The sequence below is a fragment of the Megascapheus bottae genome, chromosome 36 (genome assembly GCF_031878675.1).
Source record: "Megascapheus bottae isolate mThoBot1 chromosome 36, mThoBot2.hap1, whole genome shotgun sequence".
Lineage (NCBI taxonomy): Eukaryota > Metazoa > Chordata > Mammalia > Rodentia > Geomyidae > Megascapheus > Megascapheus bottae.
In genome coordinates, this window is record NC_143544.1 from 2934099 (window position 1) to 3003061 (window position 68963).

The 68963-nt window shown below is 50.9% G+C and overlaps 2 protein-coding genes across 6 annotated transcripts; both read left to right on the top strand.

Moving 5' to 3' along the window:
• Positions 1–8975: 8975 nt before the first annotated feature.
• On the top strand, positions 8976–51216 carry Usp7 (ubiquitin specific peptidase 7). 4 transcript variants are annotated; one of them, XM_090324801.1, is made up of 31 exons: positions 8976–9063; positions 25742–25846; positions 31602–31800; positions 33942–34080; positions 34929–35017; positions 35960–36068; positions 36691–36821; positions 37164–37218; positions 38078–38158; positions 38245–38335; positions 39356–39438; positions 41107–41216; positions 42585–42741; positions 43197–43341; positions 43651–43781; positions 44395–44529; positions 44759–44860; positions 45052–45157; positions 45597–45689; positions 45779–45846; positions 46074–46174; positions 46652–46805; positions 47444–47511; positions 47794–47902; positions 47997–48074; positions 48757–48857; positions 49413–49512; positions 50051–50170; positions 50291–50362; positions 50445–50535; positions 50665–51216. In XM_090324801.1, the coding sequence occupies exons 1-31, from the start codon at positions 8985–8987 to the stop codon at positions 50769–50771; spliced, it is 3309 nt and encodes a 1102-aa protein (XP_090180927.1). In that variant the 5' UTR covers positions 8976–8984; the 3' UTR covers positions 50772–51216. The 4 variants fall into 4 exon arrangements, with proteins under 4 accessions (XP_090180927.1, XP_090180929.1, XP_090180928.1 ...); XM_090324803.1 differs by lacking the exon at positions 8976–9063 and adding an exon at positions 11114–11340; XM_090324802.1 differs by lacking the exon at positions 8976–9063 and adding an exon at positions 22532–22736.
• Positions 51217–55096: 3880 nt separating this feature from the next.
• On the top strand, positions 55097–58695 carry LOC150042204 (cell death-inducing p53-target protein 1-like). 2 transcript variants are annotated; one of them, XM_090324704.1, is made up of 5 exons: positions 55097–55339; positions 55536–55564; positions 56284–56346; positions 58016–58160; positions 58564–58695. In XM_090324704.1, the coding sequence occupies exons 1-5, from the start codon at positions 55230–55232 to the stop codon at positions 58664–58666; spliced, it is 450 nt and encodes a 149-aa protein (XP_090180830.1). In that variant the 5' UTR covers positions 55097–55229; the 3' UTR covers positions 58667–58695. The 2 variants fall into 2 exon arrangements, with proteins under 2 accessions (XP_090180830.1, XP_090180831.1); XM_090324705.1 differs by having other exon boundaries at positions 58016–58098; positions 58564–58650.
• The last annotated feature ends 10268 nt before the right edge of the window (positions 58696–68963 follow it).

Here is a 68963-nt window from a genome sequence, read left to right on the forward strand (position 1 = left end):
GTTTAAGCCACCACAGAAAATAAATTCCAGGCCATACTGGAAGATTATCAAAAGCCTAAAGGGCTAATGACATAACTCAAGTAGTAGAGTGCCTGCTTGGCAAGCACAAGAATCACGGGACCCTGAGTTCAATTCTTGATACCACCAAAAAAAAAAAATCTAAAAATGTTATGATACTATGTGCCAGGTGCCAGTGGCTAGAGGCTGAGAGCCAGCAGGTTTTCAGTTAGAAGCTGGTCCAGCCAGGCACAAAAGGACCTGGGACTCTTATCTCCTCTAGAAAACAGGGAAGTGGGGCTTGGCTCAACGGGTAGGGCGGTAGCCTTGAGCTAAAGAGCTCAGGGACAGCGCCCAGGCCCAGAGTTATTCAAGCCCCAGGACCAACCCCCCCCCCAAAAAAAGTCTCAGGGACTTTCCTATACAGGCTGGCTTTAAACCAGGATCCTCAGATCTCAGCTTCCTGAGTAGGTAGGATTATAGGCGTGAGCTTGGATGAGTTCTCTAAGCATCCTGGAGAGCTAGCTGGAAGGAGGCAGCAAGACCCATCCCCAGGGAGCCAGGATTCAAGTCCAGTGTTAGAGTGAGACCAAATTCTCCACATTTTTCTTAAGAAAAGATGGAAAAGGATTGTCATTTTCAGTGCAAATCTGAATGGAGCCAACACAAATATGGGTCAAGTCTCCTGTATCAGCCTGCCATCCCCACACAACTGACTAAAAGGGTTCTGTGTCCCCAAAGGGGGGCAGGGGCCAGGTGGCCTTCCATACTCTATCGTTATCACCTGGGCCATGCCACCTGCCATGGCAAACACCCAAACACCTGCTCTTCTTGGTTATAAGGAGGCTTTGCTGATGAGCAGTGAACACGGCCAAGCCTTGGGGAACACAACTGGTGTGAAAAGTGGGGTCAGTGGAAAGAAATAATGGGGATAGCAGTCCGGGGCTGCAGTGTTTCGCGATGGGCAATAATGGGATGTGAGTTCTGAAATTCCTGCTAGCTGAAAGCAGCACCATAGGACTCACTAAGAGGGATGGGATTGTGTGGGGGTCGGGGCTGAAACTTGGTTTTTGTGGTACTAGGGTTTCAAGTTAGGACTTCGTACTTTCTAGACAGGTGCTCTGCCTTCCTCAGCTGTCTTTTCCCTTTTAAAAGTTTTATTACTTGTGTGTGTGTGTGTGGTATTAGAGATTGAACTCAGGGCTTTGAACTTGGCAGGGAAACACTGTGCCTTTCTGGCCTATGTCCTACCTTACCTATTTATGGACCTACCTAGCTACCTATCATCTTTCTACTTATCAATCAAACTATGTACCTTCCTACCTACCTGTCATCTACCTACTATCTATCATTTCTGCTATCCATCTATCTGCCTACCTACTTATCTACTATCTGGCTATCATCTATCATGTCTATGTATCTACCTATTTAACAATCATCTATCTATGGTGCTGGTAAGGCTTAAACTCCAAACCTCCCATGTTCAAGTGCTCTACCACTTAAGCCACACTTTCTGTTGTGCTTGGTCTTGAATTTTCCCTTGGACTGGCCTTCCAGAGTAGCTGAGCTGGCAGGCCCAGGCCAGCTTCTCCCTGCTCTCCCAGTACTGAGAATTAAACTCAAGGTCTCATACTTGCTAGATAAGGCCTCTACGACCCAAGTTTGTGCCCAGTTTTTATTGCTTAAGCTAGTCTAGACCCTAAACCTCAGTTCTCTTGATCTGTCTTCCCTGTAACTCCCTGTAGCATCTTTCCGAGCTGTTTCTGATGTACAAGATAAGCATGGCAAGACTCCATGGCAGAGCCCTTGCCTAATGTAAGCCAGGACCTCAGCTTTTTTTTTTTTTTTTTTTCCTTTTGTGGGTCATGAGGTTTGAACTCATCCTAAGTGCTGTCCCTGAGCTCTTCAGCTCAAAGCTACCACCCTACCCCTGGGCTTGGGAGTTTTCCCTGAGCTCTTCAGCTCAAATCTACCACCCTACCCTTGAGCCAAGCCCCACTTCCTACTTCCCATTTTCTGGATGTTGATTGGAGATAAGAGTCTCAGGTCCTTTTGGGCCAGGGCTGACTTTGAACCTTGATCCTCAGATCTCAGCCTGAGTAGCTTGGATTACAGCTGTGAGTCACTGTGCCTGGCCACCTCAGCTTTTACACACATAACTGACTCGCCATTTAGCCAACTCCTTCTTCAAAACATAGCTGGCAAGAAAACTGGTCATGTGACGTCAATTGAATTCATCCCTACCTGGCTTGCTCATTCTTTTTTTTTTAATTGGAGGTAAGGGTTTCCAAGACTTTCCTGCCTCGGCTGGCTTCAAAGTGAAATCCTCACATCTCATCCTCCTAAGTAGCTAGGATTACAGGTGTGAGCTCCTGCTGCTTGGCAATGTTATTAATCTTTCCTTCTTTCTTTCGCCAGTCCTGGGCTTGAGCTCAGGGCCTGAGCACTGTCCTTGGACTTTCTCAAGGCTAGAGCTCTACCACTTGAGCCTCAGCACCACTTGCAGCTTTTTTTCTATGTATGTGGTACCGAGGAATCGAACCTGGGACTTCGTGCCTGCTAGGCAAGCACTCTACCACTAGGCCAAACTCCTTTTGAGACAGGGTCTACTATGTAGCGCAGACTGGCCTCCAGTGCTAGGCCTTTAGGCAGAGACCACTGCGTGGCTATTTTTAGCAGATATTCAGCTCATAATCAATTTTGACCTGAAGGATTGTGGTTTTGGGAGTTAAGAACTGGTGTCTGGGACTTCATCTCTCATTGTCCTTGGTTTGTTTGTTTGACAATCCTGGGGCTTGAACTCAGGGCCTGGGCACTGTCCTTGAGCTTTCTCAAGGCTAGCACTCTAACACTTGAGTCACAGCACCACTTTTAGTTTGTTCTGTTATGTGGTATCAAGGAAATGAACTCAGAACTTTGTTCATGCTAGGCAAGTACTCTTCCACTAGGCCATGTTCTCCGTCTGTCATTTATTTTTTTTTATAATGACCATCATACAAGGTCTGCATGGAAATATTTCATTTTTATTATTTCAGCCCCCTCAGATTTTCTTAGTGAAAACTCAGGTCCAGCTGAGTATGTAGCTCACACCTGTAATCTCAGCATTCAAGAGGCTGAGGCAGGAGAGAAATGGAAAATGGAGAACAGCCTGAGCTACATAGGGAGATCTGACCTCTGTACCTCATGTTGAGTTCTATCAAGTTACTTGTACTTCCCAAGTTCAAGTTCACAGAAGCCTCTGGAATACAGATGCAGCTTGACTTTGGTTGCATGACCTTGGCCAAATCACCTGCTCCCTCTGAACCCAAGTCCTCTTCCCGTACCTTGTAATGTGGGATTACTTTGTTTTTCAGATATGGATTATTCAAAAATTTAGTTATTTTAGGGTTGGGGGGGAACTAAAAGCATGTTAAAAATCTAACTTCTTTTCTGAGACTTCTATTGTTTTAGATCCTGATCAATCTAGTTTATGGGTAGGGTAAATAATTTGATTTTAAGATTAAAAAAAAAACCACCACCCAACCTGTTTTATGCCAAGTCATGGCACAGGCCCCAGGAGCAGCAAAATAACGTTTTACTCAGGCTGCAGGGATAGCCAGGCCCTTGCCCACACTGCCCAGGCTGCACCTAACAAGGCAGCTTCTTGCCTGCCCCGTTTCCTCTTCTTCTTTGGCTCCCTGAACCAGGGTAAAAGGTTAGGAATTGTTCCTGTGATCAGGAATAGTGTACTTGTCCCCTCGTTTAGAGTTCTACCATCCCTCTGTCCACACCTGGACCGGAAAGCTGGGAGGAAGCTGGCGTTACTCGGCGGGTTCTCTGGAGCAGAATTCTTAACACACCCTCCCCTTTGGGCACAAATGGATTCTATGTCTAATGCAGCATGGGAGAAAGAGAAATGGGCTAGGAACACCCCCGGTAATGGAGCCTAGGCCTTTGCAGGAGCCTCCAGAGGGCACCAGTATTGCTCTTCTAGAAGCTGTGCTGGTACAGAAATGAGCAGTATTTACCAATCTACCACGTGAAGGCTATGAAAGTCTGGGCAGGAAGGAACAGAACAGTTGTACGTCCCAGGCCAGCAGGCCACCTGCGTTCTCTCCATTGTGTCCCAGGCGCCCTCCCCACCCCCAAGCACTGAGCACGCATGACTAAAGGACATCGTTCTACAGGTCCTCACTGAGCACCTATTATGTGCCAGGGCTAAGGATGCAGCTGTGGCTCAGTGTCTCCCTGCAAGGTATCCAAGGTGTTTGTGGGGGGAGGGAGTATAAAACATGTTACTTATGCATGCTTCTATCCTACTGTTGTATAATGAATAACTACAAATTTATTAGCCTAGAACAAACCTCCTAGAGGATCTTTTAAATCTATAGCTGGGTGCGGTGGCTCACGCTTGTAATCCTAGCTACTCAGGAGGCTGAGATCTGAGGATCATGGTTCAAAGCCAGCCTGGGCACTAAAGAACGTGAGACTCTCATCTCCAATTAAGCACTAGAAAACGGAAGTGGGGCTTGGCTCAAGGGTAGGGCGGTAGCTTTGCTGAAAAGCTCAGGGACAGTGCCCAGGCCCAGGGGTAGGGCAGGGACATGGACAGTGCCCAGGCCCAGAGGTTCAAGCCTGTTTTCGGCTTTTTCTTTTTTTGGCCTGTCCTGGGCTTGAGCGCAGGGCCTGAGCACTGTCCTTGGACTTTCTCAAGGCTAGAGCTCTACCACTTGAGCTTCAGCACCACTCCCGGCTTTTTTCTGTGTATGTGGTACTGAGGAATTGAACCCAGGTCTTCATGCATGCTAGGCAAGCACTCTACCACTAGGCCAAACTCCCGGCCCTGGGCTTTTTCTGTTTTATGTGGAACTAAGGGATCGAACCCAGGCCCATTTTCTAGAGGTTAATTGCAGATAATTGCAAGTTTTTTTGTGTCTGTGCTGGTTTTGAACCTTGATCCTCAGATCTCAGCCTCCTGAGTGGGGTGAGCCATTGGGTCCGGCTCAATTGTTCGGTTTTTATTTTTACTTTTTAAACTATTTGTTTTAAAAGGGCAATGTGATTATCCTAGATCCAACCACAAAGCTTATCTTAAAGGGAACTGATTAAGAACCTTAACCACTTTGTCATGTAATTAATCTCAGGAGTAATGCCAGGGTTGAAGTTCACAGGGAAGGCTTGAAGTTGAGTAGACTGCACTATGTAAACAAACAATGAAAAGCACGGCAAATGGTGGAATGCCAGTGCAAAGGCAAAGCAGGTATGAGGGAGTCAACAGGTGCATGGACCTGGAGCATGCAGGATCTAGCTTCTTAGCTACTGCTTTGTCTATCCTGTCTCTACACCTGGCCCATATCTGTTCAATACCACCTCCGGAGGTGACCGCCAGACCCTAGGTTTTCATATTGTCCATACGCATCTCTGCAGCAGCATCAACTGAAATTCCTGGTGCATATACTCCTTGCCATGTCCACATCTGATGCCGACTGGGGACTGCAATCGTTTTTATGAAGATATAACTAGAGTACCATACAATTTCCCCAGTTTTCCCACTCAAGGCAATTGTGTTGTTTTTTAGTCTATTTGTTCACCGTTGTGCATCCATCACTAGGATCTGATTTTAGAATACTTTCCTTACCCCCAAAGAAACCCTTTATGCTTAGTAAAGAGAGCCAGCAATCCAACCCGCAAGACATTGTTTCTGTGATTTACTCTGGACATTTTATGGGATTGGAATAGTATGTGGCCTTTGGTCTATCATCTCTGAGCATGGTTCCAAAGTTCTATCCATATTTCATGTAGCCTGCCTCTCTCTCTCTCTCTCTCTCTCTCTCTCTCCCCCCTCCCCCCCCGCCTCTCTCATTGCCAAGTATTACTTCAATGTAGGAGTATACAGGTTTTAAGTATCTCATCTAAAAACACCAAATGCCCCAAAGTCTAGAACTTTTTTTTAAATGCCTGCCAACTTGATGCTACTAAAAGAAATTTACACACTGGATCTCAAGTGACAGATTATATAATACATAGAGTCAAGACACAGGTGTACTAGTTCAGATGCTGGTAGCTCACACTTGGAATTTTGGGTCTCAGGAGGATGAGATCTGAGGAGCACATTTCAAAGTCAGCCTGGCAGACACATCTAAGGGACTGTCTCCAAGTAATCATCAAAAAGCCATAAGTAGCCAGGTGTTCACGGAATCATCAAAAAGCCTAAGTAGCCAGGTGGTTACAGCTCACACCTGTAATCCTAGCAACTCAGGAGGCTGAGCTCAGAGGATCACTATTCAAAGCCAGCTGGGACAGGAAAATCTGAGCCTCTTATCTCCAATTAACCACCAGAAAAATGGGAAGTGGAGCTGGGCTCAAGTGGAAGAGTGCTATCCTTGAGCAAGAAGACTAAAGGAGAGCCTGAGACTCTGAGTTTTAGCTCTCCTACAGACACATCAACACAGGCATGCTAAAGTAGAGCATCAAATTACCTTCAACTTATGTGCATACGGTGAACAGGAACTATGAAGCACACATTTTGTGTTTACACTTGGGTCTAAAATTATCTCACTGTGGGCCAAATATGCCACCATCTGTAATGGGAAGCTACTCCAGTGCCAAGCATTTCCAATACACGATATCAGACTCCCATCTCCATCACGAGGCGTTCCATCCGCACAGCTCTCCTTGTGGGTGCTAAGCTTAGTATTGAACTTGTTCAAGTAAAGCAACTTTTTCCACTTTCTCCTCTCCTAGAGCCATCACTTCACCCTCCTTGCTGGAGGAACTGTGCTGAACTCAAAGAGTTCAGGAAAGAGTCCTTTTGCGTGTGTGAACTGCTCCACTAGCATCTGTAAAGAATCTGTGTACAGGACATATCACCTTGGTGGACTTGGGTGACCCAGAGGCTGGGTCTTATTCTTGGCTAGGTAGATCCTGAACTTTTCAGGCAAGAAGTTCACTCGCGGGAACATTTCAAGTGTATGAACTACTTGGGAGTGGAGGAAACCCACTGATACCTGAACCGTGTTTGTTGAGCACTTGACACCCCAGGCATTGAAGACAGAATGGGTCATAAAGACATCAGTACCTGATGGGCAGTACCCCCTTCTCCCTGGGAAGTCTTGTTAATTTTGATTTGTGTGGTGTGGGTGTGGGGGGGGGGGGCTTGAACTGTGGCCCTGAGCTTTTCTGTCTAAAGATCAGTGCTGTCTAGCACCCAGTGGGTCACCCAGCTCCACCTCCAGCCACACCGCTGTGGCTCCCACCGGAGTGTCCAGCGTCGATGGATGCTCTCTGTCTGAGGAAGGGAGACGCTGGGTTCGAACTGGAGGCCTCACGCTTGGTTGTTGGGGCGCTGACCCAGGCCTCCAGCTGTGTTCTACCTGGGTGTGTGTGTGGGGGGGGGGGGTAAACGTCGAGGCCTTACTCACCGGGGTCTGTGAGAGGGTGATCGGGACAGAGCAGGAGACCTCCTTCCCCGGGGGGAGTCGAGGGTCCAGGAGGAAACCACCGGAGCCAAGTGGGGGAGACTCCTGGGGAAGGAAAGAAACGAATGTAAAAAAACCACACTGACATGGGATCTGAAGAACTAGACTTGACCAGATTGGGCTTTGAGATTAAAATAATAATAACAACAACAATAATAACAATAATAACAACAACAACAATAATAACAATAACAATAATAACAATAACAACAACAATAATAATAACAACAATAATAACAACAATAACAATAACGATAATAATAACAGTAACAATAATAATAATAATAATAATAATAATAATAATCGGTTTCCCCGTGGTCCCCATGGCATGGAAAAAAAAAAAAAAGAAATCGGGTTAAGAAAGTTGGGGAGAAGCCAGGGCAGCACGCAGGGCCGCGAACTCGAGGCCAGCCTGGGCCCCCTGGCGAGAAAAACCAGGGAAAAATCGGGAATAATAAACCCGGGTGGTGGCGGGGAGCCAGGCGCGCCGCGGCCTTCGGGGGCCGCCCAGGCCCCGGGGTCGCCGTAGGCTCGGGGCCGCCCCCTGCCGGGCCCCGAGCGGCCTGCGGCTCACGCGAGGCCCGGCCGCGCCGGGGCCGGTGTGGGCCGCGGCGGGAGCGCGGACGGCGGCCTCGCAGGCGGCCGGGGCCGCGGGCGGCGGCGGCGGCGGCGGGCGGCGGGCGGCGGGCGGCGGGCGGGCCGCTGTCGTCCCCCCCCACCCCACCCCCCTCCCGCCCCGCCTCCCGCTCCGCCTCCCGCTCCGCCTCCCGCGCCGCCCCGCAGCCCGCCCTCGTCCCGCTCGCCGCTCTCGCCCCCCATGCGGATGTGACATTTCACGCCGCCGCCATTTTGAGAGCGAGCCGAGCCGAGCCGCCGGGCGCCGCGTCCGCTGCCGGAGCCCCGACGCCGCCGCCGCCGCCGTCGCCGCCGAGGCCGCCGCGTCCCGAGCGCAGCCGACTCCTCGCCCGCCCGCGCCGCTCCCGCCGCCGCCGCCGCCGCTCCCCTCGGCCCCCGGCCCCGCAGGCCCCGCCGCGGCCGGCCAGGCCTCCCGCCCGCCGCGCCCGGCCCGAGGCGGGGCTGACTCCGCGGCCCCCGCCCGGCCGCCCTCCGCCCCCGGCCGGCCCGCGGCCCCGCAGCCCCGGCCCCGGCGGCGGGAGGCGGGCCCCGCGGCGGCGGGAGCGGCGGCGGCGGCGGGAGCGGCGGCGGGAGCGGCGGCGGGAGCGGGAGCAGCAGCAGCAGCAGCGAGCGACGAGGCCGCCCGGCCCGGCCCGCCGGCCGCCCGCCCGCCTCGGCGCCGAGATTGGGCGAATCGCGAGCAAGTACGTGCGCGTCTCCCTGCCGCCGCCGCCGCTCCCGCCGCCGCCGCCGCCGCCACCGCCGCCGCCGCCCGCCGCGGGCCGCCCCGGGGCCGCCGCCGCCACCGCCGACGACGCGCGGGAGGAGGACGAGGAGGCCGCCCCGCCGCCCCCGCCGCCGCCGCCGCCGCCCCGGCTCGCCGGCCAGGCCCAGGCCCAGGCCGCCGCCGCCGCCATGAACCACCAGCAGCCGCAGCAGCCGCCCAAGGCGGGCGAGCAGCAGCTGAGCGAGCCGGAGGACATGGAGATGGAAGGTGAGGGCCGCGCCGCCGCCGCCGCCGCGCCGCCTTTCATTGTGGGCCGGAGGGGGAGGGGGGCTCGCCATCTTTAACCAGGCCCCGGGGTCCCCGCCTCGGCCGGGGGGGGAGGGGGGGCCGTGCACAAAGCGCGGCGGCCGCCCGGGATCCGGGGCCGGGGGGGTGGGGGGGGACCGGGACGGGGACGGGGTGGGGGGGCGCCTCCCGCCCCGCCGCCGCTCCGCGCTGCGCCCCCGCGGCCGTGGGTGGCACCTGCCGGGCGCGCGGGCCCGGCCCGGGGTCCCCCCTCCGCCCCTCCGCCTCCCGCCCCGGGGTCCTCGCGGGGGATTCGTTGTGACCTGGACTCCGGCTGGCTCCGGAGTCGGGGGACCCCGGCGGGATGGAGGTGGTGGCCCAGCTCGTATCCGGCCAGGTGTGTGCGGGCTGAAACCCGACGGGAAGGGGCCCCCGGGGGCGGCGCATGGCTGCCCGGACGCGTTGGCACAAAGTTTACCCGGGGCGGGCGGCCCCCCCACCCCCCGCCCTCCCCGGAGGGTGACTTCAGGGCCGATCGGTGGGCGTTTGCCCCGTGGCACAGCCGCCCACCGGAGCGGGGCGTGGGGGGGGAGGGCGGAGGAGCCAGGCCCGCGCCACACGCCGGCCTATCTCGTGCCTTCCCCGGGGTCCCCCAGCCAAGCGGCAACTTGGAAATATCTGGCCCGGGCGATTGAACCAAGGAAGGCCTAGCTGGCCCAGAGACCTGGGTGGATTCCGCTCCCCCCTAACCATGACCAGAGGGGATCGAGTCTGGTGGCCCCCGTCTGGCTGATGGAGACCGACAGAAATCCGGTCCCTCAAGCACCGTCCATCCCCCTGTACGCTGGCTTTCCTGCTGCTGCAGTGTTTTGGACAATGAAGAAAGCAAGGGCAACCCCGAAGTGGCCCCCCGTCTCCGGCGTCTCAAAGTCCGCTGTGGTCCTTGTCGGCAGGTTTCAGGGTTTGGCCGGAAGACCGTGTTGGAGAGAGGTGCAGCAACTTTTTTTTCAGAGTTTTCGGTCTCCACAATTGACACTGGCTCCGTCAAGTTCTGTTCTCATGTGAGAAGTTTGCAAGTTCTTGTATCCGCCTGGTTAGAACCACAGCAGGGCAGATAGGCCAAGGATCGCTTTGGTTACTAAGGAATGTAGATTGCTGGTTTCTGAGTGTTAAGGTTTCAATGTCCAGAAGGTCCTGGTCACTTAGGAACGTGGTGGCTTGACAGGGAAGCAATCTCTCAGGTATGTGGTGAAAAAGCTACTTACACTCCAGGCAGCTGCTTCCAGCCTCCATTCCCCAGGTGTACTGCACTTCTCACGAAACCAGAGAGAGCGTCATCACTCAGGACTGTAGTACTATAAGGAGGCTGAGTCAAGAGGGTCACGACGTCAGCCTGGGCTCAGAAGGGAGACCACGGTTTCCCAAGCAGAAGGAAGGGCCTGGCTAGATCTGTGGTGCTCCATAGGCTGGGCAAGAGACCAGGTGAGAGCAGGGCTTCCGAGATTCTATTGAATGTGGAGCATCCTGCTCGCTCCACCGTGGACTGGGCACCCATGATGGGAGGCTGGGTGACAGGTTGGGGTGGTTGTTTCTCCCTATGCTAGGTCAGGGTTAGTTTGCTCTCCTGCCTACCTGCCTCACTCGGGGGTTGCATTTGTTTGTGACTGACCTCTGCCCAGTCCACTGGAGAATAAAACGCTCTGAATTAGTTATTTTTAAAATGTCCTATTATATGAGGGTGAATATGGTGAAATGGTTTGCGTGTATGAAAGTAGAACAGTGAAACCTGTTGAAATTGTTTTAAGAAAGGGGGAATCAGCAGGTAGAGTGTGTGTGTGTGGGGGGGGGGTGAGCTTGATTGGGATACATTGTATACCTGGGTGGAAATGTCACAATGAAACCCTCATTGTACAGCTAATGTATGCTAATAAAAATGTCCTATTATGAGCTGTTAGGTAGAAGTGTAGGGAGGAAAAAGATGAGGGGCAGTGGGTTGGGGGTGGGTGTGAGTACATCTGTTGGAGGGTGAGTAGAGCTGTAGAGGCGGCCCCGGTGGTGGTAATAGATCTAGCCCGGAATGTAAGTGTTTGGCAGTTTATTTATTGTCTGATGTGGATGGTCACGAAGCCTCAGGCTGAAGGAGAGACTTGGACAGGACTGGAGAAGAGAGAATCTGGTCTGGGTGTGTCCTGTTGAAACCAAGGCACAGGTTCCTCCTGTGTGGATATAAGAACTGTTCCGTGATGCAGTTCTTTCCAGGTGAGCACCTGTCAGTCGTCTCCCAGGCAGGGTAGTTGCTGTACTGTCGGTGTGTCAGCCTGCTTTCTGCAGCCCCCATGACAGCAGTGGGCTTAGTGGTGGGTTTCGTTCCTGTGGGGTCTTTCTACCAAGGTGTGTGTCGGTATAATGCGGGTTCTTGCACTTCCCTCACAGATAAACTAAAACATGACTCCTTCCTTCCTGTGTGAAGGAGATAGATAGGTCAGGTGATGGGAGAGGTTAATAACCTTCCCTGCGTTGGCTTTTGTTGGTGTTAGAATTCTCAGTGCAGTTCCAAAGTTAGCGGTAGCTCAGGACCTGGTGGAAGAGAAATGAGGGCAGCTTGGAGCCCTCTCACTCTGATGTGAGTCAGGTTTTGGTGCTTTGGGAGTTAACTCCCTGCAGGCACACCTTCTCCATTTGCTTTAGAGTCAAGGAACCCCTACCACCACAGATGGGGAGAAAGGTGTATCCTATATTTCATCTCATTTTTGTTTTCATCAGTCTTGGAATGGGAGAAAGGTCATTAAGTTAGTTCACAGAAGGGCAAAGAGTTGACATTTAGAGCCCGCCTGGGCCTCATTGTAGATTTGCTCCTGATCTCACGTGTGCTGCTTTGAGGGCTTGGTGCCTCTTGTGTCTACATTTCCCACAAAGATGGTCCAGACCTGCCAGGTCCCCAGGGTCCCGGTGAGGTGGCAGTCACCAAGCACCGAACTCCAGTGAAGGGGCCTGGTGATGGTTAAACCTCCCAGAGAGCCAGGCGTGGTGGTGCCTAACTAACTGCAATGCCAGACTTGCAGAAGGCATGGGCCTTCAGAGATACCGCCTGGGAGGAGAGGATATGCGGGCCTGGATTACATCTAGCGTGGGGAAGGCCAGCATAGCTGAGCCAGGGCAGTTCTTACCGGTGTGCAAAAATGTCCTCCTATAGCCGGGAAGAAAAGAGTGCAGTCCTGAGAATGACGGTCCTGGTAAAGGCTTAAAGATAGAATATTTTGAGAAGCATTGGATTGGTGGCAGGAGCAATATGGCTGTGGTATGTGGGGAGACTGGTACCGAAAACGACCGATGGCCTCATCGGATGTATTGCTCCACCGATGAGGTGGAGAATCCAGTTGTGTCAGGGCAGCCGGGTCAACTGGCCTCCAACCCTCAGAGTCTTCCTTAAATTCTTCTCTAGGCCCCCACATCCTGTTACCAAGCCCTGTTGTTTTCCAGCCACCACAACCACAGTAAAGGAGGCCCTTGTTGGGACCTTTGCACGAGCCCTCTTACTGAGCTCTGCCCCTACAGAAGTCCTGGCTGTACAGGACTGCTGCACACTGTCCCTGCCCTGCTGAAAGGCATCCACTGCGTCCTGCCTTCCCTCAGGAAGCTGCACAGCCAGCTGGGTGACAACAGCCTCTGTTTCTGAATGTGAACAAGACGGTAACGTAGGAAAGCAGCTCTGAACTCCATTCAGAGCCAGGCAGAGCAGTGTGCATCTGTAATCTCAGTGTTAGAGAGGGTCTGCAGCAGATGGATGGTCAGAAGTTCAAGACCTGCTTGGGCTGTACCTTGAGAGACAGAGACTAGCTCAACAACAAAAACCATTTGGATACCATTGTTTCCCCCTCCACCACATGCCTTCAAAACAAAACTGGCAACCTTCTGTCCCCCTGGCTACACATGGGGTTACCATTTATACTGGAATTGTTGGCTTGGAAGGTGACCAGTCGTGTTGCTCTCAACATTTGTCTGTGGGAGATCTGCATACAGGAAACAAGCAGGTTCCAAGGATGGATACCCGCCAGGTGGCCTTGTGAAAGGTCCTCAGGCCATAAACGAATACCTTTGATAGCTGTGAATTCTATTTTATTGCTCTTAACCTTGGTTTCTTTAAGTAACAGAAGGTTTTTTGTCGTCCCCCCCTTCCCGAAAGACTTTGATAGATCTTTATAAATGATACTGATGGCTTCTTTTGAGTATTTCTAAATTTGCTTTTGTTAATGTTTCTAGTTTTTGGAGTGAGTAATAGGTAGCTTGGAGATTTCTGCTTTATTTCCAAGGCAAAGGATTCTTACTCTGGAATTTGAAGTTACAGCAGGATATTTTTTTTAATTTTCTCTGTCTTTTTTGCTAGTTGTGGGACTTGAACTCGGGGCTTAAATGCTGTTCCTGAACTACTTTGTGCTTGTGCTCACTAGCTACAGTGCCACTTTCAGTTTTTGAGTGATTAGTTTCTGAGATAAGAGGCTCATGGACTTTCCTGCCTGGACTGGCTTTTTTTTTTTTTTTTTTTTTTTTTTTTGCCAGTTCTGGGGCTTTAAGGGCCTTCCTTAGACTTTCTCAAGGCTAGCACTCTACCACTTAAGTCACTGCACCATTTCCGGCTTTTTCTATGTATGTGGTTCTGCGTGCATGCTAGGCAAGCACTCTACCACTAAGCCAAACTCCTGCTCCTGAAACATATTTTTTTTGGTTGGTCACAGGGCTTGAACTCTGGGGTCTTGGCATTGTCCCTGAGCTCTTCAGCTCAAGGCTACCTCCCTACACCTGGAGCCACAGCCCCACTTCCCATTTTCTAATGATTATTGGAGATAAGAATATCACATGTCCTTTCATTAGGGGGGATCTCAGCCTCCTAAGTAGTGAGCCACAGTACCCAGCTTGAAACATACTTCTAGTGTAACAGTCAAGTCTTAAATATCATCTGTTCACATAGTTCCAGACTAATTTGAACTTGAAAAACTTGGAAGCAGCAGGGCTTTAAGTGTCAGTCGTAGGCTAATAAGTTGGTACTGCCATTTTTTTCTAGTCAGTTAACACAGGCCTTGGCAGATAGGGAGTCAGACATTTCTGAGTGCTAAACCTTTTACTTGGAAACTGGAATAGTATTTGAAAGTTCTCATTCCTGTAGGGAAATACATGGGCAAGCAGGGGTGGGAGACACCCTACCAGTTAGACCAGCAGGACCCAAGGGAAAGGAAAGAGGGGTTTGGGGGGGGGGTCCCCATCCTGAGAAGCAGAGGAGAGCTGCTGGAGCTCTCACTGCCCTGCATGTTCCTGGGTTACCTGATGCAGTCCGTGGGTCCTCCCTTGGTGGGTGGAGATCACAGCTGAGTCACAGCTGTTGACAGTCCTGTGCTCCCACTTATCTGATTGCTGGGAGCTTTCATTCCAGCAGCCTCCAACCCCTGGGAATCGGTGAGCATGCCACTCTAGTGTGTGATGCCTCTTTAGTCTTTCAGGGCAGGTATCAACCCCCAGAATATTCTCCCAGGAAAGTCCAGCTCTTCCAACAGGTTGTTAAACTGCCATCTGGTTTGGAGCCTGTTGTGTGAGTTTGGTTGTGTCAGTGGTCACACCCAGGGTGTAACCGTAGGCGCCCGAGGGTTAGTCTTTACTTTTTTAGCCCTTGTTGCCTATCGGTGTCCCTGTCCTCCATCCCTGTCCTCCTGTGTGTAGGCTCACCAGCCCTGTCTCCATCAGTCCCCTGTAAACAGGCTGTGGGCCATTGGCCTAGAGTTGGGAGGACGTTTCATCAGTGTTGCTTTGGGGAATAAATTATATTTCAGGAATCTTAATTGACCTTGTGCAATTGCTGTTTTAAATCAAGCTAGTGTAGTATTCCTTAGCATATCTGCATCGCATCGCTTGATTTCTTTTTTTTTTTTTTTTTTTTTTTTTGAGGCTATAGGTCTTTGGGTTGAACTCCGTGAGTAGGCAGACACTCTGCTAATTGAGCCACTCAGCTCTTTTTTTGGGGGGTGGGGGGAGGGTGCAGGATAGAAGTCATCTTCCCTATTTTTTTTTTCTGTTAGCTGTAGAAGTTGCTCCTCAAACTATCTCAATTCTTTTTGCTGTTTTACAAGTGTCCTAGACAAAATCTGAGCCCTCTTCTTGTGTCTGGAGATTGAAAGGATTAAGTAGGGAAGGGGCCAAGAATCATGGACTTGCCTGGTCTCAGAGGCCAGCAGGTGGGCCAGGGCTCCATGCTTCTCTGAAGCCCTCCAGGCCTGGTGCTGTGTCCCCTCTAGAGGTACATTTCTCCACAGCTCCACAGGCACGACTTAAGAGGTAAAGAAGTCTTGCACCCTGTACCATGAAGTTATTACACTCCCAGTCACATGGAGATTGAAGCACAAGTATAAAAAAAAAATCATCTGGCTGTGGGTGTTCTATCCAAGTGTGCTCAGTAGCTAACTTGACCACCACAGTAGTCACTGTGGGTGCGCTGTGGTGCTGAGGCATCTGTGGGGATGCTAGTGAGACTCAATAAATGAGGCTCCCCGGTGGGTGGAAAGGTGCGGTTCATCCTGGAACAGCAAAGTACAGGCAGTCGTGCTTTAACCCTATGGCACTGGACTCCTCAAGTTGCTTGAGGGCCTAGCTTAGCTTTTTCTTGTCTCCAGTCATGGATAATCATGACTCCCAAAATGGACACGCAAGAAAGGCACATCCCAACTGTTGTACGCTTAGAGTGAGCATACAGGGGTAAAAAGAATGGCAGAAACATGCTGCTCTTAGGAAGCCTGTGGAGTGATTAACGGTCTAGAGCTCTTTGCCTAGCATGCACAAGGCCCTGGGTTCCATCCCCATCACAGAACAACGGAGAATTCCACAGTGCTTTTGCCGTCACTCCCGCAGGAACTGAAATAGTCTTGTGCCTTATTCCTGACTGGGTGCAGTGTATACACATAGTACTTAGGTCGTTTTGCATTGTTTCCTCTGTGTAGACAGCTTAAACAACTTATCCTGTAGTAAAAGTCTGCAGCTGTGTTCTCTTCTCAAGAAATGGAGTCTGGCTGTGTTGTGTCTTCTTGGGTTGTAGTTAAAATCATCCCAGAATTTTAACTGTAACCTCATCCTACCACATATGACCTTTGCTCTGACTGGCCATGCCAGTTTTACTACACAGGATGGCCTACCTGAGATTGGGATGTGTGTGGGGCCAGGTGGAGCCCACTAGACACATGCTTGGGTGTGGCAACAGAATCCCATTGCTGGTGCTGCCTGCCTCTTACTGATCATTTCCACGGGCCACACCCACTGCCTGCAGGCGGGGTGCCGGCTCATCTGTGCGGGAGGACTCCAGAATGGCAGGCCTAGCAGCTTGAGGTGGTCAGAGATGCTTCATGCTGGAGTGATGCAGTGGAGCTGGAAGAAAGGATTTCCATTCTCTGGAGCAGGAGGTTAGGGGTCTGTGTCCCTCCATGATGTCTGGGTGGTAATCCCTGGGACCTGGAATGTGTTCACTTGTGTAGTATGGCCCCTTATACAAATCCAGTCAGGTACAGGATCGCTAGAGAGTCCCCATGTGGTCACAGGGTTCCTGGCACCATAGCGGAGAGGGGAAGACTCATGCTACCTGATGGGAGAATGAATGGCTTGTCCAGACCTGATCTGAAGACCATGTGTGCGGGGAAATGAGGGGGCAGGGGGCAGGTATGTCCACACCCATTTTCTCCTGGACTGCTGACCTCCAGAGCTACAAAGCAAAGAGACCTATCAGGGTACCAAGTCTGGTAGTTTGCACCAGCTGACAGAGGGAATTGGCAGGACCCGAGAAGGTGGTACCTGTAGTTGTACAGGAAAGGAGCACCGCAGCTGCCTGCTGCCAGGCTTGGGAACCCTTGTGTTCACATCACAGCTGGGGCGCTCCCACAGGCAAAGCTGAACAGGGTGAAGAACCTGCTCAGCTCAGCCATCCAGGTCACAGCTGAGACTCTTGAGTGGTCAGTATCAGTGAGGGCTGCTCCCCACTCCCAGATTCACCTCCCCACCCCTAGGAGGCAGGCTGCAGTTGGGCCTCCTTGGCTGCATGTTTCTGTGTGGTTAACCACATGCTTTGAATAGTGAAAGTGGCTCACTTCCAAGGGAGGTTGGGCTCTATGCATGGTACAGGTGGAATTTGGAGATACAGGAACCATGACACACTTTGGTAGCCCTTCCCTCGCCAGCCAGATGTTCATGTAGATTGAAGACATGCTCTTGCTTGGCCTGTTCACTCACTGCTGGCACTTTTCCTCTTGAGCCATGCTCTAGTCTAGCTTAAGAAGATGCAAGATCCCCCAAACAAACTCTCCTGGGGTCCGAAGCTTGAGTATGTGGAGAAGTATAAATTGGTAAAGGTCTTGGTGTCAGCATTTTGGAGCCCCCCAGTCTCTTATATGTCGGACAGTTGGGCGGTGAAGTATTTACGACAGGAACAGGGTTACTCTCTGGTCCCCACAGCACTCTGCACTTTGTCCTAGGAGCCCATGTTGGTGGAGACAGTTCAGACAGAGCATCTGAGCCTGGGGGGCTCAAGCCCAGGGCCTTGAGCCTACTCTCTGCCTGTTTGTTGCTCATTGCCCACTGTGAACAGCTGGGTTGGCCTCCTGCCTTTGCAAGGTGGAGGCAGAGATCCTGGGAACCTCTGGATCCTGGAGTTGGGCAGAAGGAAGAAGAGATGAGGTCACTTCACAGACTAGTTAACTTAGGTAGCTGTGTGGCTTGTTTTTGTTGTTGCTGGGGCTTGAACTCGGGGCCTGGGCACTGTCCTCATCTTTTCTTTGCTCAAGGCTAGCATTCTACCACTTGAGCTACACAGTGCCACTTCCGGCTTTTTCTATTTTATGTTGTACTGAAGAATTGACGCAGGGCTTTGTGCATGCTGTGCAAAAACTCCTCTACTAAGCCACATTCCCAGCCTCTGGTGTTTATTTTTGTTTTGTGTTTTGAGTATTTTTCTGTCTGGTGCCTGTCTTTGACATTGAATTTAAAAAATACAATTGGTGGTGCATGCAGAATACTTAGCATTCAAACCATAGCAAGATTGCAGCTTCAGTACAGATAGCCGCCTTCCCCCCCCCCGCCCCGCCCCTCCTGTTCTTTTGCCTGGGCCTCTGCATTTGAGAGATAAGCCCTCTGACCACCAAGCCACATTTCCCACCTCAGAAGTCCCTGATTCTAGAAAGCTTCAGTGCGGGTGTAGTTCTTCAGGTCGAAGCACATTCAGAAAACAAAACAGTGCATAGAAGCTTTGGTTCTGTTCTGGCCACTACATTGCATGGATTGTTTGTTGTAGGCCACTTGTGTTTGGAAAACGAGCCACCCATGTTCCGGTTGGATGGTTGGTTTCTGGAGAACCAACAGGCAGTCATGTACGCACCCTACCGCCATTGCAAATCACTGCCTGGCCTTGGTGTCCTAGTCTGGAGAAAAGCAGGTGGCCCTGAGGGGTTACTGGTTGGACTTCAGGATGTAGAGCTGGCAGTTCGAGCCACTGCTGTGTTGGTGCTTTTGTAATTCAGGTCTCTTGTCCTCTTCTGCATCCTCAGCATCCTGGAAAGTGTGGACCCTGTCTGTCAAGGTCCAGATTATTCTAAGCTTGGCGGCAGGAGTTACCTTGAAGAGAAACAAGAATTGTTCTTTGTACATCATCAGTACTTACCATGGTAATTAAAGCTGTTGCTTCTGATTTTATTTTGATGAAAGGTCTATTTTCTTTTTTTATTGTAATATATAAAGGGATCACAGTTATCTTCACCAGACAGAGGGTATATCACTTCTCAGACATTGACACCACCTCTCATGTTTTGGTCTCCATTTCTCTTCCCCAGAAAGGTCTACTTTAAAAAAAAAAATTTGCCAGTCCTGGGCTTGAGCTTTGGGCATGAGCACTGTCCTTGGGCTTTCATCAAGACTAGCGCTCTACCACTTGAGCCACAGCACCACTTCCTTTTTTTTTTCTATGTATGTGGTACCGAGGAATAGAATCCCAGTCTTCATGCATGCTAAGCAAGCACTCTACCTCTAGGCCAAACTCCTCACCTGAAAGGTCTGCTTTTTTTTTTTTAATTCTTTCCATTTTATTTCTTATCCAAAAATTCATAAAAATGAGTATAGATGTACATAGGCATATATACATATGCAAATATATTCAATTAGGAAATTCCATAGGGTGGGGGAGGTTTAGCCAATTAAACAGTCCAACTTACTTTAGCAAAATCTTACAAGGCTTGCCTCCTGGCTTTTGAAAACTTTTTATTTTTTAAATAGATTTTTATTGCAATTAATAGGGTTACATTATATTTGCAGGATAGAAGGTGTATTGCTTCACAAACATTGCTACCCCCTCTCATGGTTTTGTCCCCACCCCCCCAGGTCTAGGTCTACTTTTTAAGATGGCATTGCTTTTATTCTGAGTGCTGGTATCTTGGCCCTTGGCTTCAGATGTAGACGCTCAGGCTCCAAGGGACAGAGGTTTTCTGGTCCACCACTGTGGACCAGCAGGATGCAGGACCAGAGGCTCTCAGGGAGTGGCCATGGGTGGCAGGAAGACCCTGAGGAGTAGTGACTACAGGGGCTGGCTTTGAACTTAGTTTCCTGCCTTACCTCTCAGTTGCTGATAAGTGCAGTCACATCTGTCCTTTGAAATTGTAATTAGCACATCTTATCTAAGGATCTGACCTCACCCTTAGTCCCAGAGGGGCTTGTGTTTTTGTGAAAGTTTGAAGGGTGCCAGGCATGAAAGAGAGGAGGAAGCCATTGCTCCAGTAGAAACAAACCCTGCCTTTAGTGCCACTGATTTCTTTCCTCAGGAATCTAGCTCCTGTCCCCTTCTTTCTTCCCCTTCCCACAGCTTCCAAGAACTGCCAAGATGGGCCTTGTCTTCGCCAATATTTTGGCTGTACTTTTGGCACTGGTTGCAATGTGTATTTGTTCCTATTTTTGCTCTTTTAAGAGCGATACATGCTCACTGAGAGTGTCTGACATGAGGGAAGCACAAAGATGAGGCGTGCCATTCCGTGTAGGCCTTAGGGAGGTGACTGTCCCAGATCTGCACAAGCAGTCACATCTATGGCTATTTCATGTTGGTGTACTGTGCTGTGCACTACCCCCTCCTCACCTCCATAGCATGTTGCAGAAGCAGTCATGTGTATTCTGCATAGCACACCTGTCCTAGTCCCTTCCCAGTCTCCCCTCCCCACCCACCCACCAGTCTTTGAACTCAGGGCCTTGGGCCATGCCTCAGTCCCTATCCAGGAGATAATCCATGCACAGCCTCCCGGAGGCCATCTTTGGTGTGCATCCCGGGTTTTTCCTTATAGGCCCACTCTAGCCCCACAGTTTAGCAGACCATATTGTTACTCTTGTGGAAGAGAGAGCCTTGCATATGCCCCTGCAAGCTGGTTAGTTGTGCAGGATTTGCAACCCTCAGAGTGCCTGCTGCAGGGTTAAAGCTGCTGTGTTGGACAAGGGCAAAAGTTAGGGTGATCTATAGGGAAGAGATTTTTAAAATGTTTTTTTTTGCCAATCCTAGGGTTTGAACTCAGGGCCTGTGAACTGTTCCTGAGCTTATTTTGCTCAGGGCTGGCACTCTACCACTTCAGCTACAGTGCCACTTCCAGCTTTCTCTGTTCATGTGGTGTACTGAGTAATCGAACCAAGGGCTTCAAACGTGCTAGGCCAGCACTCTACTATTAAGCCACATTCCCCACTTCTAAGAACAGATTTTTACATAAACTTAAGAAGCACAGATTCTAGATGGTCATCTTTGGGTCTCCAAAGCTAATAGGGTTCAGTAGAATGAGTCTACCTCCAGCCTCCCATGAGAGTCTCAAAGTTCCTCATCTGGGCTGCTGGAGTTCCTTTGTCACTGTACCTGTTTCTGACCATACCACCTCTGTGGACTCCTTTGCAAGTAGCCCTGGCTGGGCTTCTCCCTGTGAGAAAACAGTGTTGATGGCTGTGCTGGGCTGGCAGGTGTTGGCCGAGTTTTGCTCCTGTGAGCATAGAGCTAGGTTTCAGCACCTGAAGGCCATGTTGTGGATTGGAACATGTGGGTGGTGGTGCAGGTACAGTGGGAACGGCTTTCTGGAAGGGCTAGCAAGCCTGGTACCGGAAGCCACTCCAGGTCAGCATGTAGAGCTTGGGTGGTAACAGGATCGCTGATATTCGCCATGGTTTCAAAAAAGCCTGGCTGACTCTTTGGGGGTGGAATGCAACTAAGTACTAAGTACTAGGTCACTCCTGAGGGCATTTGACAAGTTGGAATAGTCACCATCCCATCATGTAAGTTACATCCTTAGCTATATTTGTGCATGTGTATGTGTATCCTAGCATCCACTTTCTGTAATCCTTGCACTGTCGCCTCCCTTAGTAGAACAGTGCATGTACACTGCACGGGCATGTGTGAACAGAGAAAGGTTGGAACTGGCAGGGAGGCCGTGGACTTCCTTCTTCCGTTACCTGGCATCATTTGCCTTGTTAACCCACATGCTTGCTTGAACATTTCATTCGAGTCCAGAGGTGCAAACATGGATGCAACCAGGACACATAGGGAAATTTATATAGCAGCTTTACTTGTAATACCCTGCCTCACAGTCAGTCCTGTCCAGCAGTAAAAAGGAGCACTTGGATATGCACCACGGGAGCATTTGTGAGATGACAAGAGGGAGCGATGGAGAGGTTTGCCAGGAATGCCGGGGATGAGGTGGGGTGCTTATGAAAGGCCTGGCGGTGGAGCGCCCCTTGTGTGGGAGTCCTGTGCTGTCCTGACTGGTAACAGACACAAAGCTGCACATGCAAGGCAGCTGCTCAGAGAGAAACCACAGCCGAGCCTGTGTGGAGACATGCAGTGTTCTGACCAGGGTGACCAGAGTGATGACCGCGTGCTAGAGTTCTCACAAGGTGGCCCTGTGGGAGAAAGTAGGAAAAGGCTCATGGCTTTCTCTCTGTATTGTCGTAGATTTGCCTGTGAACCCACAACTGACTTCAATACAACTTGAACAGAAATTGTACAGGAGCACAAGTTGTGTTGGGAATATACCTTTTTATTTGTGCTGCTTCTGGGGCTTGACCTCGCTGTGTTTCCCTCTCGCTCAGTCCTGCACTATGGCTAGTGCCCTACCATTGAAGCCATGTCATGTGGCTTGGAACCTCCATTTCAGCCTGGAGGAGTTGCCAGGACTGTAGGTCTGATCCCGGATCCAGCCTGGCTGAGTAGCAATCATGAAACAGACATTCCTAGAGTTTCAGCCTTCTTGTTGTGTGGATGTTTGCATCACTAGAGGTCTGTTGTCACAATGAAGGCATCAGCCCTGGGACATGCCACTTGTCCTGGTCTGGGTTCAGTAGTGACCCAGTGTTGGAAAGGAGTGAAACAAGGCTTCTTTTGGGATTTCACTGGTCTTCTATTAACATCCTTATTCTGATTCTTGGCCATTTCACATTATCTGTCTGAATCTATGAATTAGTCTGGACTTAAAGAAATTCGTAGGATGCTTTAAAAAAAAAAAAGAAAAAAGAATGCTGAGGTATAGGCCCCTGGAGGTTCTATGCAGTCACTCTGTGGGGAACCCCACCCCCAGTCTTGGCTGCAGAGCCATGAGACATGGCTGGGAACTACAGGCTTGGGCCAGAAGGTGATTCAGGACTTTATTTCATAGTTATTCTTTAGGTTTATTTGGGATTATCAGTCACATACTGTCAGTCTAGAGTGTTAAGTGATAAGCTTTTACTTGGTTTGACAAGTGGCATGTTAAATAATACTAAGAGTTCCATGGAGGAGATAAGGAGGGGTCAGGCAGAAAACAAGGGGTGTGTGGGCGGGGTGTGGGTTTGAGTTGGAATTGGAGGTGAGGGGATGTATAGGTTAGGTGGGGAGGTGTGCTAAGGGGGCATTGGACCAGCCCTGGGACTTTAAGTTCTGCTGTCGTCACAACAGTAAACGATCACTGCTGGGGAGAATCAAAGGGAAGATGCTTATGGATAGGAGGCAGACTTCATCTTTGCAGCCAAAGCACCACCTGGTGGTGGCACAATGGCTCTTGGTTAGAAGGCCACATGAAGTTTACTGGAGATGTTTGTTTTGTCTTTACCCTTACCCTGACCTTTTTGGGGAAGAGAGTGATACGTCTTTGGAAGATGACAGGAAAAACCACAGGCAAGCCAGCCCAGCACTGAGGCAGGGGCAGCATCACGAGGACCTTGAGGCTAGCTGTGCTAGGAAGTGTTTCCTCTGCCCAGGGCTCCACACACCCACTCATTTCCATAGTAATCGGCAAGTGTTCCTTGGTGAGGTCGTAGTTGTGTTATGACATCACAAATGGAAGTCAGGAGGAAAAGGCTGAACGCAAGCACAGGCTTCTCAGTCAAGAAGAAACATAGTCTTTACGTTTCTGAGAAATGGGTATTTTGTGCCTTTTAATGAACATACGGAATTATGCTCTGTGCTGTAGGAGTAATGAAAACTGTTGTAATTGTATTTCTGAGTGTGATGCTTTTGAGGGGTACTTTCCTTCTCATAGACAATGTAGCATGTCAAGGACTTCTGTGGTGGTGGAAATGGAACCCAGTGCCTCGTGCACTCAGGCAAGCGCTCCACTACTTGGTTTTACCCCTAGTTCTGGGACCACAACAATACCAGGTCTGGCAAAAGCGTGGAACCCTATCTGAAGAACAGAGCAAAATGGCTGGGGATGGGACTCAAATGGTAGAGCACTTGAAGAGTAGTTCAAACCCCAGATCCAGCAAAAAGGAGAATACAGTTCAATTGTAGAACTCTGCTAGTTGCTTTGGCTTTTAGATGTTGTAAAATAGTACATTGCAGTCCTATGCTGGGAACTTGAGCGGGCTTTACCCATCCCCCCACCCCACCCCCACACACCATAATGTAAGGCATGAGTGGGAATCCGTTGTTTTTTGTTTTTAATTTTAATACCATTTTTGAAGAGAGGAGCTGTAGGGGTTTGATCTCTGGACCTAAGCAGGCATTTGTTACCAGGGTACCACGCATTCAACCTCTTGTTTTGTTTTTTAGTGGCTGCCATAAATTTTATTTTGTGTGGGTGGGGTATGTGTTTGTTTTTTTGTTTTTTTTTTTTGCTCAAGGCTAGAGTTCTGCCACTTTGAGCCAGAGTTCCATTTCCAGTTTCCTGGTGGTTTCTTGGAAATGAGGCTAATAGACTTTGTTTGCTGCCAACCTGGCTTCAAATCTCAATCCTCAGATCTCAGCCTCCTGAGTAACCAGGATTGCAGATGTAAGCCGCTGGCACTGAACTTTGTTTATTTCAAGAGTTTCTGAGATGTGCAAGAAGGGGGTGTGGTTTTATGTAGAACTTCTGGAGAGTTCTTTGTTCTGTAACTGCGGGTTTGGGTTTTAGGGAGCCGGGTATGCCACTGTCCGTGGTGCTGAACCCAAATAGCTTATTGATCTTGGTGGCAAAAATGCTGTGAAGCTGGGGAGGCCAGAAACACAGCTACCTAGCTGTTTAGAGTAACATGCCTTCTGTTTGCATCAACTATTGCAGTGGGTAGGGTGCCTAGAAAATCCCAGAGCAACAATCAACATCACTGGTTGTATCACATCATTCTGACTGGTGGATTCAAATGGGAATGTGATGCTATTTAAACTCTGTAAAGTTTGGGCATTGTGGTACATGCATATTGTTCCAGCATATTGGGAGATTAAGAAAGATCTTGGGTTTGAGGCCAGCCTGAGCTACATAGCAAGACCCTCACAAAAGTACACATACACAGTGCCAAAACTTGCCCCCGCTTATTCTATTTTGTTTTTGGTTGGTTGTGGGGATTGAACTCAGGAACTGGGTGAGCTCTTTTGGTCAGAGTTAGTGTCCTATCACTTTGAGCCACAGCTCTGCTTCTGGTTTTCTCTGGTGGTTCACTGGAGATATGTCTAATGAACTTTCCTTCCCGAGGCTGGCTGGGAACTGTGATCCTCAGATCTCAGCGTTCTGGGACACCTGCCAGGGCTTGCTTTATTCTTAAAAGTTGCAAGCGTGTGTCAATGTAAAAGAATTACGTTTCTGAGTCAGTGGATGTAAGTAGTGCTTAAAATTACTAGAGTTGGGACTTGATATCCCCTGTGAATCATTAGTTTTTCAGTCCATGCTTCCTCACCATAGTTTTAGATTTCTAAATACTACTTTAATATACCTTATTTGCATAATTTTTGTTTTCAAACCAAGAACCCTTGTGCATGTTAGGCAAGAGCTCCACCACTCAGCTATATCTCCAGCTCTCCAGAATCAAGTGTTAATTAGGAAGTCTGTCGCAAAATTAACTTTGCACAGCAGTTACGTAGTTTCTGAAATCTTAAGCCAATTAGCCATTGTAACACTAAATAATCCATTGAAAACACTTTCACATACCACAATCATTATATAAGTGTAATTTCTTACAGAGGAGATCATGCAGTATCGTCAGTTGCACGTAGCATCAGAAAGCAAAAAAAAAAATCCTAGTTGGATTTATTAAATAAATGCCTTGGAGATTGGAATTAATTTTTTTTAAATCATGGCTCAAGTAGAATTTCTCACTAAAAATTGTCAAAAACTATATATATATATTACCATTTAATCCAAGCTGAGAATGTAAAACCTATTGGATGTTTTTGTTTTTGTTAAAGCTGGAGATACAGATGACCCGCCAAGAATTACTCAGAATCCTGTCATCAACGGGAATGTGGCCCTGAGTGACGGGCACAGCAATGCAGAAGAGGACATGGAGGATGGTAAGTGCAGCAGGCTGCCTCACAACAGCAGAGTGCAGCCATAAACACAGGCTCCATCCCTGAGCACTCGTGAGCCTCTTCAGAGTAGCTAGTTCTCAGTATGGTAGGAGGGAAGTGTAAGCTGCTGCTTTGTTTTGAGTTTCATGACCACCTGTGAAATTTCAAGGTAAGTTGTTTCTCCCCAGCGTAAGCATAAAGGCTCAACTCCAGGCTTGTAGTAAGTGGGCATCCGCCTGCACCTGACATTCTCCAGCCATGGTAGCACTCAGGCGGTGAGCAGACCTTCTCCTTCTTCCCTTTTGTTTGCAGCAAGCTACTTCCAGACATTGGGATTTGGCTTTCCATGGCATTCTCTCCGCATGTAGCGTCTAGCAGTCACTTGTAGCTAAGGACCCCACCCCTGGTAGAAGTGCAGTCAAGAGTCGAGCTTTGGGCTTCTCGCTCCCCACTGACTTTCCTCTGTAGCTTTTCGGTGTAAAGGCATATGTACATGCATGGACATTTTGTGTCTAGGACATCACTTTTTTTCTATGGAGACTATTTCTTCTTATAATGTGTCCGATTATGTGACCCAGACATTTGCAAGGCCGAAAATCCCCAGAAGGGAGCTTTATGCAGCCCCTGGAATCTTGCAGTGTAATATGAAACCATGTTCTGTACAAGCATGTCCATCAATCCTCATGAGGGTTGTGTCCTTCCCAGGGGAGTAACGGGGCAGTTGAAAGAAACCATCAGGCACGGGCTGCACCACCAGAAGGACTGCTGTCAGACCTCCTGCCAAAAGTTCAGCCTCCATGCGAAACTGCAGCCGCAGTTGAGAGTTCTCTCACAGTGCGGTTTTCCCCTGGCAGCTGGCTGAGGCAATATCTGAGGAAGGTAAAGAGGCGTGGGCTGCACCCGCTGCTTTGTTCCCCGTGGAGTGCGCTTTCCACTGTAGAGGAAGGGCAAGGGCGATGGTGTGGGTGTGGTCTCATTGGCTGTTGGGCTTTCTGAGATGGCGAGAGTGGTTCAGAGAGTACCTTTGGGAAGGTGCCAGGCGTGCGATTGGGGACAACTTGGGTCACGTGTGGCGCAGTAACTGGCCCCACCCTGCCAGCTCTCCCAGCGCAGGGCGATGATGAAGCGTCCCCTCTCCCCCTTTAGGGAAAGGTTTGGGGGCCGTGTGGTTAGATGTGGAATGCGGCACTGTCCTGTGCATTACAGAATGCCAGTAGCCCCAACTCCACCCCCACGCCCTACCCACTTACACATGTCAGCCAGAGTTGTGTCTCCTGGGGGCTCAGGCCACCTCAGTTGAGCATTATTGTATAAGGGCAGGGGCAGGATCCCCTTGCTTTTGAGATTTTACAGATTTGCTGACTATAATCCAGAATCACTGGGCCAGAGTTAGAAATGCCCCTGTTGTGGCTTTCAGTGGGGAGGTAGAAAAGTCTCCATGTGTGCAGTCCAGTGTGTAGAGTTGGAGTTGCCTTCTCAAAGGCCCAAGGTCTGTAGTTCTGGCCTGTGGAATGACAGAAGCTCAGGAGGGAGAGGGCAGGACAGGCAGTCTGTTCCTAGCCACAAACCCGCACTGTGAGCTGTTCCTGTGATGGGCAGGTGGAGGAGCTCCGGGCCGGGCACAGCTCGGCTGTCCAGGCTTCAGCACACAACTCTGTAAAAGTGTTAGTGATCGCTGAACTCTGGGCTAACCCTTGCCTTTGGGTTTCCCAAAAACATGTCAAACCAGGACACACAACCTGGGAAGCTGCTGCTGTGTTTTCTGAGACAGGATTCTTCCCCGTGTAGCCTAGACTGGCCTTTTTAAACGTGAGATTCTCCTTCAGTTTTACAAGCATGTACCACTATGCCTGGCCACATAGGGTCTGTGTGGACTTGTTAGAACAGTGCAGTCCTGGATAGGAGAATGTAAATGAGGAAGAGAATGTTTAAAATCTTGTTAGAATAATGGGAAGATACCAGATTTTTTTTTTCCCTAGTAGTATCTACTTTGCATCTTAAATTTTATCATGTACTGGTTTTCCATGGATGGATGGATGGATGGATGGATGGATGGATGGAGACAGATCAGATGGGCAAAGGGGCATTCTAGAGCAGGCCCAGCCTATTTCTAGATGAGGTTATGGGTACCCTTCTTGATGCAGGTTTTGAGGGCTGGGGCTTGCAAACATTTGTAATAGTATTAAGATGAATAATAGGCATAAGGAGATTACTGTTAGCAGGTCATGAGGGAGAAACCACTTCCGTTTTAAATCTTGAGGCATTAGATACTGAGATTGGGAGCTTTGGGGACCAGCCACGCGTTGGTTGTGGAGGCGTTTGTGGAGGCGTTCTGTGGATGTGATGTGCTGGAACCGTGTTGGACTGATGTTGGGGTGATGATCAGGCAGGCTGTGGGGATTGTGTGTTTTTGTTTGCCAGTCCTGGTGCTTGAACTCAAGACCTAGGCACTGACCCTCAACTTTTACTCGATGTTAGCACTCTACCATTTGAGCCACAGAGCTACTTCCAGCACCCCCCTTTTTTTGGGGGGGGACCAGTCGTGGGGCTTGGGCTTTCTCAAGGCCATAGCTATACCACTTGGGCCACAGCACAACTTCCAGCTTTAATGTGGTACCAAGAAATCAAACCCGGGTCTTCGTGCATGCTAGGCAAACATTCTACCATAGGCTAGAACTCCCGGCCTTAGCCTTTTCTGTTTGTGTGGTACTGAGTAATGGAACCCAGGGCACATGCTATGCAAGCACTTTACCACCACTAAGCCACATTCCTAGCCCTTACTTTTCATTATTTTTTAATTTATTTTTTGTCGGTCATGGGACTTGAACTCAGGGCCTGGGTGCTGTCCCTGAACTTTGTAACTCTCCACTTGAGCCACAGCACCACTTCTGGTTTTCTGGTGGTTAATTGGAGATGAATCTCGGGTACTTTCATGCCCGGGCTGGCTTTGAACCGGGATCCTCAGATATTAGCCCAGCCTCTTGAGTCGCTAGGATTACTGGCGTGAGCCACTGGTGCCCAACTTTACTTTTAATTTTTAAAATGTGAAAGAATCCTAAGTTCATAAAAGTTGCAAAAATGTTTATAGGTTATTTAATTCCTCGTAGGAGAGTGACCCATTGGTCCTGTCCATGCAGATGGTTTTCAAGTCTGTGTCTTTTTTTTGTGGCCTTCGGTTTAATATTTGAATTCTCCATTGTTTTGGTAGTTAGCATGAGGCTCTTAGAGCCACTGACCCGAGTTTTCCCTGGTGCTGGGGTTGACTTTAGGGCCTCACACATGCTAAGCATCACTCTAGCACTGAGCTGCATCTTGTGTCGTAGAGTTTTACTCCTGTGAAGTTGTATGTGGGACTTGGTTAAATGAGCCTGTTGCTGAATGTGCTCTACGCGCAAGGACAGGACGTGACACCGAACGAAGCACGGAGCACCTAGAACCGCACCGTGATGCGGTGTGGCGCCACACTGTGTCTCGACTCTCCTTCCCTGGTTTTGTTGCGGCAGGGGGCGTGAGTGTTGGTATCGAGGCTTGAACTGGGACCTCAGTCTTGCTTGGGCCTCATGGCTGGCGCTCCGCTACTTTGAGCCATGCCTCCAGTAGCTAACTGTGAACCACAGTCAGGTGTTGCAGCCTTCAGTAGCTAGGACTGCAGGAGTAAGGGGACCCTTCAAGGCACCTCTGTTTCTTTATTAGATCTTAGAGAAGGAGGGGGTGGGCAGACTGAATGAGAAGCACTTGGAATATGTATTGGTTTTATTTAGGTTTTTTTGTGTCAATACTAGGTTTTGAATTTTGGGACTGGGTACTGTGCCTTACTTAGCATTTGATTCAAGCCTGGGTTCGTTCTCCCACTCCTTCACTTCTGGCCTTTCACTGCCTTTTGTTTTTGACATAAGAGTCTCATGGGCTCAGGCTGGCTTTGAATTGCAATCCTCAGATCTCAGCTTCCTGTATAGGTAGGATTATAAGTATAAGCCACTGGTGTCCGGCTTGTATTAGGTTTATTTATACAAAAGGTAACCTGCCCAAAGACCCTAAAGGGTCTCACTGTTGTGGTTGTTGCTGTTCCTGTGTGGTCTGGGGAGTGCATTCGGAACGAAGGGCACAAACATCATGCCTCGCGAGTTCACACATCGTGGGGCAGCAGTCCCACCGTTTTGGTAAGACACTAAGAAAGTGTTTCCTCACTGCAAAGCGGGGCTTGCGTCCTATCGACCCCGATCTGCTGTGAGGATTTCAGTGCTGCCACATGTTTGATTTGTGTGCCCATAAAAACGAGCGGTAAAACTTTTTTCCTGAGTCATTTCAGACATTGTCATGAAGGGATTTCTTTTAGTAGACTTGAACCCTCATAGAACCTGAGAACACCCTACTTTTTAACAGACTCTAGCCAGTGATGGACCCTTAGATGGGGCTCTGCCTTTTGAGCTGCTCTCCTTCTGAAGGCTCCTGCGGTGAGCCACATAGTAAAGGCATGTGTGGTAGGGTGTGGGGAAAAGCAGGGAAACGATACCCTTGTCACAAAGACTTGGGCTTTGATTTCTGTGGTAAAGAATACCCTCTCGTGAGGACTGATGGACATGTTTTCTTAAGAACAAACTCAGTTGCAAATTTCCAACACCTTCTGTGCGTGGACAAGTAGCAGATCCTGAGAGCTGGGTGTGTGTGTGCAGTTTGGAGATGGCAGGGTTGTGGGTCTCAGGGAGGCAGCCTTCAGAGGCCTGCAGGCGTTCTTCACCCAAGTCAGCAGCGTGTGCTTTGGGGCCCCCGGGTCAGGGATGCCAGCGGCACCCTCAAGGTATTGCCCTGCCATCCGCCGAGCTCCTACTTAATGATACCGGCACAGAACGGGACCCCTGGCTCCCAGACTTTGTGTAGCCATCCGACGGTGGCAGTTGCCTTGTACTTAACAAATGTCAGTGACAGCTTTGTCAGGATGACCGGTAACAAAGACTGGTGTGAAAAGTAGACAGTGAGAGATATTGCCCTGTCTGTCCAAAAAGTAACCTGGGTCATTGTAAAAAGTGGAGCGCGGCATTGAGACGTTGAGTTGAGGTCTATGGGAGAAACCAATATACAATACTTCATGATGAAAAGAATGTCCTGAGGCAGGGGGGAAACCTCCAGCTTACAGGCCATATAAGGCCTGAAAGAACCATTTGGTACAGGACAGGACAGATTCTTCTTTATGCTTCCTGTTGATTTCACCTGTCTGCCTATACTGATAATTTTGGTGACTCGTGAATGATGGTTATGAGTATCCAAATGATACTTGTCAGGGAAAAAAAAATGTCCCCACCCCTGTCATAAGGAGTCTAAGCTGAGTTTCCATGAAAGTGAGAGGAGATGGACATGAATGTGTAATTTTAGACAGGCCTAGCTGTCTTCTTGCCTTTGACCAAGCAGTGGCTGGTCCCCCCCTCCCCTGCCACAGCTTGTGTCATCTTCCTTGACCAGCAGAGTGAGCTGTGACCTTTTTCCTCTCCGATATCTACTCTCTCCTACTGTGCAGGGATGAAGATGCTAGAATAGATGTTCCTACCCTGACCTCTTGAGCCTCCACAGAAGGCAGGGGTGCTGCCCCCGCGGGGTCAGGAAGGCTCTACTCCTGCGGAGACCTTCGGATGATCTGGAAGCGGCCCTGCTTCCCCCAGGCCTGGCCGTTGGGGTTGTGTAGAGCAGGCTCCACCAGTGTATGCGCGCTTCCCTGTTGGTGCCCGGTGCCCAGCTCTGTGATTGATGGCGTGTTTTCTTGCAGACACCAGTTGGCGCTCTGAGGCAACCTTTCAGTTCACCGTCGAGCGCTTCAGCAGACTGAGTGAGTCGGTCCTTAGCCCTCCGTGTTTTGTGCGAAATCTGCCATGGAAGATTATGGTGATGCCACGCTTTTATCCAGACAGACCACACCAAAAAAGCGTAGGATTCTTTCTCCAGTGCAATGCTGAATCTGACTCCACGTAAGAGTTTAAATGATGCAACTACAAATCCACAAATAGTTACAGTACATTTATTGGAAACCAAATTTAATCAGCCTTACTCAGTTTCATTTTCATTTTTTTTCTGCCTCTACATAACCCTATTGATTTTAAATTAGCTGAAATTGGTTTGCTTGAAAGTCCCTGGTATGTATTATTATCTAAAGTAGAAAAGTAAATTTTTCCTTGCAAATGAAAAAAACTGAAGCCTGTGTGTTCACCAGGCCTTGGAGAGCTGCCTTCTGCTCTGCCACTGGCTCCCCAGATGTCTGTGCCATCTGACAGAGGCAAATGTCTACTATGACAGCTCATCCCTATGGATTATTCTCAGCAGACATGTTGGGGACTTGTAATCCTAGCTACTCAGGAGGCTGAGATCTGAGGATCGGGATTCAAGGATAGCCAGCGGGGGGGGGGGTGGAGGGGGGGATTCCCACAAGACTCATTTCCAGTGAACACTCAAAAAAATGGAAGTTGTGGCTCAAAGTGATAGAGAACTAGCCTTGAGCAAAAGCTCAGGGGCAGCACATCATCCAGGCTCTTGAGTTCAGACCCCATGATGAACCACTCCCCTCCCCCCCAAGGGAGGGGGGAAAAAGACACATTAATACATTTAGAACAGGCCCTCTGACAAAATCGGGTAACTTTTTCAGAGCAGGTTTATTGTGAAAGGTCCTAAAGTTTAAGAAGGATCTTGGTGACCCTTTTGTTTAGATGAAAACGAACAGTAGGGCTGGGAGTTTGGCCTAGTGGTTAAAGTGCTTGCCTAGCATGCACAAAGATCCAGGTTCGATTCCTTGGTACCACATGCATACAAAAAAACCGGAAGTGGTGCTGAGGCTCAAGTGGTAGAGCTCTAGCCTTGAGAAAGTCCAAGGACAGTGCTCAGGCCCTGAGCTCAAGCCCAGGACTGGCAAAAAAAGAAAGAAAATGAACAGTAGAGCGTCCCAGGTTGAGAATTTCAAGTGTTCTGCCCATTGTTGGGTCTCCCTCCATCAGCATTAATTACTGTCCTTGCTGATCTTCTGTCAGAAGCCCTGTGACAGGTTTTAGGGAAGTGTAGATAGTCTGCTCTTCCCTCTACAACAAGGGCCTCAGGAGAACTGCTGGCTTGGGCCTGATCTGGCCAGTCTCCCTGTGTCCCCAACCATGCCCAGGGGCTCTGGGGACAGTGCCCGCCCAGCTCTAGCTAGAGGCCCTAACACCAGCTCTTCTGTAAATGCCCCTGGGAGCAGAACTCCTTTTCTTTTTCTCCCTTTAGTATGCAAGTTCCTGGCTGGACCAGAGTTGGGATGAGGGGTAAAGAGCACTGGCCTAGGATATGCAAGGCGCTGCCCTAGTTCCAGCTCCAGCACTGTCAGGCAGACCAGCGTCAGTCACATAGAGCTAGAGCAATTTAAGTGGGTACAAGCTTTTCCTTCTCGTGTCCACGTGATGATTCGATTGTGGGGTTTCCATATGGATGTAAGCTTTGCCCTGCATAGTAGTTAGGAAAGAGTAAACAGTCATCAGAAATGCCCATCAGAACAATGCCATCCCTGCCCTTCTTAAAGAGGCTGGAACCACTTTCCAGGCCAGTGGTAGCTTGGACACATGTGGCCCTGCTTCAGCCACAAACATTTGTCAGGAACCCTTAAAGTGGGACGGGACACTCTTTTGGTTTGAAGGTTTCGTCAGCCTGGCACATGAGTGTGCATGTGGGCAAAGCACGGCCAGCAGCCTGTGCAGGAACCTGTGTCACAGGCAGGGGCAAGGCCCTGAGTGCTGCCACTAGATGGGAGACACTGGTGTGGGCTAGCCTTCTCCATTCTTTTGAACCTAGCACTGTAGCACTATGTGAGTGTTTGGTAAGAGCTACATTTCCAGATTAGTTGTAGACAATTACAGAACTAAAGACTATTTAAAGCCCGCAGTTTGCACTTTCATAGATCTAACCGGAAAACTGGGAAGTCTTTGGAAGACCAAACGGTTTTAGAAAGTAGAAGCTTACAGGCCACGAGCCCGTGCATTTCCCTACCCCAGCACAACGGAACAAAGTTCTCATGTGCTGGTTTCCACTGTCTGTAACAACGTGTAATGGGAGTCAACTATGTCAGCTAAGGCTTAGGTTATTCTCTCACCAGGTCATGGTCTTGCCATGCACAAGCCGTGCTGAAGATAATAAATTATCGAGACGATGAGAAGTCCTTCAGCCGCCGGATTAGCCACCTGTTCTTCCACAAGGAGAATGACTGGGGTTTTTCCAACTTCATGGCCTGGAGTGTAAGTATTTAGAGCACTGTTGCCCTCCTTCACGAAGTATTCTCCTCTTTATTTTAGAGTGAAATGTTTGTGTTGTCTGTTGGGCTGGAATTTGGCTTTCTGGACCAGCTTTTAAACACACACCAGACAATTCTCCCACAGGTTTACTAATAGATCAGAGAACACACCGCCCAGAGTCAGTTGCTGCTGGGTAGTTTCACATGGCTTAATTTTCAAGTTAGGGTGGTTTTTTTTTGGGGGGGGGGGGCTACTTTTTCAGAGGTGGTGATGACTGGAACGTTCTTCGGTGTGTTGCTGCTCCTGGCTGGCTCATTTGTGTTACCCTTGTCTGAGACCTCCAGAGCCCTATACCCCCACCCCTGGATTTGGGGAACCCCAAAGTTGCTACTGCTTGTCATGCAACTTGGTCCCAAACTGTTCTGCAGAACCTCCTAGAGAAACCCTGCTCTTGCAGGCTTTGTTGAGAGACCAATTTAAAACCAAAAGAAGCATGTTCTAACTACAGGCAAAATTGAGATGAGCCTTAAGTATAAGGCACAGGGCCAGGTGTGTGACTTAGTAGTAGAGTGCTTGCCTCGCATGCATAAAGCCCTGGGTTTGATTTCCTCAGTACTACGTACACAGAAAAAGCCAGAAGTGGTGCTGTGGCTCGGCTCAGTGGTAGAATGGTAGCCTTGAGAAAACCCAAGGACAGTGCCCAGGCCCTAAGTTCAAGCCCCAGGACTGGCCCCCCCCCCCAAAAAAAAATAATAATAATAGTGTAAGGCAGAATGTCTGTAATTGTCCTTGCAATAAAGGAAGCCTATGTGTTTTCATGCAAGTTGGCTATTTCCATTTCTCTTTTATAGGAAGTGACTGACCCTGAGAAAGGATTTATAGATGATGACAAAGTTACTTTTGAAGTCTTTGTACAAGCAGATGCACCCCATGGAGTTGCGTAAGTTGTTCACGCATTGGCTACTATTAAAAATGCTTTCGTCATGTGTTAAAGAATAGCAGTGGAATATATTTAAGGATGCAGATGCACAACAAATAAGTACTTTGTCAGTGTGCCCCTTTCCCTGCACCAAGGGCTATAGACCCGTCTTCCTTCCCCTCCTGTAATGGGACTACAGAGTCTTCCTTCCTGCTGTGCACTGCCAGGCACTAAGGGTGTGTGGTGGTCAGGACAGCTACACGTAGTCTTCAGAGCTACAAACAAAGCAGGCTGCTGTCGAAGAGAAGCCAAGAGCAGCATGTAGATAAATAGCCTTGGCAGAGGTGTTGTGCCTTTATTTTGAAGAGAGCAGTTGTAAAACCCAGCCCACTGGGAAAGGTGCTAGCACTGCCAACAGCTTACATCTGTGTGGGCAGTGGGCTCGGCTGTGGAACCTGTGAGTTGATTGCACAGTAACTGTCTCCCCCAGTGGCAGGCCTGCTGCTCCCCCAGTGGTTGCTGAGGGTGGAAGGGCTGTGGTGCCCTCAGGTAGCTTCCTGTCATACATGGGGCTGAGGAGACGAGCACAACTTAGAACTTCCCTCTTCTAGTCAATGAGCAAAGTAGCAAGCACGAGGAAAAATATTCCAGGGATTCTGACGTGAACTACCACTTCTCAGACTAGACTCGCTCCTGTCTTTTCTGCATGTGAGACTCTCCTGAAAAGATGTCTCAGCCCTTCCCATGTCTTGCTGATAGTGTGTACTTAGACTGTTCTATGAGCCCCATTTGGTGTAAAGATACTGTATGTTGTTAGTATCTGGGTGTTGGTCTAGACACGTGAGTGTCTGGTGGGGAGGGACTTGTCAGGATGCTCTACAGGCCTCGCCCCACGCCCCTCCCCTCCTGTGTGGCCGTCCCTGCGACCTGTGCAGCGCCCTTCAAGCTTGACTGATCTTCCAGGTGGGACTCAAAGAAGCACACTGGCTATGTTGGCTTGAAGAATCAGGGAGCGACTTGTTACATGAACAGCCTGCTGCAAACTTTATTTTTCACAAATCAACTACGAAAGGTGAGCAGATGGTGTTTGTCTCGCCCGGCCTGTGTCCATTGTGATCTGTCCAGTGTCACACTGCCTAAGTTAGCTTAGGTGATCGGGTTTAGAGTCTACATAATTTTATAGACCTCCCTGTAATTGTTTCCCCCGATACATAAAAAGTGCCTTCATTATTCATTTTAAGGCTTGACTTTAGCCTGTTTTTCTAGGCAAGTGCTGTATCACCTGAACCAAGTCCCCTGTCTTTTTTTTTTTTTTTTTTGCTATTTTTAAGATTTGGTCTTGACTTCCTAGGCTGTGATGCAATGACTTGGTTTCTTGCCGGGGCCACAGGCAAGTAGAACTGTCGTGGGTAGTGGGATACAGTGCGAAAGGGGATAGGTAATGGAGAGCTGCTGGTACCGTCTACATTCACAAAACGGTTCACTCACATTTGATGGTAAATCGCCAGTAACCTTCCCAGGAATGGAAAGATGAATGAATACAATGCGGTCAGGGGGTGAGGTCTTTTTGCTTCATGGTGTTTGACTATAAACTTTCAAACTTGCTTAAAGCCCTAGCACTTACCTTAGCCTTTGTGATAGTAGAAATACTTTGACATGCGATGACGTACTTGTTTGCATCTCGATTCTCCTAGGCTGTGTACATGATGCCAACTGAGGGTGACGACTCTTCTAAAAGTGTCCCTTTAGCATTGCAAAGAGTGTTCTACGAGTTGCAGCACAGCGACAAACCCGTAGGAACGAAGAAGTTGACCAAGTCATTTGGGTGCGTGGCAGTGTGGTCTGGACAAGCGGTGGGGAGGAGAGAAGGTAGTCCCGGGTCGCCCATGGCTACAGTCTTGCTGGCTGTCGCCAGATCCTGTTTCTCTTCTTACCTCTTTGGAAACAGAACACTGTTTCTGTCAAATGCATGAAAACTTAACTGGCAGTAAGATTTTGCAAAACAAGGAAACAGTGTACATCAATTATAATCCCTCAAAGTAATCCTCACACAAGTGAACTTGAGAGTAGCTAATCAGTCTATTTAGATAGATTTTAAATCTACTGTTTAATTAATGCATGTACTATTTTGAGTTTTAAATGTAAATCTCCATTTTATCTTTGAAAGGTGGGAAACTTTAGATAGCTTCATGCAACATGATGTTCAAGAGCTCTGTCGTGTGGTAAGTTTCAAGCACTAATTGTGTGGTTCTTACAGTGACTGCTGTGAAGCAGTGTTGTTAGCAAGCGAATCCCCAGTCCTCCTTCTGATAACAGCCATGTTCATTTGTTGAAGGACAGACCTCAGCCACTGAGAGAAAAGGAAGCATCTGTCTGGTTTTAAGGTTTTAAAAGCTAGAAAGAATAGTTTGACTTCTTTGAAGATAGAGTTTAAGCAACAGTAGGCAGTAGACTTTTAACTTGTTAATTGTGAGTAGAGAGAAGGAACCATTAGTATGCTGGCTCAGGTGGCTGTCTCACTGCGTCCCAGCCCCGAGCCCCCTGTTCCCCACGTCTCACCCAGGCCGCTCTCAGTGTACTGGCCGTCCCCCTCCCCCCCGCGCCCTCTTCCGTCACTGCACACGGTGCCTCAAGGTGATTGGCTGGGCAAGGTGTGTTTTCTTTTTTACAGCACTAGCTGGATTGAATCCAGTTCATTAAATATCCATGGACAAACCAGTCAATCCTGTTGACAGGCTCAACCTCATTAATCTCTTGGTGTGGACCATTACGAGTTAAGTTTAGTGATCAATTTACATGCTTTTCCACAGAGGTAAAACGAATATAAAAATACTTCTAAAGGTACTACAGATTACTAATTCATTCCAGAGGCCGTATAAAAGGTTAACCTCGACTGTTGCATGTAGATATTCTGTAAATATCCAACCAAGACAGAAGATTTTTTTTTTAATAATTGCATGCCAAAAGTCATAATACGTTAGTCTCGAATTTCTTTGACCATTGACATTTCCTCGTAAAGAATTAAATGACTGTGTGTCAGTTAAGCATGAAACACTTCAAAGCTCAAACTCTCTCTTCCAGTTGCTTGATAATGTGGAGAACAAGATGAAAGGCACGTGTGTAGAAGGCACCATCCCAAAGCTGTTCAGAGGCAAAATGGTGGTATGTGGTCACTAGTTCACTGGTTTTAGACGGCGTTAAGATGAGAATGTGACCAACACTGAAGGCCACTCTTTGCTTCTCCACAGTCCTACATCCAGTGCAAAGAAGTAGATTACCGCTCTGATAGAAGAGAAGATTATTATGATATCCAACTAAGTATAAAAGGAAAGAAAAATAGTAAGTTCTGTGTGCATGGTGGTTTGAGCTTTGGGTCATCGATCTTTTGTTTCAACATGTTATGTACACAGCAGTTGTACTGAAGTATATCAGAGGTGGAAGACGGCTCACTGCAGCATGGCACTAGACAGACACTTGCTGGCACCCCTCCTATGCACAAAAGACACTATCTACTGGAGTCCTGCCCCAGCCCTCCTCCTGTCCCCCGTCCCCCGTCCCCTGTCCGGAGGCAGCAGGCACTGCATCCCAGAGGATCATGTGATCATCTACGCTGCTCTGGCACTCTTTTGCTCAACTTCATATGTGTGGCACTTAACTTGAAAGTGATAATAGAGTGACTACATTTTCATGTTTGAGGTCATAAGGCCCAAGTCTGGTTCCTTTCAGCCTTTTGGCAGTTAATGATAAGTGAAAATTGGTTTTTGAGTATTTTCTCTTGACCATGAGTGAGCATTTGTTCTTTTCAAATGTTTGTTGGCAATTTTGATTTCCTTTCCTCTTCCCCAAACACCCAGGTTTGCATTTGGGGCCTCTAACTTTAAGTTGCTCTCAGCTGGTATTGTATCCCTTGAGTGATTGCACCAGCCTGGCCTTTTTTGCTGGCTACTTTGGACTCTCTCAGAGGTTCTAGGCAGGACTCAAGAACAGGTCTCTGTGTTGGCATGGGGCCCACCCCTTTGCTAGAATCCTGTGGGTCCAACTGAGACCCATGCTTCCTCCTTATTCTGGGTCATCAACCAGTCACTATTGTTCCCATCTGCTTAATGATAGGCCTGTGGTAAGTGTGTAGGCCAGACTGAGATAAAAGACTTTGAGCCTCCACGCTATCCTGTTACCCTTGAAGAACCCACCTCTGTCCCTTTAAGTGGTGTGGCTGTGGCACCGGTGGCTGCAGTGTACAGCCGCCTGTGAAGCCACGGTCTCTCAGGTTCTTCCCTGGCGCACACTATATCATCCTTTCAGTTTCGGTGATGATGTCAATTGATACCCCCCCCTCTCTTTCTCCCCCTTCCCCCCAAGTCTTTGAATCATTTGTGGATTATGTGGCAGTGGAACAGCTGGACGGTGACAACAAGTATGATGCCGGGGAGCACGGCCTACAGGTAACATGACACGGTGCTCAGTGTCCCCTCAGACTACCCGGGCCCACATCTGCGTGGGTGAGCCTGCGCCTGCACGGGGGCATGGCTGGGAATTCTCTCTCCTCATCTCCTGTGTTACCTTGCGGGTGCTTTGTGGTTTCCGCCTTTTGGTTTTTCCGGTGCTGCTGGTGTATTTTATTGAGCCCTCCCCAGGTAGGCTATGGTATGTGGCAGCACAGGGGTTCGTGACAGGAGCCATCCATGCTCCCCCCTTGCTGGGCAAGGCTGGCTGCCTGTTGGACTTGAGCATCCTGGACTTGTGCTCTATTGAAGCTGCCCTGTGCTTTGCAAGGCTGCTGTTTTATCCAGGTTGCCTGTCTCACTCATGGTGGACCACACCATTGCCCCTGAGGACTCCGGCCTGTGTAGACCAGAACATCTCTAGATACTACCTAACACCTGGATGTGTGAAAACATCCATCCTGACTACCCATGGTGGAGACCAGGTGTCTCTGTCACAGCCACACCAGTGAGGAGAACAAGATCCTAAGACGGGCTTTGCCTAGAAATTGCACAGATATTCTCAGACAGTCTCTTGTGCCGAACAAGGCCGCTACCTAGGTGTGGCTGGCCGAGGCCCCCAGATGCCCCTTGCAGCCAGATGTAGGACCTGTGGGCTTCTGGATTAGGAAAGACAGGAGAGCAGCAGGCCCAGGAGTGGTTGAGGACGAGGATGCCGAAGCCTTATTAGTGAGGAACAGAGGTGCCAGGGTAGAGTCTGAGGAGAGAGGCTTGGGCGGTCCCGTGGGCTCCCCCGGTGCCTGGGCATTGGCTATGGAGGGGAGTGTCTGAAGCAGGAGGTCAGTGGCCGCATACGCGCCAGCTTCCTCCGGAGGGAGGCCGGCCATGTCGTCAGCCCACAGCATGTTATAGGTCAGCAGGTCACTAGGCTTTAAGATGAGATGGAAATGTCACACATCTGTAATATATTCCAACAGTCCACTTCTCTCCTTTGCTCAGTATAGAGACACTGCCAACACCGCAGAGTTCAAAGGCATATTTGAGCACACCCATTTCAGCTTACCAGGTTAAAACTTGATGATGTAGTTATAAAATTCAATGGATTATTTCATATTGACATATTGGCAAATGTTTCTGCTTTGTCTTGTTTTAGTGGTTCTGCAGGCTGAACTCAGGGCCTCATGTTTGCTGTATAGGTGCTCTACCACTTGAGCCACCTCCCAGCCCATGAAAAAAAAAACAAAATTGGGGCGGGGTGGGGGTTTGCCTGGCCTAGACGCTGTCCCTTAGCTCAAGGCCAGCACTGCACCATCTTGAGCCAGAACTCCGCTTCTGGCTTTTTGGTGATTATTTGGAGATAAATGTCTCCTGGAGTTTACTGCCGAGGCTGGCTTTGAACCACGATCCTCAGATCTCAGCCTCCCTGAGTTGAGTAGCCAGGATTGTAGGCGTGAGCCACCAGCACCTGAGGACTTAAGTGTGTAGTTGAGCTGAGGTGGCGCTTGGTCCCTGGTCTCCCGGTGCTGAGATAAGACACTGCCACTGGCTGTCCTTGTCTTGCACTGTGGACTCCCTGTCCTGTTTTACTTGTGATGAAACCAGTCCTTTCATATGAAGATAAAGGTAGAGGTAAATAGAGCGAAATTCACATTTCTTCTCAATGTTCAGGAAGCAGAAAAAGGTGTGAAATTCCTAACGTTGCCACCAGTGCTACATCTGCAGCTGATGAGATTTATGTACGACCCTCAGACGGACCAAAATATCAAGATCAACGATAGGTAATGTGGTGGGCGGGAGAGGGCCGGGTGCAGCGGGCGCTCGATCTCTGGTGGTTTTGGCATTGCTGTACCTGGGGCTCCCAGCACTGCGCTCTACCCAGGAGACCTGAGGGACCAGCTGATGGCTCTGTCCCCAAGCCTCCGGCCCTGTGTAGCCAGTTGAAGGCTGTGCAGGCAGATTACACTTCCCAGCCTTTCTAGTAACTTGGACTTTGGCTAGAGCGCATGAGCTACCTGACTTTGGAATATGCTGCTGTAGAGAATATACTAATTCCTACTGAGTACACCAGCTCCTCCAGGGGTAGAAGCCAGATGAATCTTTGCTATCTCAGCCAACCTCCAAACAGGATCCTCTGGATCTGTTTCCTGAGTAATTAGGATTTCCATGGTTGCCTGGCTCTCCTCAATGCATGAACTCGTGCAGGTGAATGCCCATGATCTTCCAAGTCCGTGCCTTCATGAAGGCAGGAGGTCGCTGCTGCCTTCTGCCAGCTGCTGTGTGTCACCTCAGCTACTTGTACAGACTGACATTTGACAGTCCAGGGTTGCGCTTCTTCCAGGTGGAGGGAACTAGAGCCAATCAGGGCGCCACTCAGCCAGCAGCATTTCTTGGTGCCCTGCCCTGTCTGCTTTCCTGTCTCGGGGATATTTTACCTAAGGTGTTCCCCATCCATGATGGGTTTGCTCACCTCCAGTGAATAGATGAATGGATGTTAGAAAAGGCAAGTGAACCTCTGGTGTCCGCCTGTAACCTTCGCTACTCAGGAGGCAGAGATCTAAGGGAGCCAGCCCATGCAGAAAAGTCCTCACAGGACCCTTAACCTCTGGGCAGGGAGTAGCCTAATGGTAGAGTGCTTGCCTAACATGCACAAAGCCCTGGGTTCAATTCCTCGGTACCACATACATAGAGAAAGGAGAAGTAGTGTTGTGGCTCGTGTGGTAGAGTGCTAGCCTTGAGGAAAGCTCAAGGACAGTGCCCAGGACCTGAGTTCAAACCCCAGGACTGGAGAGAGAGAGAGACAGACAGACAAACAGACAAACTCTGAACTCCAGTAAACCACTCTGAACCCCACTGCCAACAAGAAAGAGAAAAAGAAAAACCAAGTCCAGTTCTGTGGGCTCATGGCCATGTCACCCCTGGACCTTGGTGATGAGTACCTAGGACTCGTGGATTGAAAATTCAGTGCAAGTCTCTTATATCACTTACATCAGCTCTAATCATTGACTTGATGAACAGTTTTCTATGAAAGGGAAACCTCACAATCATGTTTTATCATCCAAAAATGAACCATTATGTTAAAAGGCTAACAGTGCAGACGTTTTTGCCTAACTAAACACTGAATTTCTTTAAAACCGTTTCTTTCATAGGTTTGAGTTTCCAGAGCAATTACCCCTTGATGAGTTTTTGCAGAAAACAGACCCTAAGGACCCGGCCAATTACATCCTGCATGCTGTCCTGGTTCACAGCGGAGACAACCACGGCGGGCACTACGTGGTCTATCTGAACCCCAAGGGGGACGGCAAGGTACCTGTGGGTGCAGCATGCCTCACATGGGCGTGCCTCTGGGCTTGAACTCAGGGCTGAGGATTCCTTTCTGACCCCCGGCAGATCTGTGTGCTTCTTTGGCTTGGTGGGCAGGGGAGCATTTTTTAAAATTACTGATTTTTTTTTTTCAAGTCAATGGTTGATCAGAGATTGTATTTCATCCCTTTTTTTAACTTGAGGCTTGCTCGTGACCTGGGACGGGGGCCTCATTGCACTTGTCTCCTCTACTGGGAATGAGTTATGCTAGATTCCGGTCAGGAGCAGGGGCTATAGAAGACACAAGGCCCAGAGTTCAAACCCCAAGCAAGTCGGGAGTGTGCTTATTGCAGTACATGCGGGATGGTAGACATTGAAGTAATGGGTGGGTTGAAGCGGACACGGAATGCCGCTGCAGGGTGTCCTGCTAATTCTGGTTGCTTTCCCTTTCTTTCCAGTGGTGCAAGTTTGATGACGATGTGGTATCCAGGTGCACTAAAGAAGAAGCAATCGAGCACAATTACGGGGGCCATGACGATGACCTGTCTGTGCGACACTGCACTAATGCCTATATGTTAGTGTATATCAGGGAATCAAAGCTAAGTGAGTGCATCAGGTTGTCCCCCGCTGTGGCACTTTGGTGGGAGGCACACAAATCCCTTAAACCTGTCTTCACGTCTGATAGGTGCACCATACAGTGTAGCAAAATACAGTGGACCTCCCTGTGTCGCCCATAGGAGCACATCTCCGTTAGCACCACGTCAGCAGGCTTCTGAGTGGGCTCTGGACTTTGGTGTAGATAAAACCTGGTGCCAAGTAGCTTTTCCTTAGAGGTTATACCCTAAAGGTAGTACCTGTAAGGGGGCCAGCAGACCCCGCACCAAGGTCAAAGAGGATGCGTTTATCCTGCAGGTGAAGTGTTACAAGCTGTCACAGACCATGATATTCCTCAGCAGTTGGTGGAACGATTACAAGAAGAGAAAAGGATCGAGGCTCAGAAGCGGAAGGAACGGCAGGAGGCCCATCTCTACATGCAAGTGCAGGTCAGCCCAGCCTGGGCAGCCAGCCAGCCAGCCAGCCGCGTGGGCGCCAAGGGGAGGCGCCTGCCTGGGCTCAGGCAGGCCTGGGGCTGGGGGAGCATCTCCAGGAAACATGTCCCTGACCTCCTGTGGCCAGGGGAGGGAAGCTGGAGCCAGGCCGCCATCTGTGCTGGCCTCTGAGCGTGACTGGTGCATCCCTGGCTGGTGATTTTGTTGTATACACTAGACTCAATTGCAGAACGCTCCAGACTCAGTTCCATACAGGCAAGCTCTGCTTGACAGAGCATCCGCCTGTCCTTGATTCGGGTCATAGGAAAGAATTCCATTGGTACGCGTGCGTGTGCGCATGTACACACACACTCACACTCTAGCCAGGCCACTGGTGGCTCAGGTCTGCCATCCTGGCTACTCAAAACCAGCCCAGGCAGGAAAGCCCGTGAGATGCCAGAAAACCAGAAATGAAGTGGTAGACCACCAGCCTTGAGTCAAAAGTGCTCTGGAGCAGCTTGCAAGCCCTGAGTTTAAGCCCCATGACCAACCAGAAACATTGGCTGTGGTCTTCGTGAGTGTTTGGTGTCCGTTGCAAGCTGTCCTGTGTGCTGCTTTGTATCTTCAGATAGTTGCAGAGGACCAGTTTTGTGGCCACCAAGGAAATGACATGTATGATGAAGAGAAAGTGAAGTACACTGTGTTCAAGGTTCTGAAGAACTCCTCCCTCTCCGAGTTTGTCCAGAGCCTCTCCCAGACCATGGTGCGTGCCAGCCTTGGCTGCGGATTGCCCTCGAACACCCCACCAGTGTTGTTGACACTGAAAGACTGCCTCCCTTTATGGGTGGGTGCTGACCTGAGCACAGCTCCTGGCCAGGAGAAAGGGGAGCCTGGACCCCAGGATCCTGAAGGGTGGGGGGAAGGGGGTGCATTGTGAAGAGCAAAGACCGCCCAAGTCCAAGCTTTCATCTTTACCTTATAAAATTTTTCAGGGATTTCCACAAGATCAAATTCGATTATGGCCCATGCAAGCAAGAAGTAATGGAACAAAGCGACCCGCAATGCTAGATAACGAAGCAGACGGCAATAAAACAGTAAATATTGTTGCTAGGCACTCGGGTGTGTGCAGCTCCTCGGAGGCTCTTGTCCTCTGCAGCTTGTGGCCTTGTCTGCCTCTTGACCTGGTTCAGCAGAACTGGCTGTTCCTGCAGAGCTCAAGAGCGGTGTGCACCCTGTCACCTAAGCCATTCACATCTCCTAAACTCAACGTCTCTTTTGGACATAGATGATTGAACTCAGTGATAATGAAAACCCTTGGACAATATTCCTGGAGACAGTTGATCCTGAACTGGCTGCTAGCGGAGCAACATTACCCAAGTTTGATAAAGATCGTAAGTGCCCGCGCATGCCCCACCGTCGTGAAATAGGCTGCATCTGGTTGCTCTCAGCTCCCAGGCTCATTCTCTAGTTCTCATTGCCCAGTCCTGGACTGCGTCCTGTATGGGGGGCAGAAAGGGCCCCACTCTGCTCCTTCTCCGAATCATCCCCGCGGGTGCTGGGATTGCAGCATTGTAGCTGTGAGGGCGGCTCCTGCAGCTTCAGCACATCTGTGCCAGTGCCTACCTGGCTCAGTGGGGTTTCTCAGCTTGCCCCCCCTTAGTGTCTTCCCGGTGTGACTCCTCTGCGTCCACAGCCCCTGCACAAACGTCTCCTGACCCCTCAACTGCCAGACTTAAGTTGTCATTTGGAATGGCTCTAGGCTTTACTGTGTGCTTTTTCCATCTGTACACTGAATGTTAAGATGCTGACAGCCTGTTCATCAACTTGTAGATGATGTAATGTTATTTTTGAAGATGTATGATCCCAAAACACGGAGCTTGAATTACTGTGGGCATATCTACACACCCATATCCTGTAAAATACGTAAGTTCTGGCTGCGTGGGCCCGGCGACCTGAGTTTCTTAGTTTGGTATAGTCCCGCTGTGCCTCTGACACTTGTTTCTGTGTCCCAGGTGACCTGCTCCCAGTTATGTGTGACAGAGCAGGATTTATCCAAGACACCAGCCTTATCCTCTATGAGGTTTGCATTCTTCATGATGACTTTTTTTTTTGTTTTTTGTTTTTTTTTTGGTGGGGGCGGGCATTGAGGGGTATTTTGTGAGCCCCGAATTTTTATACTTTGTTAGCTAGGGCTTTTGGGTTGAGAGTTAGTTTTTGTTGAAATTTTTTTTAACTCGTTTAGTGATTCTCCTTGTAGTATATAGAAGTATGGCCACTTTGTAACCTGTTTTATGTCCTTGACTTCAGGAAGTGAAACCGAATTTAACGGAGAGAATTCAAGACTACGACGTGTCCCTTGATAAAGCCCTGGATGAGCTGATGGATGGTGACATCATAGTGTTTCAGAAGTACGTGCACTCTGGGGCTCCACGCTGTAGCCCGGGGGGATTGCTATCTTGGGTCCGGGAAATACTTGGCTTGGGCTCTTAAGTCCCAATTAATTAATTAGTTGATGGTGTCTTCGAGCTCTGGTCTTGTAAAAAGTCTGCAGTGGGTCCAGGAGCGTGACCTAGTGGTGGAGTGCTTGCCTAGCATGCACAAAACCCTCACTACCACCTACATAGAAAAAGTGGCAAGTGGTTCTGTGGCTCAAGTGGTAGAGTGTTAGCCTTGAGAAAGCCTGAGGACAATGCCCAGGCCCTGAGTTCAATCCCCGGGACTGTCTGCACGTGAGTCTGTGTCCCAGGCACTGTGTCCAGGTGGCTTGGTGCCAGGCAGACATGGCAGCTGCCTTGTATTTCCCTGGGCCTTGGGTACACCTCCACTGTCTCACACTGTCTGCTGTGCTCATCCCTTCAGTCTGCAAACGTCATCTCCATTTTCAGGGATGACCCCGAAAACGATAACAGTGAACTGCCCACCGCAAAAGAATATTTCCGAGACCTCTACCACCGCGTGGACGTCATCTTCTGTGACAAAACAATCCCCAATGACCCTGGGTTTGTGGTCACGCTATCCAATAGGATGAATTACTTCCAGGTATTCTGCCACTCTGTCCCCTCCCCACGTTCCACACGACACAGCGCCCTTGCCTCCGTCTCCCATCTCTTCCTCTGGCTCTCCATCCCAGAGACTGAACCGCAGGGTCTCCCACTTTCAGGCAAGCACTCCGTATCATTTGAGCTTTGTCCCCAGCTTCTCATTTCTAAACTTGTGTTGAGGAAGCTGCCTCTTGGTTTGAGCCAGATGCTCGCTGGTGTGGCTCTGCAGACACTTCCCACAAAATTCTTTCTGTCATTTTACGAGACTGGATGTAGCTGGATGACCACGATGCCTGTAAGCCAGGTTATGGGGAAGCTGAGGCAGGAAGAGCACAAGTTTAAAACGAGTGAACTAGCAAGTAAGGCCATCTTTCCCCTCCTCAGTAAAAGAAGGAATGCTCAAAGGATCTCAGCACAAACACCTGAGGAGATGGCATGGTTGAGTCCACTCCATGCTGCACATGGGTGTGGAACTGTCAGTGGTGTCCCTGGCAGATAGGCTGCCATCGTGGTGCCTGCACTGAGGATTGTGGTGGATTTCCTTTTCTAAGGAGTTCAAGTTCAGGCTGGGCGGGTCAGGGTTCTCTGCTCAGTGTCAGCCCTCTCAGGCCTTTTGCTGTGGCCTCCACCCCACAGGTTGCAAAGACAGTTGCGCAGAGGCTCAACACGGACCCTATGCTGCTGCAGTTCTTCAAGTCCCAAGGGTAAGCCACTGCCATTGCTCCCGTGGCCCTCTCTTCTGTGGCTGCCTTCACCGATGGTTAGCCACCCCCTGCGTTATATCCCCACCACATTCTGGAGGGTTCTGCAGGCTGTCCTTTAAAGCCGACGGTGCCGCCGCTGGGGCCAGCGGGTCCCGTTTCCTGGCTGTGTGCGCGGTCCAGGGAACCGGGGTCATGAACGGCATTGCAAGCCACAGTGGCTTCTCTGCTCGGTGCGGGTGTGGCTGACGTGTTGACGTGGCAGCGTGCTGTTCTCTTGTGCAGTTACAGGGATGGCCCAGGTAATCCTCTTAGACATAATTATGAAGGTACTTTGAGGGATCTTCTGCAGTTCTTCAAGCCTCGACAACCCAAGAAACTTTACTATCAGCAGGTATGTGCCCCGTCTGGCAGCGGTGTGGGGAGAAGGCTGGGGCTGCTTGGGAGTGTGTCTAAGATGAGAATTTTTTTTTTTTCCCCCTCAATAGCTTAAGATGAAAATCACAGACTTTGAGAACAGGCGAAGTTTTAAGTGTATATGGCTAAACAGCCAATTTAGGGAAGAGGTAAGTTATTTTACGGTAAATGGTTTTCTTGCTTATAGCCAGCACCAGCATGTGGCTGAGCCGTTCCCGCTCCGGGTGAATGAATGGTGGTGTGGCTCGCTCGCTCTTTCTTTCTTTCTTTCTTTCTTTCTTTCTTTCTTTCTTTCTTTCTTTCTTTCTTTCTTTTTCTTTTTTTTTGCCAGTTGTGGGGCTTGAACTCAGGGCCTGGGCACTATCCTTGGACTTTTCTCAAGGTTAGAACTCTACCACTTGAGCCACAGCACCACTTCCAACTTTTTCTATGTCTGTGGTACCAAGGAACCCCGGTCTTTGTGCCTGGTAGGCAAGCACTCTACCATCAGGCCAAACTCCTGGCCAAGGCTCTTTTTCCTTGGTCAGTGCAGGGTGGCTTGCAGGGCCTCCAACTGGCCCTGCTCCCTGCTCACCTGGCTACTACAACAAGTTACTCCTGTAGGGTGTCTGAGCCTCTCCTTCTTAGCTCCACCAGAACTGCGAAATGGCATTCCCTCATGGTGCCTGAAGTTGGCACTGGCGCGGGAAGGGAACCCTTTATAGGGCTGCCCCGAGCCCAGTGGTGGGGTGCTGGAGGACTTGAACAGCAGTTGTCATTTTCTCTTCTGCCCTTTGTTACAGCAGAAGTCTGTGCTTCCTCTGAAGCACCTGATCTCCTGTCATTCTCTAGGAAATAACACTATACCCAGACAAGCACGGCTGTGTCCGGGACCTGTTAGAAGAATGTAAGAAAGCTGTGGAGCTTGGCGAAAAGGCATCAGGGAAACTCAGGCAAGTATCTGCTGTTGAGGTGATGGGAGGGCAAGTAGAAGCCAACCACGGCTTCCCGGGGCAGGCCTGGCAAGCTGGGAGGAGGCGAGGTGCCACCTTGTGTGCTCTACCCACTCTGCCGTCTCACGCCTACCAACCTGCCTACACAGAAGGCTGAGACCTGGAGCATGTAGGTTAGAGAAGGCTGCAAGACTCCATCTAGCAAAGGCAAAAAAAAAAAAAAAAAAGACTGAGGGCCGGGAGTTTGGCCTAGTGGTTAAAGTGCTTGCCTAGCATGCACGAAGACCCGTGTTCGATTCCTCGGTACCACATACATACAAAAAAGGCGGAAGTGGTGCTGAGGCTCAAGTGGTAGAGCTCTAGCCTTGAGAAAGTCCAAGGACAGTGCTCAGGCCCTGAGCTCAAGCCCAGGACTGGCAAAAAAAAAAAAAAAGACTGGAGGCGAGGTTCAGTAGAGGAGCTGTACAAGCGCAAAGCCTCTTGTGTGACAAGGACTCACGGTGGGCTGTTTCTTCTGAACATGGTGACTTCACTGCACCTTCCTTGTCTCCTTAGGCTGCTAGAGATTGTAAGTTACAAAATCATCGGTGTACATCAAGAAGATGAACTGTTAGAATGTTTATCTCCTGCAACTAGTCGGACATTTCGAATAGAGGTAATAGACTGGGGCCGGGGGGGGTGGGGGGGCCCTCGGGACCACGTGGCAGGGTGCAGTCTGTAGGCACATACATGGCTTCCCCATTGGGCTTGGAGGCCAGTCACTCACCCACATTCCAAAAGCAGAAAGCAAGCAGACCACGGTAGATGTAAGTTGAAATGAGTGTGTTACCACCCCTACAACTTCTCCTCCCCCCCCCTCCTGGCCCTGCCAGGCAGCTCTGCAGCCTCGGCGGACACTGGCACCTTATTTCTCACGAAAAACCTTGGTTTACCTTCTGGCTCCTGAGTTTTCATTATTCTGATCACCCAGTGTGGCATTTGGCAGCCATGTGCTGCTATGAGGGATTTTCATTACTGAAGCCACATGTCTGAGACAAGTCAGCATAAGCGGCAGCGGCTTGGTTTTGTGTCCACGGCAGCGTCCTGAGCTGCGGCCTGTGGGAGCTCGTGGAAGAGTGGGGAGAGACAGGCCCTCCCCGGTGATTGCCGGAGCGGCTTGCAGTGAGCATGCTCTCTTTATAATATCCATACAGGAGATACCTCTGGACCAGGTGGACATCGATAAAGAAAACGAGATGTTGATCACAGTGGCCCATTTCCACAAGGAGGTGTTTGGGACCTTTGGAATTCCGTTTTTGCTGCGGATACACCAGGTAAGTTTGCAGGAGGCCTGGCTAGCCGCGGGCGTGCGTGCGTGCATGTGTGCGTGTGTGTGCGTGCACGCTACACTCGCCACACTACACTGTCTGAGCCCACTCTCCTTGCCTTCCCAGGGCGAGCATTTCAGAGAAGTGATGAAGCGGATCCAGAGCCTGCTGGACATCCAGGAAAAGGAGTTTGAGAAGGTGGGCGCCCACCCTGCCCCAGGACCCTGGCTAGCAAAGCAGTGTGCAGGACACTGAAGAAGCTCTGCCTTTTGTCTTCTAGTTTAAATTTGCAATCGTGATGATGGGCCGACACCAGTACATTAATGAAGATGAGTATGAAGTGAACTTGAAAGACTTTGAGCCACAGCCTGGTAAGCCACCTCTCCCCCCACGCCACGGGGCCCCGGCCATGGGCTGCCCTGGCGGACGTGAGCACAGTGGCCTGTGGGGAGTCCGCGGGGTGCCTGGAGTCTCAGCAGCTCTTCTTTCCCCCCCCCCAGGTAACATGTCTCATCCCCGGCCTTGGCTAGGGCTCGACCACTTCAACAAAGCCCCAAAGAGGAGTCGCTACACTTACCTGGAAAAGGCGATTAAAATCCACAACTGACTTCCTGTCCAGTGTTGACGGCGAGGGCAGCGGGGTGTGCCCTTTCCCAGCCGCAGAACTTTGGTGCACGTGCACTCTAGCCAGTCTCCAGCAAGAGGACGTGCTGCTGATGTTAATTTTATTTTGTTGAGGCTGTTCGGTTTGGCTTCTCTGTATCTATTGACTGCCCTTTTGAGCAAAATGAAGGTGTTTTTATAAAGCTTGGACGCCAATGAGAGTTATTTTATGGTAACCACAGTGCAAGGCAACTCAGCATCACGGGGAGAAGAGGTGGGTGCCTGGGCTGGGGCCCCCCGGGCAGCCTCTGGGCACAGGTGGGGGGGCTGCCTGTCCTGCAGCTAGATAGGCCTGTGTAGGCTCCTTCAGTTAAACTTTCAATGACCTTTGTGCATCTGTAAAGGCAAACCGAGAAACTCACAACCTAATAAATAGCGCTCTTTCCTTCCTTGTGTGCACTGTCGGCCTTCCTTGGCTCGTCCCGCCCGCTGCCCGGGCCCTCCGTAGCCTCGTGTCACACCTGGCACCCAGCAGCCGGGTCCCCAAGTGGGCACCCCGAACCAGCCCTCACAGGCACGTAGGGCTTCAGTCCGGAGAAGGTTGTGAAATGCAATTAAGGTTTCCTCTGCTTCCCTCTTGGCACGCCCATGGAGCGGAGCGGGTGACAGTTCCAAATAAGACCCAAGGACCGGAAGCCGCTTGTGACAAGGGGAGCCTTGAGAAGAGGGCACGCTCACTAGTGGTAGGAAGCTGTTGACTTTGTAAAAAAGGAAAAAAGGAGAGATGAAATTGTATATTTAATGAATGACCATGTAAAGGGGGTGGGGAGGAGGGAGAGGGAGCAGCCTCTGGGCTGTGCCCCCGCCCCTCTGTGCCAGCTAACGGCCTGGTGTCTAGGTTTCGAGTGCAGTCAGATAGGATCGGCCATCATTACTTCCTCCTCCTCCCCAGTATTCTTTTTTTGTTTTGTTTCTGTAGCAGCGGTGTGCACCAACTCTCCTGTATATTGCCTTTTTGCTGGAAAATGTTGTATGTTGAATAAAATTTTCTATAAAAATGCAAATTCAGTGAGTGCCGTGCAGCGGAGATTGAGGAAGGTTCTCCACCCCGAGCCATTCCCGGAGGCCTTGCCAGCATGGAGCCTTGCCTCTGACTGCCAGCTTCCTGGGGGCCAGGGACCGGCTGGTGTGGTGTGGTTTTTCAGGCGGGCCCCCAGTTTTGGGGTGCACTGCTCAGAGCACCGTGGGGGGCCTCACGCCCAGGTTTCCTGACTTGTGTGTGCTCTAAGGCTTGGAGTGGCTTTCACCACAGCTTCGAGGAAGCCTGTGCCTTGTGCCCCAGGCCACCCTGCCTCACGTACAAAGGAGGGACTAGTCCGTTAAACCTCTGCACGCCTCCTTCCACCTCTCAAACCCACGGCTCCCGTTGTAGGTGTTGGGCTGGGTTGGCCATAGACTCCAGTCATTCCTGTGACCCTGGTCCTTCCCACCTCACCACTGGCAGTTGGATTTCATTCGATGTTTGAGGACAAGAATAGGGAGCTCTGTCGATGCTGAGGCAGGCAGCCCGAGGCTGGCCGAGCAAAGGGTCTCACAGCAGAGCCATCTGCAGAATCTCCTCTGAGAATCAAGAGTACACAGATGCCGCTGTCAGGGCAGCGGGCTGGTGGGGGCGGGGGATTTCCTACCCACCACCCCTGAAGCTCACCAAAAGGATCACCTTGCCTTGCTGGAAGGCCTGGCTCTCACATGCCATCCATCCAGAAAGGAGAGCGGCGCTCCTGGCCACTTGAGTCTGCCAGCACCTGGGAGGTGGAGGCAGTGCCTGCCTGAGCGCCACAGAGGCTGTGCAGAGACCAGTTCTTACTGCTATGGGACCTGAGCGCCACTTGCCTCTCACCAGTTGCTGAGGCCCTTGGGAATCACAAGACTCTCTTGTAGAGTCTGGGCTAGGAGCTTGTTCCTGAAGTCCCTTACATGGGGGGACACCAGTGGTTTGAAATGAAGTGGAGGGCACCTGAAGCTTCATGTGGCATGAAACGGGTCCATAACCTCCCTTGTGATTGGAGCACATTAGTGCCAGGAAGGGCTGACACATCCTGGAAAAGTCCAGCAAGTAGCCATTGTGCCCACCCCACCCCCACCCCCATCATAGCTACACTGGAGACTGAGACGGGAGGATTGCAGTTCCAGGCCAGAGAAGAAATATTAATGCTTCTTGGAACCACACGGTAGCCTTGGCTGCCACTGCTTGGCAAAGCAGGCACTGTTCTGAGAGGGTACATCAGAATCTCAAGTTAAAAACTGGCTGCAGGGCCGGGAATTTAGCCTAGTGGTAAGAATGCTTGCCTAATAGCATGCACAAAGACCAGAGTTCGATTCCTCGGTACCACATACATAGAAAAAAGCTGGCAGTGGGGCTGTGGCTCAAGTGGTAGGGCTCTAGCCTTGAGAAAGCCTAAGGACAGTGCTCAGGCCCTGAGTTCACTCCCCATGGTAGGCAAAAAAAAAAAACAAAAAACCTGCGTGTTCACAAGAGCTGAGGTGGTATCTGGTGAAAGTTTCCCCTGGAGTCTTAAGGGGAGGAAATGGATTCTGACCTCCCACTGTTCATCTCTGGACTTGTACCCTAGCTTCAGAGCGCCACCACTACCCACCCCCCCTATAGACAGGTCCCCTGCTCCTTTGGGGACGATGGTGGGTGAGGTGTGGCTAACATCTACTTCTGTTCACGTGGTGACCAGCCAGCCTCTCCTGGGCGAGGGGCAAGCTGGAGGCAGCAGGGGGGTGGGCATCCCTGCCTGGTACTGTGCCCCTCAGAGCCTTAGGGCACTGCTTCAGCTGGGTGGGATGCATCCTTAGGGCTAGAATGGGCGGGGCCCGCACTGGTAGGTGTCTTATTAATGTACTGGGGATTGAATGCGTAGCAGTCCGTCTTCATCTTACACCACGAAGCTAGCCCTTCCTTTCTTTTGGCCAGAGAGAACTTGAGTTTAGGGCTTCACACTTAACGTAGCCAGCTTGCTTGCTCGCAGCTCAGCTGTGCTCACAGCTTGCTGTGCCCTGGCTGTCTTTGAACCATAAATTCTCAAACCTCAACTTCCTACAATAAGTATTGAAGGTTACAAAAGTGAGTAAACAACCCAGTTACCAGCCTTGCTTGCTTACCATTGGTATTCATTTTCTTTCTCCTCCTTTCTTCCTTTTCTTCCTTTTTTTTTTTTTTTTTTTTTTTTTGTTCAGTTATGGGGCTTGAACTACTGAGTTCTTCAGCTCAAGGCCCTACCACTTTAGCCACGGTGCCACTTCCTTTTCTAGTGGTTAGTTGGAGATAAGAGTCTCATTGATTTATTTACCCGGGCTGGCTTTGAACTGAGATCCTTAGATCTCAGCCTCCTAAATAGCTAGGATTACAGTCGTGAGCCCGGCCTTTACCATTGGTGTTCTGCACCAGCACTGATTTGTGCAGCTTATTTGGAGATGGAATCCAGTGCAGCTTTCTTACCCAGGCTGGTTTGTGCCAAGCTGCACTGGCTCTCAAGCCTCCAGAGACGCTAGGATTATGAGTCACATTATTGGGTTTCTCCACAACCCTCTATAAACCAGGGACCGTGGACCATGCCTATAATCCCAGCTCTATGGAGACTGAGGATTCCAAGGCCCAAACAAGTCTGGACTGCATGGTGAAAGCTTATTTCAAAAAAAAAATTAACCAGCAGATACTGGTGACTTGGCCCTGTAATTCCAGCTCTGCAGAAAGCTGAGATCTGAAGATTTGTGTTTCACAGTCACCCCGGAAAGATAAATGTGAGTATGCGATCTCCAATTAACCAACAAAAACTGGAAATGGAAGCATGGCTCATAGTAGACCAAGGCCCTGAGTTCAAGCCCCAGTGCTGACACCAAAAAATAAAACCATTCACACTTGCTGCCATTGTGTCTGTTTTACAGGCCTGGAGGTGAGGCATGGACCGAGGGAGAGGCAGAGGGGAAGGGATTGGGGGATCTCAGCCCAGATTCCCAGAGCTAAATGAATAGACCAGGAACTCTGGCCTGAGCAGCCACTGTGCCATGGCGTATTCCCAGTCCAAGAGGAAGGACCTGGAAGGTTCCACAGATTCACCACCCCCCCAAGAATGGCCAGCTCTGGCCTGACTCTTCCCTGAGCCAGCATAGGATTCCTCACCCAGGTCCCGAAGAGCTCCCGGCCGCCAGGGGGCGCGGTGGGAAGAGGAGAAAGGTTCCCAGCACAGTTCTCCCAGCAAAGTCCAAGGCCAGCCTACATTCTCCAGCAGGAACCAGAACAAAGGCCCACCCCCAGAACACTAACAAGACATCACAATGGCTGCCCCCCAGCTGGCCAGAGGCAGGGAGGCCCACTCACACTCCTGCACCTGGCCTTGCCATAGGGACTTCTCTGAGACAAAAAAAAAACGTGGGCTTCTAAGTATCCCGGGAAGAGATGACCAAAAAGTCAAAGAAGAAAGGCAACAAGAAGAAAGAGCCAGAGGAAGAGGAAGGAGAGGAGGAAGAGGAAGACGAAGAGGAAGGAGAGGATGAGGAAGAAAAGAGGTGCAGGGGTTGAGGCAGGCCAGAGGGAAGGACACTGGGGCCTGCAGGAAGGAAAAAGGGCTGTGCTTCACCTGACTGAACTGGGCACTGAGTCCCAGCCCCCTCCCCAACCCCAACCCCACTGCCTCCTTACCTTAGTTTCCCCAAGGAACCATGGAGGGTGGGGGCCTCGAACATCACACACTCTTTCTTAAAGTGAAGAAACAGAAAACAGCAAATCCAAAGGTAAGAACCTCTCCACCTTACCCGGGCCCAAGTGGTAGGCAGAACCCATGAAGCCTGGGGGCAGGGAATGGGATGCCCAGGGCCTGGCCTGGTCCAGTCTTGTTCCATTTACTTAGTGGAGGTTACTAGGGTTTGGACTCAGGGCTGTGCTCTTGCTTCAATTTTATGGCCCCAGATGGCCTAGACCCAGACCCTGTCACCAGCCTCTCCTGTAGCTGGATGGTCAGGCCTTTGTCCTCACACCCAGCCCTGCCCAGTCTCATGGAGGTTTTGGCCTCAGAAACCCATGCTGACTCTCTGTGCTGTTCCAGGGGGGGCAGTGCTGCACCCTGCTAAGCCTGCTGGGGATCACCTTGAACTTGCAGCCAGCAGCTAGGCCCAGGGGTTTCCTGACTGGCCTTCATCTTCTTCCCCAGTGAGACAGCTGGGTATGGGCTGCGGGGCCCCTGGGGCTAAGTCTAAGTCTCCTGGCCCAGAGGCGACCTCAGTAAGTGACTGGGCCACATGTGCCATCCCAGCATCCACAAGGCTGGGGCAGGAGGAAGGGACAGACAGGGCACTCAAATCTGCCTAGGCTGCAATCCAGCTCCTGGCTAAACAGCCCCTCTGCACCTTGGCTCAACCTCTGGCCTGGTTTTCTGCTGTGGAAACTGGTGTCACCTCCTGCCACCCACCATGGCTCTAAGACCTGAGGGGCTATTCTTTCCTTTCTCCTCTAGAGTCTGGAAAGGAATCTGGGCAAGACATGAACCCATGCTTCAATAGCTCAGTCTGTCATCCAGGTACGTGCTCAGCTGTGGCCTCTGCCTCACCTCCCCTTGGGTCTCAGGCTTGGGCTACAGGAGCTGCTTCCTGGATCTCCAGCCAAGGCTCAGCAGATGGCACCCACTCTGGAGAGCCCTCCTCCCCCCTCCCGGCAGCCCATGGCCCACAGCAGGCCCAGCCTCCTCATTGCTCCTGTAGATTCCCAGGCACCACCTGGCATTCTTCTCCTAGGCAGTGGTGGATGGGCTGGGATGCAGACACTGGGTGCTCAGGAAGGCTGACCTGGTATAAACACCCTGGCAAGCTCACTTCCCTTTGCACGACACAGGAGGGGAACACACAGCCCCTGCGGGAACCTGGGCTCTGGGCTTCTCCACGGGCTTCCCTCGAGATTCTCAGGCACTGTGAGAACTGCCTGGCTGCCCTGGACATTAGTCAGCTTCCTAAACCACCACAAAACCCCTGAGGGACTTGAAGTGGAAAGAGGAAGCGTTTATTTGGGCTTCCAGTTGTGGGGGTTCAAGTTCAAGATCCAGCAGGCCCTCTTGCTTTGGGCTTCTTGTGAGAAGCAGAGTCTGCTCCCCAGTCCCTCTGAGGCCACGCCCCCAATGCCTTAACCACCTCCCACAAAGCCCCTCCTCCAGATAACTGGAGCTCCATTGGCTCCCCAGTCCCTCTGAGGCCACGCCCCCAATGCCTTAACCACCTCCCACAAAGCCCCTCCTCCAGATAACTGGGGCTCCATTGGCTCCCCATCCCTCTTACGCCACGCCCCCAATGCCTTAACCACCTCCCACAAAGCCCCTCCTCCAGATAACTGGAGCTCCATTGGCTCCCCAGTCCCTCTGAGGCCACGCCCCCAATGCCTTAACCACCCCCCACAAAGCCCCTCCTCCAGATAACTGGGCCTCCATTGGCTCCCCATCCCTCTGATGCCACGCCCCCAATGCACTCAGCTCCTCCCACAACAAGTCATATCCTGAAACCCCAGCACCTCCCAACTGTCACCCCAGAGGCCAGGCCTCTGTCACATGGACCCTGGGAAGCCCTAGCTCAGCCACAGGGAGATGCCAGTCCCCAGAGGGCAGCCTGCCTCAGTCCCACAGCCCTGTCCACGTGCTGCAAAGGCCTCAGAGTCCTTGCCACCCACTCCTGGCCCTACTTCTTATCTTACGTCCCCATTGAATGAGGGGAACATGGTACACTGAGAATCTCAGGGCTCTCCCATCTCAAAGCCTCACATCAGGTGAATGTCACCAGATGGACTGAGGATGATTCACCTGGCCCATGCCTGAGGCAGGTAGATCGGAACACTGCATGACACTGAAGTTTCCAGTGTTGGGTTTTCTTTGGCTGTCTTGGGGATAGCCTCAGATGTGACACACTCACCCAGGGAGCCACACCCCAGCCTGGCTAGGGTATTTGACTGAACGACTGGGAGACGGCTGTTGCTATGCTAGGATGCGCAGGGCATTCTGTGTGTGTCCTGGTCCCCGTACCACGTTCCTGTCCTCACCTTGGCCTGCAGTGTGAACCAGGAAAGTCCCTGAGAACATGGAGGATAGATAGAGACTTGCAGAATAGATGACAGGGTGTAGGGACTGCAACCATTATGGACCCGTGTGCGTGTGGATGGCATTGGACCGCGGGGTCAGGAATGTGGTCTAAACTGCCTCCCATCCCTAGATATGTTTGCTGGCCTGCGGAAGGTGACAATCAACATACCTGCTCAGGTCGTCTGTCCTTACTGTGGGAACTACATTGGCCAGGTGACCACCCCTGTCCCAGGACTTCTTGCTTGGCTGCTGTGCACTGGCTTCTGTGTGCTTGCGTGAGTGGCCAGGCCCTGAGTACCCAGTGAGGGAGTCCTGCCCCGTGGTGGGGGGGGGGGGAGGAGGAGGGGGCCTGGCCTCCTGCAGTAGAATGGGCGGTGGAGAGAGTACGTGCCGAAGACAAGCAGTACCATGCACGCAGGACGTCCCTTCTACCGGATGTGGCCACTTAGCATCCTCAGAGGAGACGCTGTCCCTGGGGTCAAGGGCCTCTCAGGATGCAGGAGATGAGAGGTGGTACCAACCGTAGTAGCTGACGTCCCCCTGTTTGAGATGACAGGGTTGGTGCAGCTATCAGGCCAGGGTGGGGCTTAGGACCACTGTGTGTTCTCGGGTACCTACCCCGAGTTCTAGGGCAGAGGATGTCCTCTGCTCACGGCCCAGTGGCTCCTGGGACTGCAGGTGTTTTCTGGGGTGCTGCTTGATCCAATGCTGTCCTGACAAACAGAAGGAAGCCAACCAATCCTGCCCTGTGTGCAAGAAGGAGCTCTTTCACTACCAGTGACTATAATCCCAGAGAAATAAATATCACTAATGCCCCTAGTGTGTGCTGTGTCCTATGGGGTTTTCCACCTTGCCAGCCGGACAGGGACGGCCGAAGAAGCATCAGTATCTCCTCACACACTCCCCTCTTCCCTCTAGTCCCCATGGAAGGTGTGGTGACATGGGCGAGAGCCTGGGACATCACAGATCAGAAGCCAGACTGAGGGCTGAGAGTGGGGGACAAGGGACAGGGCAGGCAGATGTGGAGTCGGGCCGGGTGGTTCACGTGTGTAATCCTAGCTACTCAGGAGGCTGAGATCTGAGGATCGAGGTTCAAAGCCTGCCTGGGCACTAAAGTCTGTGAGACTCATCTCCAATTAACCACCAGAAAACTGGAAGTGGCGCTGTGGCTCAAGGGGTAGGGCAGTAGCCTTCAGCTGAATCAGAGCTCAGGGACAATGCCCATGCCCAGGGTTCAAACCCCATGACCAAACAAAGGAACACAAAAAAATAATGTGGAAGTGGAGCTGTGTCAGTTGTTCAGTTGATCCGTCTGTCTGTGTACGGCAGAAAGGCCCGGTAGAGTAGGAGTATGAGATGGCCTTTGAAAGTTTCCTGGAAGACAACAGTAAGGCTAGACCTGTTCTGAGTGAGACTTCTCAGATCGGAGCCCCCAGTGGCTGCAACTCTAGAATCCCTGCGGCCCCCACCAGCTCAGCTGAAGCAGCGTCTTCAGGCTCTGTCCCTGTGGGTGAGGGGCACGGTGGGGTTCTCAACACCAGGCTGGGATCCCCTGAAGTCTGTGGTATATGCCCCAGAGCAATTCACACCCATTTTCCCAGGATGGGTGGACCCCTCTGCATGGGGCCTCATCCTGGCCTTCCATCTTTCTCACCCTCTCACCTCACTGCAGGGCAAAGGTGGGGCAGGTTTAGCCTGAGCAGAGGGAGGGCAGAGTCTCCTAGGTCTGTGTTGTGTGTTCACCACTGCAGGTGAAAGCCTACTGTGAACTTTGCCCCCAGGTTCCAGCCCTGCCCCTGAACTTGCCTCCGTGGCCCTTGTTTAGCACTGTGCCACATTGCAGCAGCAGATGCCAAGTCCAGCTCTTAGGGCAGCCAGTGACATAATTCACAAAACTCGGGGGCCTTCGTCCTGCCTAGGAAGTGATGGTGCCTTTGGTGAGAAAGGCTGGCCATTATAAGAACCATAACCCCGTGGAGTCTCTGGGTCTCACACAGCAGCCCTGTGAGTGAGGGATTGTCACCCACCCCAAAGTGAGAAGCAATCAGAACCAAATCCCCACTCCAGCAGGCATCGCCAGCCACGTGGCACGGAAAGCCACGCACGGGTCATGCTTCGTGGTACCTGTGACTGAAGTGGACACGAAGCCGCCACATCTGCAGCTGGGGAAGGGAGGCTCACATGGCTTCAAGCCACATACAGCAAAAGCAGTCACTGGATTTGAACCTGTGCTCCATGACACCTCACAGTGCCACTTTCCAAGTGCCAGGCCATTTCAGGGGACACCTCCACCCTAGATCCTTCCCCAGGATCGCTCTAGAGGGGCAGAAGTGAGGGGCTTTGGGTTCTGGGAACCCCTGCTTGGTCTGCTCATCTCGGGGTGGGGGGGTCTTCGTCCCTCCCTACCTCACACTGGACTCTTCTGGGAAGAGATGAAGATGAATATGAAGAAGCAGGTCGCCCTGCCTCCTTCAATTGTCCCCCACTGCAAAGAGAGCAGAACCTGGAGAAAGTGACCCACTCCCATCACCACAGAGAAGAAAGAACCAGGGTCCCGGCTTCATCCCATTCTCGGGGTGGCTGCTCCCCCCACCCCAGCCCCTGTGAAAGGTGAGGGGGCAACTCGTGTGTTACTGACATGGGGATGGTGGTGTGTGTGTGTGTGTGGCGCTGGGGTGTGAGCACAAGCACTCTGCCACCTGGGCTGCACCTCCAGCCCATTTCTGCTTTAGTCATTCTTGAGATAGGCTTTCCTTATTTATTTTTGGTCATTCGTGGGGGCTTGAACCCAGGGCCTGAGTGATAGTTCTGAGCCTTTCTGCTCAAGGCTAGTGAATGACCACTTTGAGCCACAGCACCACTTCCAGCTTTTTCTGTGTATGTGGTACTGAGAAATTGAACCCAGGACTTCATGAATGCTAGACAAGCACTTTATCACCAAGCCACATCCCGGCCCTTACTTTGCTTTTTGAGATTCAGTCTCCCTGACTTTGCCCAGGACCTTAGGGTCCTTCCACCTCTACTTGAGTAGCCAGAACTACAGGCATGAGCCATTATTCATAACTCCAACCTGTCATTCTTCCTCCTCGCCTCCCTGAAATTCACCTTAGATAAGACAAAGGTGAGTGGAAATATGTCACTTTGACCCTATATTTACCATTACCCCACCCCTTCCCACCCTGGTGGGTACCAATCACTCTTCGCTCAAGGGCTTCAAATCCATGTACTCTTGCCCTTTCTTCACAGAAAGGCTGTTGATTGAAGGATACACAGGAATCAAACGTGGGAGACCCTGAAGGGGACATGGGCAGCTCCAGTGCTCCAGATCTGTCTCCATTCCTGCCAGTATGGCCAGTGGAGAGGACAGGCTGGCCAGGTGAGCCTGGGGAGGCAGGAAAGAGGACCTCAGCAAAAGTGGGGAAGGGGGAGCTAATCCCAGCATGGAGGACTTTCCTGTCCTGGGGCAGCTGGCTGTGAGATGCTGGAAATGAAGGCTGAAGCTTCCACAGCAATGGGAGAAGTAGCCAGAACCAAGCCGTGGAGAGGCTGGGAAAGCCGTGAAAGTTCACCAGGAGTTGGTGAGGGGAAGACTGTGGCTCAGGGAAAGATGGATGTTGGGGGCCTCCCAGGATTCAGGCAGGTGGGGAAGCAGAGGATATATCTGCTGCCCTGTTGGCTCTTACAAATGGAAGTGCGAGGGGAGAGAGAAGGCCAGAGATGATGAGGCTGGATATGAGGTGAGGGTGAGGACAGCTAAGGTAAAAGTAGCAGACTACAGAGGCAGAGGCTTGGGGTGATAGGAAGGAGACAGGAAACTGGATCTCGGGGAGTCTGGCCTTGGTAGTGTACCCTCCCAAGCTTTGCCTCCCTCCTCCAGCAAAAGTGCCCTGCAGTATCCTGGGTCCCTGTGAGTGTCACCACACTTTCATGGGAAGCCAAGGGTGTGCAGGGGGGTAACTGGTGTCTCATCCTTAGCCCTGGCTAGCCGGCGAGTTCCCCAGCAGTACACAGTACGCTCAGGGGGGCTTCAGTGATCTTTATTTCTCTGAGATCACGCTTGTTGACAGCGGAAGATCTCCTTGTCGCACACAGGACACGAATGGCTCACCTCCATGGAATTTGACTTGCAGCATGGAAGACAACAGCAACCCAGGAAACACCTATAGCCACGCCCCCAACCCCCAGGGCCAACCCAGCTGTGAGAAGAGGAACACTCTCTCTCCTGAAACCTCACCCACCTCTGGGTACCTAAAGACAGGCATTCGGATCCTGCCATCTCCGAGGCAGGAGTGTCGGCCACCATTGACCTGTATCCCCACTCTCAAATGCATTATCCTGAGAGAATGCTAAGTGGCCACGCCCACAGGGGGCGGGTCAGAGTTCAGTGCTTGTCTCCTGCATGTGCTCCCTCATGTGCCTGTCTTAATTTGGGAGGCCAGTATCCCCACCCACCTGGCAAGAATGGATGCCTGGGGCCTCCCAAGACCTGGCCACTTACGCAAGCACAATCAGGCCAGAACACATCGCCCAAGACAGTAATCCTGAGACGGGTGTGGCCACCGTGACAATGTAGTTCCCACAGTAAGGACAGACCACCTGAGTGGGTATGCAGATCATCACCTTCCGAACGCCGCCATACAGACCTGAGGGGAGGGACAGGGTTTAAACCAGGTTCCCTGAGACTTCTGCCCGGTCCTGGCAGAATACCCTTCCCATGTCTGACTGATGTCCCCCCACCAACCCTGGTCCACACCGGCCTGGTATCCCCACCATGGCACCTAATCTGCAAGTTTCTGTCTATTCTTCAAGTCCCCAAGGACATCTACATGGGTCCGCATGTCCCCAGACTGACCCACTACTCCAGGCAAGGTGGGAACACGAACCTGGTAGAGTGCCCTGCTCATCCTAGCACAGGTCAGACCTTCCACTGTTTGGCTTATTAAGTTAACAACAGCCGTCTCCCAGTCGTTTAGTCAAATACCCTACCCAGGCTGGGGTGTGGCTCCCTGGGTGAGTGTGTCACATCTGAGGCTATCCCCAAGACAGCCAAAGAAAACCCAACACTGGAAACTTCAGTGTCATGTAGTGTTCCGATCTACCTGCCTCAGGCATGGGCCAGGTGAATCATCCTCAGTCCACCTGGGACATTCACCTGATGTGAGGCTTTGAGATGGGAGAGCCCTGAGATTCTCAGTGTACCATGTACCCCTTATTCAATGGGGACGTAAGATAAGAAGTAGGGCCAGGAGTGGGTGGCAAGGACTCTGAGGCCTTTGCAGCACGTGGACAGGGCTGTGGGACTGCCCTCTGGGGACTGGCATCTCCCTGTGGCTGAGCTAGGGCTTCCCAGGGTCCATGTGACAGAGGCCTGGCCTCTGGGGTGACAGTTGGGAGGTGCTGAGGTTTCAGGATGTGACTTGTGGGAGGAGCTGAGTGCATCAGAGGGATGGGGAGCCAATGGAGGCCCAGTTATCTGGAGGAGGGGCTTTGTGGGAGGTGGTTAAGGCATTGGGGGCGTGGCCTCAGAGGGATGGGGAGCCAATGGAGACCCAGTTGTCTGGAGGAGGGGCTTTGTGCGAGGTGGTTAAGGCATTGGGGGCATGGCCTCAGAGGGACTGGGGAGCAGACTCTGCTGCTCACAAGAAGCCCAAAGCAAGAGGGCCTGCTGGATCTTGGACTTGAACCCCCAGAACTGGAAGCCCAAATAAACGCTTCCTCTTTCCACTTCAAGTCCCTCAGGGGTTTTGTGGTGGTTTAGGAAGCTGACTAATGTCCGGGGCAACCAGGCAGTTCTCACAGTGCCTGAGAATCTCGCGGGAAGCCCGTGGAGAAGCCCAGAGCCCAGGTTCCCGCAGGGGCTGTGTGTTCCCCTCCTGTGTCGTGCAAAGGGAAGTGAGCTTGCCAGGGTGTTTATACCAGGTCAGCCTTCCTGAGCACCCAGTGTCTGCATCCCAGCCCATCCACCGCTGCCTAGGAGAAGAATGCCAGGGGGCGCTGGTGGTATGGGAATCTACAGGAGCAATGAGGAGGCTGGGCCTGCTGTGGGCCATGGGCTGCCGGGAGGGGGGAGGAGGGCTCTCCAGAGTGGGTGCCACCTGCTGAGCCTTGGCTGGAGATCCAGGAAGCAGCTCCTGTAGCCCAAGCCTGAGACCCAAGGGGAGGTGAGGCAGAGGCCACAGCTGAGCACTTACTTGGAGGACTGAAATAGGGGCCAACTGGACATGAGTGTTTATCTTTCTTTCCATCTTTTGAGTTTTTTGAAGATTGAGACCCTAGAGGAGAGAGGAAAGAATAGCCCCTCAGGTCTTAGAGCCATGGTGGGTGGCAGAAGGTGACACCAGTTTCCACAGCAGAAAACCAGGCCAGAGGTTGAGCCAAGGTGCAGAGGGGCTGTTTAGCCAGGAGCTGGATTGCAGCCCAGGCAGATTTGAGTGCCCTGTCTGTCCCTTCCTCCTGCCCCAGCCTTGTGGATGCTGGGATGGCACATGTGGCCCAGTCACTTACTGAGGTCGCCTCTGGGCCAGGAGACTTAGACTTAGCCCCAGGGGCCCCGCAGCCCATACCCAGCTGTCTCACTGGGGAAGAAGATGAAGGCCAGTCAGGAAACCCCTGGGCCTAGCTGCTGGCTGCAAGTTCAAGGTGATCCCCAGCAGGCTTAGCAGGGTGCAGCACTGCCCCCCCTGGAACAGCACAGAGAGTCAGCATGGGTTTCTGAGGCCAGAACCTCCATGAGACTGGGCAGGGCTGGGTGTGAGGACAAAGGCCTGACCATCCAGCTACAGGAGGCGCTGGTGACAGGGTCTGGGTCTAGGCCATCTGGGGCCAGAAAATTGAAGCAAGAGCACAGCCCTGAGTCCAAACCCTAGTAACCTCCACTAAGTAAATGGAACAAGACTGGACCAGGCCAGGCCCTGGGCATCCCATTCCCTGCCCCCAGGCTTCATGGGTTCTGCCTACCACGTGGGCCTGGGTAAGGTGGAGGGGTTCATAGTTTAGAAAGAAAGGATTGTGACTTCTTCCTTTGTTCCTGTCATTTTAAAGGAAGTATGTGATGCTGGAGGCCCCACCCTCCATGGTTCCTTAGGGAAACTAAGGTAAGGAGGCAATGGGGCTGGGGTTAGGGGCAGGGGGCTGGGATGGGACTCAGTGCCCAGTTCAGTCAGGTGAAGCACAGCCCCCTTTCCTCCTCCCAGGCCCCAGTGTCCTCCCCCTTGGCCTGCCTCTGCCCTGGTACCTGTGTTGTTGTTGTTGTTTTTGTCTCTCATCCTTGTCTGGGACATTTTGAAGCCCACGTTTTTTTTGTCTCAGAGAAGTCCCTAAGGCAAGGCCAGGTGCAGGAGTGTGAGTGGACCTCCCTGCCTCTGGCCAGCTGGGGGGCAGCCATTGTGATGTCTTGTTAGTGTTCTGGGGGTGGGCCTTTGTTCCGGTTCCTGCTGGAGAATGTAGGCTGGCCTTGGACTTTGCTGGGAGAACTGTGCAGGGAACCTTTCTCCTCTTCCCACCGCGCCCCCTGGCGGCTGGGAGCTCTTCGGGACCTGGGTGAGGAATCCCATGCAGGCTCAGGGAGGAGTCAGGCCAGAGCTGGCCATTCTTGGGGGGGTGAATTTCACAGGGGTTCATGCACAAGGACCAGTCCACCAGTGATAATCAGGTCTGAAGGGCTTGGTCAAGTGATTGAGCTCCACGTAGTAAGCAAGCAAGTCAAGTAATTTCAAGGCCCAGAGGTTAAACCTTGGGACTGAGTCTCTGACTCAGTCCTGTGATATTATTTCCTTAGGAGACTGGGAGCTGAGGATCATAGATGGAAGCCAGACCAGGACGATATATTCGAGAGACTTCTATTTCCCATTGACCAACAAAATGGCTGATGTGGAGAAGTGGCACACGTGGTAGAGCATCAGCCTTGCGCGAGAAGGCCAACTAAGAGAGTCAGGCTCTTGCTCAAGTCACAGCACTAAAGGAAGGGGTTGAAAGCAATTCTGTTGGGTGGGAATAAGAGGCAGTGATGGTCTGTTTCTTAGTAGACCTTACTTCCACAGTTGCATTTGTGGGATGCTCAGGAATGATTCAGCCAAATAACCAACAATAGTAATCAAGGTCAAGGTCAGTCTGAGTTCCATGTGAGACCCTCCCTCAAAACCCAAGAACTAAAACTGGGAGAGAGCGAGGGCAGGGGTGACACTTTTGATTTGATGGATGTTAACTGTAACCCCTCTGTACATCATCATTATATCAACAATACCATTAAAAATTTAAAATACAACTCAAGAACTGGCCACCTCACTCGGTGGTAAAATGTTTGCCTGACTTGTGCATGGCCTTGGTTTTGATCCCCCTAAAAAGCAACTTAAAAAAATCATCAATGAAGGCAGCCACATCTCTGTGGTCTGCAATGCACTGGTACATTGGTCCAAACACAGATCTCAATAGTGACATGAATTTGGTTCTCAAATGCTGGAAGTAGAGGTCACTGTTATTCCTGGTGTTATTCTCTAAGCAATACAGTGTAACAACTATTTACACTGTATCGGATGAGATGATTTAAAATATTCGGCATGTGTGTGGAAAGTAGGGCATTTTATGTAAGGGTCTCTAGCATCTAAGCATTTCTGTGTCCTCAGAGACTCTCCAGAACCCAATTCCCTGAGATTCTGAGGGACAACCATGAAGAGAAGTGTATTAGAAGGTGGTATGTTGTTCACTACCCAGGTGTCTCAAATTTCGTGCACATGTGAATAATCTGACAATAAAAGTGTGTTGAGGGGCAGGGTAAAATAATAAGTAAACAAAGACAACAAGAAAGAAAAGCACTTACAAGGGAAGAAAGAACAAACAGCCAATGCACCTACCGTCTTTCCTTTCTTCCTCACTTATTTATTTATTTTTGTCTGTCCTGGGGCTTGAACTCATGGCCTGAGCACTGTCCTTGGGGCTTTTCTCAAGGTTAGAGCTCTACCACTTCCATCACAGCACCACTTCTGGCTTTTTCTATGTATGTGGTAACAAGGCATCGAACCCAGGTCTTTGTGCATGCTAGGCAAGCACTCCACCACTAGGCAAAATTCCTGGTCCAAACTTGTTTAATTTTATTTTTGTCAGTCATAGGGCTTGAACTCCGGGCCTGAGTACTGTCCCTGTGCTTTGTGCTAGCACTCTAACACTTTGAACCACAGCTGCATTCCCAGTTTTCAGATGGTAAATTGGAGACAAAGCGTGTCACTGGGGCTGGGAAGGGGCTGGCTTAGTGGTAGAGAGCTTGCCAAGCATTCAAGAAGCCCTGGGATTGACTCAGAACCACATAAATAAAAATCCTCAAGGGGCCGGGAGTTTGGCCTAATGGTAGAGTGCTTACCTAGCATGCACGAAGACCCAGGTTCGATTCCTCGATACCACATACATAGAAAAAAGCCAGAAGTGGTGCTGAAGCTCAAGTGGTAGAAGTCTAGCCTTGAGAAAGCCCACGGACAGTGCTCAGGCCCTGAGCTCAAGCCCAGGACTGGCAAAAAAAAAAGCCACAAGTGGTACTTTAGCTCAAGTGACTTCAAACTATGCTCCTCAGATCTCAGCCTTTGAGTAGCTGGGATTATAGGTGCAAGGTACCACACCTGATGGCTCCTCTTTTTTTTTTTTTCTTTTTTGTCAGTTGTGGGTCCTTAACTCAAGGCCTGGGCATTGTTCTTGAAGCTTTCAGTGCTCAAGGCTAGAGCTTTTCCACTTGAGCCACAGTGCCACTAGTGGTTTTCAAGTGGTCAATTGGAGATAAAAGTCTTACAGGGACTTTTCTACCTGGGCTGGCTTCACACGGCAATCCTTAGATTTCAGCCTCCTGAATTAGCTAGGATTCCAGATGTGAGCCACGTCACCCGACAGCACCTAACTCTTATTATGACAAGTCCATCAGGACTGTCCAGAGAAGTCTTGTTTAAATAATACTGCAACACAGTGTTGTGTTTGTGGGCAAACCTCGGAGGAGCCATTTTCTCTTCTCTGAGATCTGCCCATCCCCCGCCTGGTTTCCTGCCATCTCAGAGCCAGGTTGACTGGATATAAAGCTAAAGCTCTCTATCAGTTCCCAAAGATGGATTGAGGGCCCTATTTTACTCTTCTCTCCAGAGTGCACTGGGGCTGCACAATGGAGTTTGAGCCTCTTAGTTCTGAGGACACTGAGATGGGCTATGTTAAGAGCCCCTCTTCTGTGGAACTCTGAGGGGCTGTGGGCAGGGAGACCACTTGGTTTGTGAAGATGTTGGGATGGGGCTGGGGGTCCTTTCTTCTCTCAGAAGTCTCCATACACAGGTTTGGTTCTAGAACAATTCCAGCCATTGACACCAGGGGGCAGCATGAGGCTAGTGTGAGGGTTCCCTAGCCCCGCCCCCTTCCCCCCCCAACACAAAGGTTCCCCACCTCTGCCAGACTCCCTTCCTCCCTGTCCTGGGCAGGTCTGGATGGAAAGCAGGGGAAGGAACAGGCCAGGAAGCTAGCCCAAGGTCACAAGTTAGACTCCAGACTCTGCACCCAGGACAAAGGGCATCACGCAGAGTCTGCCTGGTGAACCTCTTCTTGAAGGTATCCTAGCCTTGAGTCTCCTAATGATCAGTTTTTATTTTTATTTCTTGGTAGATGTATTTTAAAATGATTGATATAACCTTTAAATCCTCAAAACAACAGCCTGGCTCAGAAAACAAGCCTCTGTTTTCACTCCTGGATCAGGGGGGCTAATAACTTCTGTTCCGACTGTTATAAGCATTCCACGAGATACTCTACAATCATCCTGGCACCATGCATCCTCGGATGGAGGCCTCACTTGGGGGGTGATGGCACTGCGGTTGTCCCTGAGCACAGGTTCGAATCTCGTTACTGCCTTTGCTCTATGTGATTTGAGGCAAGGTGAGCCTCCCTTACCCCAGCTGAGGCTTTAGTACCTGAGAACCCAGGTGCAGGTGGAAGGAAGCAAGCTATGCTCAACTCCACAGGGGACACTAATGTCAGCAGGGTGTGTTGGGTACAAGGCAGGGCCTCGAGCTCGGTGGCTATGCTTGCCCCAAGGACCACATCCATGTGGGTTGTCTCTACCTTTT

What these genes read in the sequence shown, in the direction of transcription:
- Usp7 (XM_090324801.1), top strand. Translation starts at nt 8,985, where the DNA reads ATGAACCACCAGCAGCCGCAGCAGCCGCCCAAGGCGGGCGAGCAGCAG. An exon ending in GACATCATAGTGTTTCAGAA is followed by an intron (nt 46,175 to 46,651) that starts GTACGTGCACTC and finishes CTCCATTTTCAG; the next exon opens with GGATGACCCCGAAAACGATA. An exon ending in ATAGGATGAATTACTTCCAG is followed by an intron (nt 46,806 to 47,443) that starts GTATTCTGCCAC and finishes TCCACCCCACAG; the next exon opens with GTTGCAAAGACAGTTGCGCA.
- LOC150042204 (XM_090324704.1), top strand. Translation starts at nt 55,230, where the DNA reads ATGACCAAAAAGTCAAAGAAGAAAGGCAACAAGAAGAAAGAGCCAGAG. An exon ending in TAGCTCAGTCTGTCATCCAG is followed by an intron (nt 56,347 to 58,015) that starts GTACGTGCTCAG and finishes TCCCATCCCTAG; the next exon opens with ATATGTTTGCTGGCCTGCGG. An exon ending in ACTGGCTTCTGTGTGCTTGC is followed by an intron (nt 58,161 to 58,563) that starts GTGAGTGGCCAG and finishes CTGGGACTGCAG; the next exon opens with GTGTTTTCTGGGGTGCTGCT.